The sequence below is a fragment of the Panicum virgatum genome, chromosome 6K (assembly GCF_016808335.1).
Source record: "Panicum virgatum strain AP13 chromosome 6K, P.virgatum_v5, whole genome shotgun sequence".
NCBI classification, from domain to species: Eukaryota; Viridiplantae; Streptophyta; class Magnoliopsida; order Poales; family Poaceae; genus Panicum; species Panicum virgatum.
In genome coordinates, this window is record NC_053141.1 from 41,691,950 (window position 1) to 41,753,529 (window position 61,580).

Genomic DNA, 61,580 nt, shown 5'->3' on the forward strand with positions numbered 1-61,580 from the left:
GGGCCACGTCGCCCACGACCGGTGAAAAACTCACTCGCGTGACCCGCGACTCCGCGCCGTTAGCAAATCGTGACGGAATACTCCTCCCGGGGGCTCTTTACCCTCGAAGGAATCACATTCCGAGGCCTTACTGATCAAGGGTTCGAAGCCTGGCCCGTCGAGGGTTCGACAGGCGCCCTAGATCGACAGAGTCAGGGACTGCATGGATGTGTCATACAAACTACCCTCGAACGCGGAGTTCGAGACACCCTACGCAGTGTTCAAGGCCAGTCGAGGGTGCCTAGTAGGGGGATCCCATCGAGGGAGAGCATCGAGCCCTCGGACCCTATCGAACGGCTCCGAGCCCCGCCTAGCGAACCTTCGCAAGCATTTTATGTGACATGTCCATGGACCACGAGCTGGCCCTTATCGAACGGGGCACGGACGTCCGCTTGAACTACCCGCTAATAGCTCACCGAAGCAGCCATAGCTCGCGGCCCGGGCATGGGTAGCATGGTGCGCTTCACCCCTCCTCCCTGCGGAAGGGCGACAAGGGTTGTAATCAAAGTCGAGGGTTCCACTGAACGCCTTCACACAGGCCTGGGCTCGGGGGCTCCTCGCACACCACAGCTTAAGCAGCACCCTCGAATAGGTCGACAACCGTCAATTGTGAAGCTCCGCGTGTCTAACCAAATCCCCTACTATTAACGCGCGCCCGCCTGATGGTTAAGATGAATGCCGGGTCGCTGTACCAGCACTGAGAATGCCGAGGGCGGCTAAAACAATGTCGATGCCGGCTGAAAAAGACGTTGGACGACCACCCCAGTGAAGCAACCCAGCGGGGCGACGTTTATAGCCCTTGGACAAGTGCAAACACTCCTCCAAGGCCTCGAGGGCTACACCCGTGGGTGCGCTGACGCGCTCCCACTGAGGAAACTTCACACATATTCGAGGGCTGAAACCCTCTATATACCCCTATACCTTCGGTCATCCTCCCCATGAAGGAGAAAGGGACTTTATTACTCGATGCAAATAAAGATTACAAAGGGTTACCGGTGCGAAGCCGTCGAAAAGTACAAACACGTTGCCACCTGCGTGGCAATTTTCCCTATCTTGGGGAGGATCGAGCGACAAAGAAAAGCACCAATCCCCTGGCTGGCGCGATGGCCAGGCTGCTAGGGATGCGAGGAACAGCCCCCAGACCGTACAGGTCCAGCGGGATGCTCTCCTCGCAAGCTTTCTTCTAGCATTTCCTCCACCAAAGACCATACGGGGGGTCGAGCTGGCGGACAGCACCCTCCGCACCGTCTCCCCGAGAGCAACCTTGTCGCTGGGGGGGGCGATGCGAAGAACAGCCACCAAACCTGGCACCAACGCTATGGTTAGGCGTCTCCATCCCCCTTCAGGCTAGGGGACATCACAGAAGCAGGACCCCACGGGCCCAATGCTCTTCTGTTGATCCCACTGAAGCTAAGGGATGGTGCGCACGCCCTCTCCGGCTTTCCCCTGCCGCTCGCAAGCATTCTTCTAGCACCACAGCCAAGCCGCCCCATCTGGGGGCCGGTCGCAAAAGGCAAAGGAAAATATTACGAGACTTAGGCGATGCTAGAAGTAAGAGTAGGGAAGTTGGAGAGGAAGAGGAGTCCCAGGACCCCTATTTATAGTTGCGAAGGGCGCCAAGCTTCAAGCCCGTCGAAGGGCGAAGGTTTGGGCAGCCCGTGACGGCGCGACACTCTACAAGCAAAAGATGCCCTCGGTTATCGCACCGAGACACGACCGAACAAAATAAAGCTGAGTCCCTGGATGCTAAGCGGCACAGTATCGGCCCAGACCGACCGCCCTCGAACGGCGCAACGCAAGGCGACCAGAGAAAGCGGGGCCGAGGCCCTGAGCGTGGGGCAGCGCGACGAAAGCACCAGCTGCTGAGCAGCAGGCGCCATCGTCGCCCTGGCCCACTCAGCACGCAGATGCGTCTCGCCCCCGAAACGAACCAAAAAAGGCACGCGCCTCGAAGTACTCTCCCTGCAAGCGCACTACCCCGACCGACGAGTTGTCACATCCGCAGGGCTGGCACCCAGGTGCGCCTGGCGGGTGCACAACACCGACTGATCACGTCAAGTGGGAAATTGCCGAAATACCCTTTGGCCGAATCCCTTGACTCGACCAAAGCCTCGGGGGCTACTGTCGGGCACCACAATTAGGGACACCCTAACCGGGGTACTAAGGTCACCCTAAAAATCGCAAACACTTTAGGCAACTGGGCCTACGAAGGCCCACGGCCTCCTTCCAATTTGGAAGAAAGGAAAGGACTCAAAGAAGCCCAGCACGCGGCCCATTCGTGTCCCCCCTCAAACCAGCGGAGCGATCTCCGCCTCGCTCGAGGGCTCCCATCGAGATCCTCGACTGCGCCCCGCATCTCCGCCTCACTCGAGGGTAGCGAATCTACCCTCGAGCGGGCAACTCACCTCCGCCTCGCTCGAGGGTAGCAAATCTACCCTCAAGTGGGCAGCTCATCTCTGCCTCGCTCGAGGCCACCCCTCAGCATAAGGGACAAATGGCCCTGTCGCTCACCCGCCCGTCGTATGAAGGGGGCCCGGACCTCCCCCCCTCGAGGAGTCCGGGACCTCCACGCGACCCTCGGACCTCCTTAGTGCGCACGCCAGCACTCCGTCCAGGGGGATCCGGGATCGCCACGTGCCCCGTTACCACTGGAGCACGCAAGACCCAGACCTGCAGGGCCCACGGAACGCCACTACGCCACATCTGGAGAACCGTACACCCTACAGCGATGACCACGCTGCCTGCTGGGGTTGACAGGACGCCGGCGCGATCTCCGCGAGGTCAAGGACGACGCCCAGAACGACCACCACGCCCGACGCCATACCCCATAGTGTACTTCCCACAGTACTCGACTGTTGTATCCCCGCGGCTCGGGGAGAAACAACGACTTCTGCAATCCCCTGTACATGTACTCGTCCCTCCTTATGTCTATAAAAGGAGGAGGCGGGCTTCCCTTAAAGGGGTCGGTCGGCTCTCTAGGCATTACACCACTCACAGAGCACGCACTTGCTCCTAGCTCCTAGCTCCAACATCGCTACTCGCCACGCACAACTCCTCCTCTAGCAGAGACATGGGAGCCTCCCTCCCTCTCTCGCCTCGCTTGTACCTCCTACTACAAGCACTCCGGGTGCAATATAATACAGTGCCCTCGCACACCCTTTTGTTGGACGTACGGCCCCGCGGCCGGAACCAGGATAAACCTGTGCGTTACTGTGTTGCCTCTTGCTTCAACATTTGGGACGAGGAAACATGCAGCATTTACTAGTTGGGATCCGGACCCCCGGGTCAGGACACCGACACCTAGCATATGCCATAACCACCAGAAATCTTAAGGCTACCTCTGAATGTTAATTATTACAAAAATTCAGCCCATTACATATGAAGGGTGAAGGGACCCATTGATTGTTCTCACATATGAAATCACAACGTCATCAATGCATCTCGACAAAAATGATATAGATTGAAGCAATGAGCTGCATAATCTTGATTACACAAGCCCACAATCATGGAGAGTTGCCTTATCTTTTCTTGCTCCAACTCCTTTGCCTCTCCCACTCAGCCATTGTTGCTCAGCAAAGTTTGTTCTTCTCTAGCACCTAAATTCTAAAATAAATGATTAAATAGACTAATATCAATTAGCCTTACCCACAATCAACGAGCACACCTTATCCTCTTCCTAAAATTGACTGCTTCATCCCAAACCCGAGGAGCCTCGTCAACACCTCGCGACTGCGAAACTAGGGATGACATACCCTATCGGACGAGGGCGTGCGGCCGGTTGTGAGTGCCTCTCACGGCTTCCCGCGTGCAAGTGTCAGGCGAGCGCAGGGAGGCTCTTTGTATGACTGCTCGGCTTCCAGAGCACAAGATTAATCTAGTTGTTCCTGTAAACTACATAGGCACAACAATATATATCAACTGCTATCGAAAGCAACTCAAAGAAAACATAACAGATATAATTGGAAAGAGGTATCCACCTTAAAATCTTTTAGAGCAATAACCCTCTTAGATACTGATTAGACTTGCAGGTAATCAGACATGCATTTCAGATATGCCAATAACAATGATGATATCTGAAAAAGCAAAGGCTATCAGAGCTCTAATAGAAAGAAGAAAGGATAGGAAATTTAATGAGTAAGGACCAAATTCACAAAAGCCTGGAAAAAAGTGTAAGAAAAGATCTGGTTGAACCAACCTAAGTCAAAAAACAGGAATGGAAGAGTGTGCCCAAAATACCTTTTCAAGAACTGATTCTTGAAGTTCAGGAAGTAGATCATTAGAATTTTTTTGGTTAAAAAAACTGTGTTTATAATACCAATAGGACTAATATGATATCTAACAAGATCACCAAATACAATCACCAAAACATCATTAATCAACTGAGGAAAAAGCAGAGCCTGCGTTCAAGGTGTACTTATCCATTTTAGCATATTGTTCAAGTATAAAATAGGTTGCTCAAATATAGTATGAGAGAGATAATGCACAATATACAGTTAGACTTGCCTCAAATTCTCACGACTATATGCCTGTAAATTCAGAGACATTTTGTTTTGCTTCTAAACATTTTTGCTCCGCAAGCCTTCTAAATTGTTGCTCGCCCACTGCGATCTATCCATAATTTTGTCTGCGATTCAGCCATCATGTGATTCATCACCAGGTAATACTCTTCACATAAAGAGTGGAGGAAACAACATAAATAAAGAAAACCATCAAAGAAGCTTTCAATCTCTGGGGCATCTTCATTTATATACCACATCCAAGCTGAACCACTTCTGCTCTCTATATGTTTTCATCTGTGTTTTAACAGTGAGTAGACCATTAAAGCAAAAACCAGGAAACATACTCTATTGAACAATTGATGTAGAGAATAGCTGGCAAACACCTAATTTCACACTGAGATTTCTAGGTCGCTAAGGTGGCAACTTAGCTTTAGATAGAAATCATTTTAATCATAAATATAGGATTTTCGTAGACTACTACAAAAGGAGAGCTAATTACAAATGCAACACCAAGGAAAATTGCAGAAAGAACAACAGAAAAGAACGGTTCTATAGCCTTGATGATAATGCACAACATACGGTGTGGAGGTGGATCTGGGCCTTCGACAGAGTTGGAGGTTCGGGCAAACTCGACCAAAAGCGAGAGGTCCGTGCGTGGGATGGAGAAAGATTGTTGTACCGTGGCCACCATGATGGCCTGGAGCCGTAGGAGCGCAGCGACGCCGTCCTCCTTTGCGGCGTCGAGCCCAGCGGCAAGAGCCGCCGCCGCTCCACTGCCAACACCCGCGCCGCCGCCAGCTGCGCGTCCGTCACCGCCTCCTGTGGTCGATGCCACCATCGCACGTGTTTTAGAAAACCTAATAAATCTTCAATGCATAGGACCACACAAATGTCATACAAGATTTGTATTTTTCTAGTGAAATCTATGTTGTGCAAAAGATCCCATTAGATCATTTGGTAAGTCCCAAGTTTCCAAATGAGACAAATATACAAAATCTCTAACACAGATATTTTATTTTTTTCATTACGGTAAGTCGAATTCAGACAATAGCCTTCATAACTCTGAACCCACATCTTCCTTCAAAAACCAATTCTCTATCACATCTCGACCTGAGGTATGATCCCACCATGTGCCAGTCTAACCATCAGTGTATCCCATTTGCCATCTCCAATGGCTTTTCACATGCCTCCTATCACCATCTGAAGCGTCCCCTCATAAAAGAAGACTTAAATGTGATACCAACATCAGTCTCAGGAGGCTGATGACACATTTATTACATCAGATGGTTTATCACCGTACAACTCTACGCGGTAATGGGCAGTGAAGCGCCACTATCGCGAGGATTACAACTAAAACCCACACAACTACATTAACTACGAAGAGGGGGTCATCAGAGTCTTGCGCCATACGGAACTTCCTGCGGGTGACCCTATTCCACAGGCAAGGTTGGGTGCAGGACGGGACGAGACCTCTACTCGACGTCTTCGAGAACGAAGTCTGGATCTTCCTCTGTAAAAATTAAGAATGGGGTGAGTACAAACATCCTCAGCAAGTCCAATCACACCCACGGAGGGGTATAAACAGAATATAATGCACAGGATAAATCAAGGATAAGGCTAAGGTTTAATTTGCGAAAAGCTGATTTTTATGCAAGGGTTCATTTGAAAGAAAGGATTTTCAAAACAAGTTTTCATTGTACAGAATAACACATAATGTTGGCCCACACAGGACCCAAATTTTAAGCTACTACCGGACTCCTCATCCACCGTAGCACACGACACAACTGCCGGACACATTCCCAAAACAACTCATGCCAACCCATCCCAAAATAAACACTAGTTATGTGACCACACCGTAACTCGCCCAGTACCGTGGGCATGACTATTCGAATAGGTTTTAACTCTGCAGAGGTGTGCAACTTTACCCACAAGTGGGGTACCACAGCTCGAACACCGTAATGTCGGTGTAGATCCCAACAAAGCCATTACCCACCTTAGCTAGACCTGACTAGCCATCACGGGATCCACCAAGGGGTCATTGACCTATCACAGAGGTTGTAACCGGGGCATAAGTCACACAGAGCTAATCCCTTCTCCTTGATCACCCGTTGCTCTCAGCACTCCTGATGGCTATCAGACTAACTAGTGGGGTTTATGCTAAGCCGTTGCCCATTCAACGGTCGAGTGGTTTGCACGATAGTGGAGTTAGGTGAGATGACACACCAACTCGGTCCTTAATTGTGACAAGATGGATATCTCCCTTCCTTGCTCTGCCACACAGGCACGAGCACACCCATCGGCAAATCACATAGAAATGCCATCCATCCCGTCTAAATTCATCTTTCGAAATTCCACTTTTCTCCCTTCCCACACACGCACACCTTTTCTTTATAAAACAAGTTGTATTGTGTATAAGGTCCTAAGCGTTCTAGCAGCGATTAACGTCCAAACAAAACACATTCAGACATTAATCTAGGTGGTCAAGGAATGGTTATAACAAATCAAGGGGTGGCTATCCAACCATGTTTTCAGCAGGCAAAACATATCCAATTTTATAAAACAAGCCAATAGGCTGTGTTTATAAAAACTAGGATAGAAGCATGCATCAAAGGGTGGAATTGAACTTGCCGTCTTCAAATCCTTCCGGGGGTTCCGGATCGAAGTGCTGTCCTTTGGGCTCGGGGTCGCAGAACTGGTCCTCGTTTGCTTGTTCGTAGTACTACTCGTCGATGGGCTCTCCTTCGTTCACACCATGATCTACGACGTATACAAACAAGCACACAATCAAGAAAAAGAAATAAAAGCTTTATCGTTGAGCTCGAATCGGAAACAATTAAGATATGGAGATAGAAGAAATATTTTTGGGCAGTTTCCTAATGGCATGGCCAAAACTATGTTATGAGAGGTGTGATAAAGTTTCAGGTCGATCTGAGATTGTTTGGCGCATGAAATGATAGGTTAAGTAAAGGTTTAGAGGTTAAATATGGAGTCAGGGACCTGTTTGCAAATATTTTTGGGAAGGCAGGGCTTGGTTGGTATTTTAGAAATTACCCATGTTATTTTGAAAGAGGTCAGGGGTTTGTTTAGAAGTATATTTACATGAGGGAGGGATTTATTTTGAAATATAATAAAGGGAAGGTTTATTTTGCAAATAAGGCATAGAGTGGAAGGGTTCTTATTTGAATGGGAACAAAGGCAGGGGGTATGGGCATATTTGTCCTGTCTTCTTCCTCCCCCCCCCCTGAGAAACAGGGGAAGGGGTGGCGCACGCCGGTGGCGGCCTGGGCCGGCGGCTCGGGGCGCGAGGGTGGCTCCGGAGTGAGGGAAAAGAGAGAGGGAGGAGAGAGAACCTGATCCCCGGCCGTGGCTCGGGCCGGGGTGGTCCAAGGCGGCCCGGCCACGAGAGCGGGCAGCGGTGAGCGGCGGCGGCCGTGGTGGCGCCACTGCGGAGCTTGATGGCGGCCAAGGAGAAGGGGGAAATAGGGAGGAGAGCGAGGGGGATCTATTGCGCCCCTCACCTTGGGCGGAGGTGGAGCGAGGAGGCGGCTCCGCGGTGGCTTGCGGCGGCGGCTCTGGAGCTCGGCGTGGCGGCGCTGCGGAGTTAGGGAGGAGGGGGCGTGCGGAGGCTGGGGTGGCTGTGGTGGTGGAGAAGCGGCGCGGGGGCCCTTTTATAGGACGAGCAATGCGGTGGGGTGGTGGAACGCGGCGGTGGCGGCCGGCGAGCGGCGCGGGGTGCCTTTAATGGCGCTCCGGCTGCTTGCGGCCGTCATGGTGTGGCGCACTGGTGGCGAGGCGGCCGCAGAGGTGACGGGACGCTTTGGGCAGGTGTGAGCGGTGGCAGGCGGCGCTGTGCAAGCAAAGGGGCGGCCGGCGGCGAAGGCGGGGCGCCGCACGTGGGAGCAGTGGCCTGGCGTGTGTGGGCAGGGCAGGGCCGGCCGCGTGGAGCACGCGCGTGCACATGCGGGCGTAGCAGCGCTCGCGCAGCGGTGGTGCTTGGCGCGGTGGGTGCGCGTGCCAGAGGGGAGGCCGGGAGCGGGGGCTCGCGCGCATGCGCGGGCGGCGCCGAGGCAGGTGCGCTGCGGGCGTGGCGAGCTCGGGCGTGCGCGCGTGTGTGCAGCACGGGAGGGCGCGCGCGGGGAGCAGGGCGTGGCGGCGAGCTGAGCAGCATGCGGGGGAGAGCGGCAGAGGGGAGGGAGGAAGGAGAGAGGGAGAGGGAGAGGAAAAAGAAAATGGAAAAAGAAAAGGGAAAATGGAAAATGAAAAAGAAAAAGGGGAAGAGAGAGAAAAGAGAGAGAGGGAGAGATTCGCACCGGCGCTGATCGCGGCGATGACCGCGGGTCCGGTCGACCACGCTTAGCGGTCGCGTGCGCGCGCAGACGAGGCCACAGGGAAAGGGGTCGGAAAGGGGTCGGGGGGTTGAAAATCGGACGTTTGGAACAGAGAAAGATTCCGGGAATTAGGGTTCAGGGTTTTAGGAGGATTTTTGAGCTCAACGATGAAAAGTTTTTGGAAAAAAAATATTTTAGTGCGTGATTTAATTTTGATAGATTTTCGGAATGTCACACCATCATATTTTAAAAACGAAGATGATGGTTTAAACTTTAGAGCTCCCACTAATACATACAAAGCAAAATTATAATAGACTGGCGCTTGATATATTGGAAAAAGAAGACAAATTATGAGGGACCAACACAGGCTACCCATTTGAAAAGTGAAATCAATGAAAGTGAGATAGTGCTGCTCAATGTTAACTTAATTACGAGACTTAATAATCTCCATCGAAGTTACCTACATTAGCAATCTGTCATAAAAAATTAACTTATAAATTTTATGTTAGAGTGGTATTGGCTGGCAAATCATCATCACAATTTTTTTTAGGGTATCATCTTCACAATTAGGAGGAAACAAATATAATACCTGTACTCCACCAACTCTTTAGCTTGCTCCATCAGTCACTCGATCCCTCAAAAGAACCTGAAGAAAACAAATGCACAAAAGGGTATTATTAAACATGGCTAGTTTAGGCCCATACAACAGAGAAGAGTCTACTAAGAAAAATTTAAAATACCAAACACATTTTACCAGAAACAAGTGCAAGCCAAGCAAGTCTTGAAAATTTAAAATACTAAACATGTTTCTACCAAAAAAATTTGATGAGATAAGCTAAAACATTTAGATCATATAACATTGAAGTAAAAATATATAACAATCAATTTAAAGTTACACATTTGAACATCCAACTAACCTGAAGACTTGAATTCTCAACTGCTTAAACATTCAAATTAGATTCTAGAAATGATGCATAGTTAGAGCAAAAACAATAATATGGCTCGTTTAAAGCTAACTCAAAGAAATAGGCACAACAATATATAGGCACAACAATATATATCAGTTGCTTTCGAAACCAACTCAAAGAAAACACAATAAATATAATTGGAAAGAGGTATCCACCTTAAACCTTTTAAAGCTACCCTTTTAGCCGCTGATTTGAGATGTAGGTAATCAGACATGCATTTCAGATATGCCAACAATAGCAGCGAAGGTATCTGAAAAAGCAAAAGGGCTATCAGAGATCCATTGGAAAGATGAAAGGACAGGAAATTTTCCAAATAAAGCGTAAGGACCAAATTCAGAAAAGCCTGAAAAAAAAGGTCTAAGAAAAGGCTTGTGGAGCCAACCTGGTAAAAAAATAAGAACGGAAGAGTGTGCCCCAGAGAATTAAGGAACTGAAATAAATTGGGAACACAATCTTTTATCACCACTGAATCTTGGTGATTGCATTCCAAGGCAGTGGGAGCATAGCTTCGTGGAATGGTGCGCAAGGTGATGAAGAAGGTGAAAAAAGACTATAAGAGAGGAGTAAACTCCCTAATAATTTTGGTCGCTTGGATGATATGGAAGCACAGGAATGCTTGTGTGTTTGAGGGGGTGGCTCCCTCGGTCAACTTCATCAAGAGGGATCTCAACTTATTTGGTGTAATCTAGTCAGCTAGGTCAAGGTTTTGGTCATGCTCTAATTTGTTTCATAAGCTAGTTTTTCATCTTTTGAACCTATCTCTCATATTTGGACCCCGTATGTGAGATGAGAGTTGTAAGGGGACTACTTTTCTCTCTCTAATGCAATGAAGCGCAGCTCTCCTGCGTTTTCCCAAAAAAATGGAAATAGGCTTCCTTGGTAATAGAGGAACAATAATGGATTTTTTGAGGTTTCAGTTCCCATAAAAGTATTTCTTTTCGAACAAATAAACAAATATTCGAGCATTCAAAAGATATTTTACAATTGGAAATAAAATGGAATACTCAACTACTCTGATTGATTCTCAATTTGAATTATGACAAATATTCGAGCTTTTAAAAAATCTGCATTGTTAAGAACAAAAATAGCTTTAAGCAGGTAACCTGCCACCACTTCTTAATTTGCCAACAATTGTGAAGAGAAATTAATTAAAAATTTAAAAGATCATTGAACAGAGAAGTACCCGTTGCTTGTCCATCAGATGCAGCTTGCATCGCCACCATGATCACTGGCTCCTTAAGTAGCAGCATACAAATCGAACAACACAAATCAAAACGACGCTTCAACCATGTGGCCGAAATTGTGAGAAATCAAAAAATATGTGTCGGTACCCTACAACTGGGGTACCCACTCCTACTATGCCAAGACTCGCGTAGTTATCCGTAACTACGTCCTAAGGAGCTGAGCAGCCGGACTCCTGGGTTCCGACTCCATCTCACCGGACCAACGGTCCCGGACCCGCTTCCCGTTCGGGGACGGGTCCGGTGTCACCATGTGTCCCAGAGGTGGAAATGCTCAGCACCTGTGGCCGCGGACCCGGACCCCCGCAGGTGGGTCCGAGACCTCCACGTGCCATCCGGACTCCCGCAGGTGGGTCCGGGACCTCCACGTGCCATCCGGACTCCCGCAGATGCGTCCGGGACCTCCACGTGCCTATCCGGACCCCCCGTGAGCTCTCGGCTCAGCTAGCTGCTCGGGGGGGTCCGGAGCCGCCACGTGTCACGCAGACGCAGGCGCGGGCGCAAGCCTTCCGCTGGAAGCTCCCTCACCCACCCGCATTAAGTGCGAGTGGTTGAGGCAGGCTCTGCTGCCGCTGGGCACGGGGCAGCTTTTGTCAGTCCACACTATGGATCGCCAGTTACCGAGGCGGCTCGTCAGTTACCAAGGCAAGCACTAAAGACGCAGTGCCGTGCCCATGGGCGACGAGTCATGATGACCAGCTACTGACTGGAGCAACAGTGCACGCTGCTACAGTGGACTGAGTCAGTAGTTCGGCGCTTCATCTTGACCTCGACGCTCGGCTGCAGAGGCTAGACTCTACTCTGACAGGACAACTCAAGACCATCCCTGGTCAGAAGCTACGCACAGAAGCCGACGACAAGATCTCCGGATCTGAGGCATTGAAGGCCAAAGTGTAGTTTATAATACATCGCCGGATCCACATGTCGGGGCCCCGCTCAGTGTACGTGCTCTCCTTGGACATATAAAAGGGAGAGCATGCCCGCTAGAACACAGATCCAAAAAACTCTCTCGAGGCAGACTTTCTCTCTCGAGGCAAGGCAATACAACACATAGTAGACGTAGGGTATTACGCTTCGGCGGCCCGAACCACTCTAAATCCTTGGTGTTCATCGTGTTCTTGAGCGAGATCGAACTAGGACTAGCTAACCCCCGAGTACACACCCTCTGGGGTTAGGCGGGTGCCTTCCGCCACCCGGCTGTGGTTTGCAACACCATGACATTTGGCATGCCAGGTAGGGGGGCTTTAGCTAGTTTTAGCTCATCTCTTCCCCATCTCCAAGGCTCGGGTGGTTGAGCACTCCCACCACGATGACGACGTGGAGATGACGGAGGGTGTGGCGTCATCCGCGTCACATGCGTCTCGCCTTCCTGCACCAGGGGCAACCGTGCCCGTGGAGCAGCCACCGTCGGCAGCGGCGCGCGCTGCACGTCGGCAAGAGTCAGGGCGCCCGTCAAGGGCCCCCTCACAAGCTGCGAGAGGCGCAGCGACAAATCCTAGCTCGCAGCATACCTCACTCATGTGAGGAAGCCCGCTCTGGCGGAAAGCCGACTCCGGTCGCACCAAGCCCGCTCCGGCGGAAAGCCGACTCCGGTCGCACCAAGCCCGCTTCGGCGGAAAGCCCACTCCGGTCGCACTAAGCCGACTCTGGTGGCTCTCTCCGGCAGAAAGCCGACTCCAGTCGCACCCCCGACTCTACATCTCTGTAAGTCCTACCCTTAGAAGCCCAGCAGGGAATAAAACATTTTTCTTTGTAACTAGGTAGTACTTCCGTGTGGTCCAGTCCGGTGAGCCTCCCCCGTGGAGGGGTTCGGACCTCTGCGAACCAGGTTTAGGGAAGCATACTCACCCTTCGGGAAGGTCCAGAGCCGTGTAGCCGCTTAGCCTGGTTCCGTACCCTAAGCCTGCATGCTCTACCTCCCTAGGGCGAGTACCGTAGTACCTAAGACTGGGGGCCCGGAGGTCCGGACAGCTCCGGCCTCATAAACCCGTGTTCTGGCTTACATCGCACATCTCATGTACATCTAGTTATAAAGGAAAAGTTTATTCTCAGTTCGCCTCTAAGGATGTTACATTCCAATTTCAATTTACGCATTCTGTTTGCGCTAACCCCCACGTGGCTTCTTACTCTTGTGCGGTGATTGTGGTCCGAATTGAGTTGGCTAGTTAGTGGCTTAGCTCGAGACCCCTCATGGAAGAGAGGGGTTCGGACCCCTGGGAACCTGCAGGTTCAGGGAAGCGCACTCATTCTCCGGGGAGGTCCGGAGCCGTGTAGCCGCTTAGCCTGGTTCCGTACCCTAAGCCTGCACGCACCACCTCCTGTGAATGAGTGCCGTAGTACCTAGGACTGAGAACCTGGAGGTCCGGACTTTCTCTTAACCTAAAGGCCGGCCCCTTGAGCTCTGTTCACTGAACCTAGCTGTCTATCTCAAAGGATTACAGCCAACAGGATTTGGGACCCGTGGGCACACTACTTAGCATCTACCTTGAGTCATGTGCAAGTCCAAACGTGATGATGCAGCAGGTGACCCAAAGGATGGACGATGCAGGACAAGAACCTTGCGGCGCGCACCGCTGGGCGCCAGAAGCAGCCAAGTTGCTCACAGTAGTGGCCCCACCTGCGGGTTCGTTGCCTCTCCCGAGGCGGGCCCGGGAGCCACTGTCGGTACCCTACAACTGGGGTACCCACTCCTACTGTGCCAAGACTCGCGTAGTTATCCGTAACTACGCCATAAGGAGCTGAGCAGCCGGACTCCTGGGTTCCGACTCCATCTCACCGGACCAACGGTCCCGGACCCGCTTCCCGTTCGGGGACGGGTCCAGTGTCACCACGTGTCCCAGAGGTGGAAATGCTCAGCACCTGTGGCCGCGGACCCGGACCCCCGCAGGTGGGTCCGAGACCTCCACGTGCCATCCGGACTCCCACAGGTGGGCCCGGGACCTCCACGTGCCATCCGGACTCCTGCAGATGCGTCCGGGACCTCCACGTGCCTATCCGGACCCCCGTGAGCTCTCGGCTCAGCTAGCTGCTCGGGGGGGTCCGGAGCCGCCACGTGTCACGCAGACGCGGGCGCGGGCGCAAGTCTTCCGCTGGAAGCTCCCTCACCCACCCGCATTAAGTGCGAGTGGTTGAGGCAGGCTCTGCTGCCGCTGGGCACGGGGCAGCTTTTGTCAGTCCACACTGTGGATCGCTAGTTACCGAGGCGGCTCGTCAGTTACCAAGGCAAACACTAAAGACGCAGCGCCGCGCCCATGGGCGACAAATCATGATGACCAGCTACTGATTGGAGCAACAGTGCACGCTGCTACAGTGGACTGAGTCAGTAGTTCGGCGCTTCATCTTGACCTCGACGCTCGGCTGCAGAGGCTAGACTCTACTCTGACAGGACAACTCAAGACCATCCCTGGTCAGAAGCTACGCACGGAAGCCGACGACAAGATCTCCGGATCTGAGGCATTGAAGGCCAAAGTGTAGTTTATAATACATCGCCGGATCCACATGTCGGGGCCCCGCTCAGTGTACGTGCTCTCCTTGGACATATAAAAGGGAGAGCATGCCCGCTAGAACACAGATCCAAAAAACTCTCTCGAGGCAGACTTTCTCTCTCGAGGCAAGGCAATACAACACATAGTGGACGTAGGGTATTACGCTTCGGCGGCCCGAACCACTCTAAATCCTTGGTGTTCATCGTGTTCTTGAGCGAGATCGAACTAGGACTAGCTAACCCCCGAGTACACACCCTCTGGGGTTAGGCGGGTGCCTTCCGCCACCCGGCTGTGGTTTGCAACACCACGACAATATGTATCCAGAGAATAAGGTTAATGTCGAGAGATGGAGAATAGTAAGAAGGATAGTCATCTGAGTTAATTTTTTTAGTTATATCAACATAGATCAAGTTGATTGTTTCAAAGTCGTTGGTTATCTATTGTCTGCCATACTTAGCACTTAGATAACACAGTGAATATAGATAACGGGCGTAATCCTGAATTTGTAAACAGAGAGCACAGACTCACCCATGGATTTGCAACCAGAAATACCATTTCTTCTGGTGAATCAATTTGACAACCAAAATAATTTGACATCCCTGACCATTAATCAAAATATTCATAGGTCTAGGAGTTGTCACTGGGAATTGAAATGATGTCAAGTCATGTAGAATACATTCTGAACTTGTAGCAGACAGTACAAATTATTTTAAAATACTCATCGAGCAAGATAAATATTTCAAATTTCGTAAATGTGAGCACCTTGAATTGGGAACAACAAAATTTGAGATTCTAGCATTCATGAGGTGTAGGCTTTAACATAACAAAAGACATGGGACACTAAAACTGAAACTATTATTGATTGAATTTTTTTCAGTTTCATATCTCAAGACTATTAGTGAATACCAAACAATATATCAGTGAACGGCTAGCCTCATTTTACCGCTTCTCTATAATACAAAGCATAACTGCTGAGTGAGAACGTGTTGGAAACACTCACAAATCCTATATTCATTTTCTTTAGGAACATGTATTGTTTCAGCTGAGTATATTTCTCCACATTCTGGTAAGCGTGCATCTGAAATACTGCTATGCTCAGTCAAGGGACTTGAAATTTGAAAATAATACTACAATGGAACTTGAAATTCTACAAAGATCGCACCATGTACTCATCGCCGAACTCGATCGGGAAGGCGTCCTTAATGGCCTCCACTGGTATCGCTCATGAGGATGAAGACGTTCTTGGCGTGGTTGGCCCCAAGCTGTACGAGCACAACAGTGCCCTCCTCCTCCTAGAAGAGCTCGTCATCGTACTCTTGCCTGCAAAGTGAGGATACCAAGGTGGACGAGGAGGCCCCATCCCTGCGTGCCCGGCCAGCTCGCTGCCGTAGGTGAGGATCTTGCACAGATTGCGCCTCATTCGCTGCTGGTTGTGGTACGCCGCGCAACGGTCTCCAGCACCGTCCCCTCCGCGCCTCGCCGAGCGCCGCCGCCACAAATCTGCGCCACCGCCGTAGATCCACGCCGAGTGCCGCGGAGGGGGGGGGAGGGAGAGGTGCGGCCGGCCCGAGCTGCCGAGCTGCTCCTCTTCCCGCTGCCACCATGGACGCGGTGACCTCCTCCCACGCCACCGATCGGGCCCACCGCCCAGCGCCGCACACAACCGGTTTCAGCCCCGCCGCCGTTGCTGCCACGCACCGGCCCGCCTGCGCGCACGGACGCGTCATGGAGTGCACAGGCGGGTGGTGCGGGGTTCACATGCGGTACCGCGCATCGGGGGTGAAAGAAGATATGGGGGAGAAGGAAAGGGAGGCATGATTTGTGGGACGAGGAAGGGACACAAGGACCAGGAAAGCGTGATTCGTGGGCGGTATTGGGAGTGGGTACGGGGGCGGGTAGAATTTTCGCCGGTGAAAAAAAATGGGCAAACTGCGGGAAACATTTTAGAAACAGTGTTTTTTCCCTCACCACCTAGATTTTTATGTCCACTTTACTTACAGGTGGGGACAGCTGAGGGGAAATGTGAGAGGTGGATAGGAAATTTTTTGGTGGAATGTGGCTTTGAAAGTTATGGATTTTTATAGTATAGATTATAAAATAGACGTTTGTTATTTAAAGAAGTTTAGAGCTTCATTTTGCATTTGGCACCGAGGTCCAAATTGAAACGGCTCTCTATCCAACCAAGCAGTTCCGAAAGACCGAAGCTAGTAAACTACGCCCGTGTTCAGTTGAAAAATTCCAAATTCCAAATTTTTTTTCCGGCACTTGCATGGAGACTTAAATCTAGACGAAATAAAAAACGCATTGCGACTGCTGCCTGTAAATGACGAGACGAATCTAATGAATCTAATTAGGCTGAAATCAGACGTTAAATTGCTACAGTAATGCTACAGTAAACAACCTCTAATGCCGGATTACTTAGGCTCATTAGATTCGTCTCGTGATTTACAGACGAGTTCTGTAATTATTCTTATAATTAGTCTATGTTTAATATTTCAAATGTAGAAAGATGCATTTTTAAAATTTTTACATCGCGCAAGGGGCCTGCTATTGGTTTCTGTTAAGGAATAACGCTTGCCGCGTGAGGGCGTTTGAGGGTTTTTATATATTTTTTAAGGAAAAGAACATGTACTACTAGCATCGCGAGGATTAGTACATGGAGCACGTGTCCCTCGGCGCGACACGCAAGCCGGGCACCCACCGGCGACCATTCCACCGCCGCGCTGCGCTGTTCGCGAAAGCCAAGTCCTTAATTAAACTCGAGATTATATTATTTATCCGGACAGCGACGCCCATCACCTCACCTCCTCACCTCTCTTCCCCCCCGGCATCGGCGGAGCCAGGCCAAGCTCCACCCCCAATTCGCCACTCGCTCACTCCCCCCTGCGAAACCCAAGGAATGGAACCCAAATCCACCACCCCTCTGCCGGCCCCCGTCATGGGCGCGCCCGTCGCGTACCCTCCGCCGCCGGCCGCCGCGTACGCCGCGGGGCCCTACGCCCACGCGCCGGCGGCCGCGCTCTACCCGCCGCCGCCGCCGCCGCCCCCTCCGCACCCCTCCGCCGCGGCGGTTGGGCAGCAGCTGGGCCCCGCGGCGCAGCAGCAGCTGAACCTCTTCTGGGCGGAGCAGTTCCGCGAGGTGGAGGCCACCACCGACTTCAAGAACCACAACCTGCCCCTGGCGCGCATCAAGAAGATCATGAAGGCGGACGAGGACGTCCGCATGATCGCCGCCGAGGCGCCCGTCGTCTTCGCCCGCGCCTGCGAGATGTTCATCCTCGAGCTCACGCACCGCGGCTGGGCGCACGCCGAGGAGAACAAGCGCCGCACGCTGCAGAAGTCCGACATCGCCGCCGCCGTCGCGCGCACCGAGGTCTTCGACTTCCTCGTCGACATCGTGCCGCGCGACGAGGCCAAGGACGCCGAGGCCGCCGCGGCCGCCGGCATGGGGGCCGGGATCCCGCACCCCGCCGCCGGCATGCCCGCCGCCGACCCCATGGGCTACTACTACGTCCAGCCGCAGTAAACCCATTTCCGTTCCTTGTCTTTTAATCTTAGCTTCGATCGAGCCTTGCGAGTTTTAGTAAATTGTTACTGAGAGTGCGCAGTTGTTTCCCTTGTTCTGTTGTTGCCGCCTAATAACTCTAAAGATGGCGTGATGATCATCTGATGTGCCCCCTCTTGAATACTCCCCAAGTTATTTGATTTCAGATTTGAGAGAGGTGAGCTGTCATAATTGAGAGAGGGACTGAGGGAGGCTGTGTGATGGTGATGATTCATGCGTAACTGAAACTCCTTCCATAATTATTAATCGTGTGCCACTCTCTGATTATTGTTATGCTTCATCTTGTCCAACTCCAACTGCTAGGAAATGTTTTATTACTATATCCTAAAGTTATGGTTGCATTGACCTATTATAGGTTAGAAATGCAATGTTTGTCAGTTGTAGCCCACCAGAGCTTTGTGTAATTTCAAGCTAAGCAAGGACGATCACTGGGTTGTTTCGAGGTGCATAATGGATATCATGTTTCCCCTCGGCACAACTTCAGGAAAGTGTTGTTTACGGAATTTTCAGAATATGAACGTCCGGACCTATGTCCTGTTTCTCAGGCCAATGTTCTTTGCCAAATTTTCAGAGTATGGACATGCTGTTCTTTGTGGACCTTGCAGTGCTCCTTGCAACGGCTGTTATGCAAGTTTTTTTAAAAAAAAAATTACAGCATAGCAAACTTCCCAACATTTCCTGTAGGTTTATGGGTGATTCTATTCATACTTATTTTTAAGTTGATGTCTCTTTCAGGGTATTTGGATGAAATGACTTGTTTCTAACAAATAACCATTCATTGTCTATTCAGTAACCATTTGTAAAACATTTTCCTACTAAATACTACAAGCTTCCAATATCCATGGTTTACTTTGGCTCTATTTATTACTCTGAATATATACTGCTATACTGGATTTGGTGTACTGAAATGGTGGGGTTTTAGCTTTATTTTGCTTAAGCATGTGCTGCAAACAAACACGCAATTGCTTTAGTTGCTTCTTTATGGAGTATAATCATGACTAGCACTTGCATTCGACCGTTCACGTGGTACCTCTCAGTGTCAGAGCTGTTTAATCTAATTGATTGCACTTTTAGATTTTTTTTAAACGTTTATCAGAGCATCGAAATTGCATTTTCAAAATTCTTGTTATAGGTTAAAATACTTGAAAATCGTTGTCCGCCTTAAACCCAGGTACTTGGTCCTGCTGCTCCATTGATTTGTAGTACATATTTAAGTCCAGGTACTTGGCTTGCAGCATTTTTTTGGGCAACACTACTGGAGGATGGTAAAAGGGATGCTGTTACGGAATTGCTGCATCTAGAAAAGAGTAGAATTTTTGTCATGAGCTAAGGCTCATAGGAGTTTTGAGGCACCAGGGCATGTTTGTCATAAGCTTGGCTCATAGAAAGTCGACTCCTGCCAGCAAAGTGGGTTGGCGAAGCGAATTTATCTGTAGCCGATTTAATATCCTGTTTGAGAGCCCTGAACAAGGACCATTTGCAAGCAAGATCACTGGAGCATATATTTGAAATTTTGAATTGGCTGAAAATGCATAAAATTTTCATGCTAGAAGGCCCAAACAAGAACACTAAGCGTTCTCATGCCAGAATATCAACTGAAGCTCCAGCCTCCAGGTACCGTAAAAATGACTACAAAGAATGTGCCCTTTCATCATTTCAGGGCAGGGGGAAAAATTCTAGTACGATGTTAAGCCTGTCGTTCCTAGTACTAGTAGCATCATCTCCCTCGACTCGGTTTCTTTTGCATGGGAGCACAAGCAATGATCTGTCCCCGATGCAGCGACGAACACTCTGCAGTTCCCCACTTGAGTTTTCCAATATCTGCTGAAAAAGCCGGTGACCCTGCAAAGCAAACAAGCGCAACTGCGTCAGGAACAACATTTCGTTCATGTACAACTCAATTCCAATTTTCTGGTGCTGAATTGCACAAAAAAACGCCTCTGTGTCATCACGTTCTAGGACTTTCCTTTAAAATTTGACGAAATCTTGACTGCAAACGAAATTCCAACTTACTCAAAGGGAATGGAAACTGGAACAAACAGGGGAGTAGATGCAGAACTCACTCGGCACTTGCACTTTGGCGTCCATCCTATGCGCAGAGGATGAACTTGCCGGAGGGCAACGCTGCGGCGGCGACGGCGAGCAGGCAGGCGGTGACGACGTTCTGCTGGCACCACCGGAGCGGCGCCCACGCGCCGGCGCCCTCGACGCTGGCGCACTTGGCCCTCGTCACCCCGTACTGCGGCTCCTTGGACAGGTCGAACGCGGCGCCCTTCATGCGCAGCTCCTGCACGGAGCGCGCCAGCGCGCGCGCGTCGCCGCGCTCCCGGCGCAGCCGCGCCGCGGCGCGCCAGTAGGCGCAGACCCGCAGCTGCACGGCCGCGGCGAGCGCGAGGGAGGCCGCCAGGGACAGGGACGACGGCGCCCACCACCTCCTGCACGCGGCGCTCGCCGGGCCTCCGCCGCCGCCGGCGTCGATCGAGGAGGGGGCGCCGGCCACGGAGGCGGCGAAGAGGACCGCGAGGGCGAGGCCGTGGAAGGCGAGGAACGCCGCGCAGAGGTAGAAGGCATCCCGGCGCGCCGCGTCCATGCGCGCCTCCAGCGCGCACGCGCGGCGGCCCAGGCGGTCCTCCTCCCGCTGCCACAGCTTGAGCAGGAGCAGGTGGCCCGCGCTCCCCGCGATTTCCCCGAGCGGGTGGGCCCCGCCCGCCTCCGCATCCGCCACTGCCACCTTGTCGAGGGACGCGGCTGCCTCCGCCTCGCCCCCGTCGACGGAGACCGGGATCTCCACGATGTGGGCGTCGTTCTTGGCCGGCTCCGCCATGGCAGCAGAGGTTTCTTGGCTTCTTGGTCCGAGAACGGATCTTTGCGGGGGGAGGAAACAGGGAAAGAGACGATCTCCTGGGGAAAGATCCGAGTTCGATGTGAGATTGGAGTCGGGAGAGGGAAGCAGAGATGGCAAGGCGAGGGTCGAAGCACGATGATCTCTGGGTTGGGTGGGTTGGGCGCGGCGCGGCGGCTTACGGCAAGGAGAGGATTGTGCTGCGTCCAACGGTCGAGTGGCCCAGCGCTTTTGCCAGGGAGGACGGAGGAGGCAGGCAACGGTCAGATCCTTTGCGGGCCTGGAATCTTGGTCGGATCGCAAAGGGCCTGAGAAGATGGGCCGCAAAGCGCAGGCAGCAGGCCCATATCCTGAACAGCAGGCCCAAAACACGAGCGCTGCAGATTCGAGAGGACAGACAGGAGAACGCCGTCCAAAAAAGAAATTTCGTCCGAGTGTGACGTCCGGGAGATCAAGCGCGCGTCACCAGCATCCGACCGACGCGCTCGGCGTGCGCGGCGGATGACCCCGGCGAGAACCCGATGCTGCGGCACGGCGGATGTCACGGCCAGGATAATATTCTCCGGCGGGCCCTCATCAAGGATTCAAGGGCATCGGCACCCGGCAGCACCGCGCCGCCGGGGCTCTCGTGGCCGCTCTGTTATCTGTCACCGTCAACCTCCGGCTCCACGGCGAGCACCGCTGGCAAGCCGTCGTGCAGGAGCCGGGCAGCAAGGGCAGGGCGATTCACGGCCTCGCGATCGTCTGTCTATAAGTATCCGCCTGCCGGGCCGCCTTGTTTTCCCCCACAAGGACGGGAGACGTGGCCTGCCTTACTCTGCTCCCGCTTCCATGGCGCGCTTCGCTGCCCTCCTCCTCGCCGCCGCCGCCGCCGCCGTGCTAGCGGTAATGGCCGGAGAATTTGCTGGTCGATGCACGCGTTTTAATTCTCCGGTCGTATAGTTGAAGTACGTGACTAGAAAGAACACTGACGAGTCTCTTCAGGCTGGGCGTCTGACACATGCGTCGCCGTCGACGGCCGAGGTGTTCTGGCGCGCCGTCCTGCCGGGCTCCGCCGTGCCGGACGCCGTTCTCCGGCTCCTCCGCCCCGGTCGGTTATCCTCGATTCCTCGCATTTCGTTGATTTCACCTGGCCGACGGCATCAGACACGGTTCATGGTCATGGTCTCGTGGATGGTGCAGGCAACAACTTCGTAAGCGAAGCCGAGGCCGAGGGCGCGGGGGCACCGAACGGCCCGTTCGATTACCAGAACTACGAGCGCTCGTCGGCTCCGTACGGCTACGACTACAAGCCATCGTCGGCGCCGTACGGCTACGACTACAAGGCGCCGAGCGAGGGCGGCGAGGCGGCGCCCGGCGAGCACCACCGCCACGCGGGCGGCGGGGCGGCGGCCACGACGACGACGACGACGGTGTTCTTCCACGAGGAGGCGGTGCGCGTGGGCGAGCGCCTGCGGTTCCGCTTCCCGGCCGCGGCGCCCGCGGCGCTGGGCTTCCTGCCGCGCCACGTCGCGGACGCCATCCCGTTCGCGACGCCGGCGCTGCCGGCCGCCCTCGCGCTGCTCGGCGTCGCGCCGGGCACCGCCCAGGCCGCCGCCATGGCGGAGACGCTGCGCACGTGCGAGCTGCCCCCGCTCGCGGGGGAGGCCAGGTTCTGCGCCACGTCGCTGGAGGCCCTGGTCGAGCGCGCCATGGCGGCGCTCGGCACGCGCCGCGTCAGGGCGGTGACCTCCACCCTGCCCCGCGCCGGCGCGCCGGCGCGGGAGTACACCGTCCGCGCCGTGCGCCCCGTCGACGGCGCCAGCTTCGTGGCGTGCCACGACGAGGCGTACCCGTACACCGTGTACCGGTGCCACGGCACCGGCCCGGCCAGGGCGTACATGGTGGAGATGGAGGGCGCCGGCGGGGGCGCCGTCACCGTGGCCACCGTCTGCCACACCGACACGTCCCGGTGGAACCCAGAGCACGTCTCCTTCAAGCTCCTCGGCACCAAGCCCGGCAGCGCGCCCATCTGCCACCTCATGCCGTACGGCCACATAATCTGGGCCAAGAACGTGAAGCGCTCGCCGGCATGAGGAGCGGAGCACCATTCCTGCCGTACCATTTTCTGATCGATGCCGTGTGCCGTATCTATTTGTGGTGTTGTTCGTGCCACCTAGACTGCTCTTGTACCTCTGCAGTTCGTGGCGACTAGTCTGCAATAAAAGGACTGATTGTGCTTTGCGTTTTACTGCTAAACCAGTAACACAGTACCACACAATAATCTGCATATTCGTAAACGTGTGAGACTATTGACAAAGAACTGGAACTGAATAGGTATAGCAAAGGAATCCCAATCACAAATGGTTGTTACGAGAGAGTGAGAAAAATGTGTTATATGTGACCGTGAAATTACATTAACATTCATGCCAGAAATTACTCCGTCATTTGATCCAGTGCAGCAAAGATGGCAATGCACCATGAAGTGATCATCTCATTCTGAACAAAGACAAGAAATACCAGTGGAACTGCAATCGTATTGAAACTTGATCAAGCACTTACGAGCTACAATACTAAGCAATTTTCACTAATTGTTCAAAACATGCAGCAAACCAGCAAGCGTGCCATTTCCACTCCAATACAATTTGTGGAGCACCCAGAGTAAGCGTATCCTCATTGCACATTTGCACCTAAACCCTTACAAAGCCGGATTGTAATATCTAGATTGAATGCAGCAGTTACAACTCAGAACAACTGGAACTGGAAAAGGATACTGCTTCTAGTGGGGGATACTGCACTCCATCTACCTGCAACTGAAACATCTCTAGTTGATCAAAATTCACCTCAAATGGTAAACTGTGCATATCTCAGGGTGAACGATGTGTGGCATGCACACTTGCGTACAAATCTCTAGTTCGTGGAATACATTAATCAATCTTCACTGATGAGAAGAGGTAGTGCACAAAGGCAAACGACGTCAAAAAGCCAATGGTTCCAGTTGCTAGCATGATTGCAAATGCCATGAGGAATGAATAGCCGACATAAAGCATTGCAGAGACAGGCCCGCTCAGGCTTCTGAGGTCAAAGACCAAGTAGTTGATGGAATAGAGGAACACATAGAGCGCAACAGATCCTGAGGCAAAGAAAGCCTTCCACCACCACCTCCAGTCCTCCACACAGAGATTCATGTATGTCAGGACAACAGACACCTCAGCGCAGACAACGACAAGCAGCAGCAGGACAATCAGCAGGAAGCCAAACACATAGTAAAACCTTCCAAGCCAGATGCTTGATAGAATGAAGAAGAGCTCAATAAACAGGGTTCCAAATGGTAGCGTCCCTGCACCAAGTACAAGAAGCCATGATGGATACTTCCTTGCAGGGATCTCTCTAGGGATCTGATTGGTTCTAACAGGGAATTCTATTTGCTCCGCTCTTGTACCCAGAAAGCCACCAACAAGAGTCAATGGTACAGAAATGCAGAACCATAGAGCCAGAAGGGTGAAAAAAAGTGAGATAGGTAAAGCCCCAGTGCTGTCGCTTTTCCACAACACAAAGTTTAAGACAGTCAGGACCGTGAACATGACACCAGGGAAAAAGCAGGCAGTCAACCAGGACACTGATCTCCAACCTTCAGATGTGCCCTTAATAGTCCTCCAGAACCGAACACTGACATACCCAGCTGCAATACCAAGAAAAAGATAGAGAACAATCATCCCAGTAAGAAGCATTCCTCTTGAGGCTGGAGACATGAACCCAAGTGTGGCAAAAACAATTGTTACGATTGCCATGCCCAAGATCTGAACCCCATCACCGATCATTATGCACAACAGCTTGGAGCAAGTTGGCTCTCTGAATACATCTCCAACTACAAGCTTCCACCCAGATAGTTCCTCATTCATCTGTGCTTGTGCTTCCTTGTCAAGCTCTTCATACCTGGTCAGGTCCCGCCTGACAGTTCTGAGGAATATAACAAAGACAATTCCAGCCAAGAACAAGATCACCATGAGGGAGTTCATTATCGAGAACCAGTGGAACTTAGACCCAGCCTCCATCTTCAGATAAGCATCCCACCTAGATGGCCACCTGATATCGCTCTTCACAAACTCGACATCATAAGTGAAAGTAATCCTCTCCTGTTGCCTGATCACTTGGGCCTTCTTAAGCTCCACAGGGCAGTCCACTGGGTCAATGCTGTCGTACATGTTAAGCTTAGAGAAATCCTCAGCATTACGTTTCACACTGCAAGGCACAACCTGAAATCCAACAATCTGATACCCAGACATCCCCTTCTTGTCTATCTCTGAGATGACACCAGATCCTTCTTCTCCGGTGCCAATGATTTCCACATTGCTGCCCTCATACTCGTGGACCAAGACCTTAAACTTCAAATGGTTGATGATATAATCCTCTGAGCTACCGGCTGGAGAGTAACCAACGGGGAATCCAGTCCACTGTACTGTGACACCATTCTGCTCAGTGAAACGCATGACAGGCAGATTGTCCAGCATCATGTTGACCTGGTAAAGATCGCGGGCGCGCTGCTTAAGGAGCTTTGCATCATTCTCATTAAGCCCTTTCGTGGTGCAGAGGAAGAGGGACTCATTAACATTGACACGGAACCGGTAGGGTGAGTTGTCAATCTGGTCACCCATCAGCAACTCACCCAGATTCTCGGCGCTCTTCTTGATGCCACCCTTGGGCCGGCAGTACGGCAGGCTGTAGTAGTTGAAAGGCATCTCCGTCTCAATGGACGTGAGCGAGTTCACCTTGGCAGATATCGACTCGCCTTGGGAGTATGTGTGCATGTAGCTGCCCGGCAAGTAGAATGCATTGCCTGGTGAGACCGCCAGTAACAGCACAGTCCATAACAGCGGAGCCATAAAACAGGAATTGTGCTGCGCCCCAGCCATCTGAAGCACAAACTGTCCAACACCTAGGACATGCGCGAGCCAACCTGTAACCAAAAATGAACTAATGTTACATAGACCAAGGACTGAATATTATCCCAAATCGTGGTTCCTCAAGCGCCATCGTTTGGACAGAACAGAACTGAACTTATAATGCAATCGCAGAAATCTAGTACATAATTTTCTTGCGTAGGATGTCGCAAACCCCCTCTACTCCCAGAAAAATCTAAAACATTCACAGCCTGCATAAAACATAAAGCCAAACTAGCACAGCAATTTGTACACACAAGAATATGTGAATTCTGCAGTAACATCCCCAACAGGTATACATGACGAGGCACTTGTCAGCAGCTAAGACATTGCAAAACTTCATGCCAAAACCTAACTAGGCATGCCACTTTTTCAGCCATACCCTATGTTAGCCACTTGATGAACATGCATGCCATTTTTTTCAGTCATACCCTAAGTTTCTAACACGCCCAAAAATGTAAAGTATGCCACAAATTGAGACACTGTGTGACTGCAAACCACTAAGCAAGCAAGGTATAGCTACATAAGCAGCGAGCACCTAGAACAAGTTCAATACCAGAACGAGGGCGGGCCGAAAACAGGTGCAACCGTCCCTCTGGGAATCTGAAGTACACTTCCACAGAACCGTTCCAACACCACACCCCAAGTTTCACAAGCAGCCGACCCGCACAAACCATGCGCACCTGAACCATCAACCCCCAACTCCACAAAGCCTCTCCCAGCAGGAATCCCAGCGCGGCCCGCGCCACGAACGAAGCAGCGCTGCCTAATTTGTCCAGAAGCTCGAGGATCTGTCTAAACGAGCCAAGAGATCTACAGCAGGCAACCGCGCGAGAGCCAGAACCGGCAGATTAAACCGCAGCTTCTACGCCCGAGCCCCGCGAGGAAGCGACAGCGGGCGGCGGGCGTGCCGAGGAGGTTCTAGAACGGAAGCGCGAGGGGAGGAAGCGTACCTGGCGCGCCGGGCGTGCGGAAGCGGGAGGGCGGCTGGCCGGGAGATGGGCGTGGCGTCGGAGGGGACGGGGAGGTGAGGTGGGAAGATGCGCAGGCGCAGAGAAAAGAGTTGTTGTTGGGTGGGGTGGTGGGGTCCGGCTGTGCTGGGGGTGGCGCATCGATAATCTTCTCGGTGATGGGCCTGGGCCGCCTGTGCATCTCCTTGCTGTGGTGGACGTGGATCTGATTCTCTCCTGCTTTCGGCACCTCCTTTTTCTCGTGGCGCGCCACGTTTTGCTATTCTGGTACAGCGCAGTATGATGACGAGATCTGGGTAAACTTGGGTGCGGAACGAGCCACTCAACTCAGAAAAGTTACCAAAACCAGCCGAGAGTGGCAGATGCTGACCTGCGTTGTGTTGGTGAGCCGAATAGCAAGACTAGGGAGTAGAGAGAGCTGAACGCCAGAGGGACACATGGACAATGATGCGGCGTAGAATGACTGTGCTCGGAATGTCTTTGATGTTAGGGGCCCAAGAATGACCGTGCCTCGGGCCCAGGAAGAGAACTAGACCAATGCTGTAACTCCGAGCCCAGGAATTCATTAGCAATGAGCTCAAAGAAGCCACCGCGAGCTGCTGGATGGGGCAGGCCAGATTTTATTCGGCCCATCAAAATAAGGCCCACTTGTCTGCCTCCGTTTCCTCTTCCACCTACCTGATCTGTGAAAATTGAGAAGCTCCTCAGATGCTAGTACGTGGTGTAGGAGTGTAGGAGTAGGACTATAGGAGCTCCATTAGCGGATCCTCCGTGAAAGCGACCAGCCGACCACGTTGAGCCGTGCCGCCGGCCGCATTAGTTGCCGCCCGCCGGCGCACGCACGCGCCGCCGACGGTTGCGTACGGCGGCGCGCGTGACGAATTTACGCCCGCCGCGGCGGCTAGCGCCAAGTGCCGGGCAGCCCAAGCAGGCGGGGGCGGGGGCCCCGCGCACGTTCCGCGTACTCCCACCCTCCGGCGCGCCACCGCTGGAACCGTGGACGCATTCACTCCTCCTACGCCCCCGCCACGGCCACGGAAGACGCGCGCAACAGTGCGCGGCACGGGATCCGACGCGCTCCGCGCCATCCATCCATCCATCCTTCCTCTTCCTCCCCTGCGGCGCCTGGCCCGGCCGCGGCGCCGGGGCCGGGCCTGTGGAATACGTGTTCGTTCGTTCATCGATTGACTGGAGGCGGAGTAAATGGCTCTACATTCCTGCTGCCGTGGAGCTGCGCGGAGCGGATGTGAAGCCTCCCTGACACGACGCCTTTAACCTCGCCGGGCACGAGCGCCGGCGAGCGGCAGCGAGGAATTAACCGCGCCGGGAAGGAATTGAAGGGCCCTGTTTGGATGAAAATAGCACAAGTAGCACAAAAATTTTGACCAATAATTAGAGGTACTAAATAAAGGTAATTTACAAAACTAACTCCACAGCGCTGTACTACTTCGCGAGACGAACCTAATGAGGTTTTTGACCGCACGATTCGAGAATGGTTACTGTAGCATCACTGTAGCCAATCATCGATTAATTACTATCATTAGATTCGTCGTGAAAAGTTACACTCATCCGTGAAAAGGTTTTGCAAATAAACTTCGTTTAGTATTCCATGCATTGAAGATTTTTTTTTCGGGAATTGTGTGCTTGTAGTACTAGAGCTAAACCAAACAGGGCCAAGGAGCATGCCGCATCCGGTCGGAGCGATTTTACAATTTGCGGAGCAGAAGCAGAAGCAGAAGCAGAACGAACGTAGGCGCACAGTGATCAGAGTTAACGCGGCTGCCTGCCTCTGCCTGCCTGCGCAGACCAGCTGCAGGAGCACTGGGTGCGGCTGGGGTTGATGCGGCCCGGGGCGGCCGGGCAAGCGGCGCTACAGGAGAAGAATCTCTCTCACCAGCCGCGCGTCCTGTGCGCGATAGCTCATCACCCGGCGTCCCAGCCGCGCCGCGCGTCGCGCGCTGCTGCCCCACTGCCGTGTCGCGTCGCGTCGCGAGCTGCCCGGCTACGGCCAGCGCGGCACATGCACGCCCCGGGCGTCGCGGCCGGCGGCCGGCCTCGGCTGCTGCTGGCTTCCATTTAACCAGGCTCGCCTACGGCTGGCTGGGAGAGTGGGAGACGGGCCGGCCGGCCGCGGCATCCGATGCCCCGACGTTCGGCGGCGGCGACGGGACGCTCGCGGGAGCAAGCGAGCGCAGGCCACATCGCATCTTTCTGGTCAAAGAGAACCGGTGGACGCCGACTCGTGACACGACTGGCGGTGGTGCCTTGTCTCGTCCCGCACTCTCGCTGCGCTACGACGGTGGAGCTTTTCCGTTGCGTCCCGTCCGGTCCGGGCATCGCGCGAACGTTTACCGGCTCTGACAAGTGGCGCACCTAGTAACAGACAGACAGATTGCCAGATCGGGTTAGTAGGTGCCAGCGCCGCTACTGTGCCGGCATTGCCTAGTGGCGCCCCGTAGTGTCAGGTAGGCAGGAGGAGGCTGCTCCCGGAGTTTTTACCGACTGCTCCGTTTCCAGTTTTTGAAAAAATGGTCGCCCTGACTGAAAATGGCAATGGAATGCTCCTTGTACTACACTACGAGGATTCCCTTTCTCAAAACAAAGGAGTACTTACCACTCTCATCCCTCATCAGTACGAAACTACGCAAGTACGTGACCCCCGGCCAGCGGCATTGATGGCGAGAGGCTGGGCAGGGGAGCCGGCCGCGCTCACGTGCCTGCCGCGATACCACACGCCCGTGTTGGCCGCTTGGCATCGATGTCGCGCCGAGGCGCCTGGACGCAGCCCCACTCCCACGTCGCCGGAGCCCCCTCCCGCCCCCACCTCCTCGGCCCTCCTCGCCGCGCGGCATCCCCACAAGGCAGCCCCGCCGGCCGGCCGCTAGTCCATCACTGCACCTGCGCCGGTTCGTTAGAGTTTCGTTCCGGGCTATCGTTCCCGCCGCGACCGCGCCGAGCCACGCGGCGTACGACGACGGCTCCGCCCAATCCGTGGGGCATCATGAGCTCATGACACGGCCCAGCTCGTGAGCGGCCTCCCTCCCGGCGCCGGTGATCCATCCTGGACCAATTACGAGGCCATCATCAGCCGCCGCCACCTGGGTATCCATCATCATCATCATAACCCGGGCCGGCGGCCGCACGCCTCCGCCCGCGCGCGTGCCGGCCAAACCGCTAGAAATTACGAGGTAATCATGGCGGCCCGGCTGCCGGTGGGGACGGCGGAGCACGCGCGCGCCGGCGCGTCTTTTTTACGGCCAGGCTGGCTCGGAGAGAGCCTCCGCTCGGATTTACGGGCGCCGGGAGCCGGGCCCCGCCGCGCCGGCGCGCTCTTTCTGGCAGCGGAGATGGCGGCAAAAGGGCATCACGAGGCGACGCCGTTGCACCAGCCACCAGCAGGGCGACGCCGGGCCGATGCAGAGCCGCACCAGAGGCCAGGGACAGGGAGGCCTTGCCAAGTTGGCCTGCTGGCTGGCATGCTCGGCGCAGCGCGGAGGTCGTCGGCTTCCACTTTACCCAGCTGCTCCCCCCTGCGCAGCCCGCACCGAGCGAGGCGTCCCGTCCTGTTACAGGCCATGTCTAGGGCTTGTTTAGTTCCTAAAAAGTTTTGGATTTTGATATCGTAGTAATTTTATTGTTATTTGATAATTAATATTCAATTATAAATTAATTAGGCTTAAAAAATTTGTCTCGTCGTATACAGCTAAACTGTGTAATGAGTTATTTTTTCAACTACATTTAATACTCAATGCATACTATGTCTAAAGATTCGATGTGATCTGCACTGTAGAAAAATTTTTGGGAACTAAACAGGGTTAGTTTCCCCGTGAAATTTTTTGCACAAAAAGACGAATGCATACATAGAGTACTAAACGAAGTTTATTTGTGAAACTTTTTTACGGATGGGTGTAACTTTATGAGCCGAATCTAATGAGCCAAGTTCCACCATGATTGGCTACAATGATGCTACAATAACCGCCCTAATTATTCTCTAATCGTGCGGTCAAATGATTTATTAGCTACACCATAATTTTGGAGGTTATTTTGTGATTAGACTTCATTTAATACCTCTAATTAGTAGTCAAAGGGTTGAAAAATTTTCATGAAAACATTTTCACCCCTAACCAAACATGGCCACTGTTTTGCTATGCGAAGCGGTAGTGTTGCAGCTGCTGTTGCTGCGTAGGAGTAGGTGACAGGAACGCGACGCTGCGGCCTGTGCAGCGGCGAGCTCCCGGCGAGGCGTGCATCGCGGCCGCCGGCGTCAGAGGGTGAGAAAGGCAGAGGTGCCGCGCTGTACGAAAGAACGCTCCGCGCACTGTTGCCTGGGTCCGCGACACCACGGCAGCGCGAGGCCTCGTACGTCCCTGCGGACTCTGGACGAGAGCTCCGTGCGCAGGAAACAGAATGGGGGCAGCGTGGCAGCGAGAGCCGAGCACCCCAGACAGAGGCCCTGACCAAACCACGCACACGGGCACCAAGCCACCAACGCTATGCATCCGTGCATGCCCAGCGCGCTCGCTTGCTTGGCCGCTCGTAGCCTCGTCTTTTTTTTTTTTTGAAAGGAATAGCCTCGTCTCGTCTACTAGACCCGTAGGCAGATCGCCGGTCGATGCGAGCGTGCTGCGGGCAGCGACGGGGCAGTCAGAGCCCGTGAGGAGAGAAGCAGGGGAGGCACGCGCGCGCGAACGAGACGGACGCATCCGCCCTCCGCCGATCGGGCCAAGACACGCGTCCGTGTCGATCTCCTGTTCACGTAGCCCACTTTTGTACGCACGCCACACACACTGGCACGTACAGGCCTGGCTACATTTGTACGTACTCTACTTCGCAGCTCACAGCTGACACGAAAGGAACCCTCCTCGGCCACACCGGTTTACTGAAACGATACTGAACCGTGTGCCGTGCTCTGTGTGTGGGGGCAAAGAGAGCAGCGTTCCCTTGGTCCTATGCGCGTGTCGTTTGCGCGTGACCGTGCCGGCAAAAAGATGCATCGGCTCGGAGCCAAGCCCAGGAGGGTTAGAGCAACTCAAAAAGAGTAGTTATTTTTGACTCTCTATCTCACTCTCAATCTGACTCTCTACAAAAATTGCTATCCATATTAAGAGATTTCCTCCAACAAACTCTCTATTTCCACCCTCCAAATCTCAACAGCTGCTTCAGTTCTCTCCCCTCCACACTCACTGACATGTGAGACCCACATGTCTTCCTCTTCTTCCTCCCTCCTTTCACAATCCTCTCTGCTCCCCTCCGCCCTAGCCCGGCGGCCCTGTTCGGCCCCTCCCCCGGCGATGGCGGTCGACCCCTCCCTCCACTTCCCGTTCCGGCCACGGCGGCGGTGCAGAATGTCGACAGCCGCACGATGAGTTCGCGGGAAGGGTGCACGGCGGCCCCCAAATCTCCAGTCGTTGTTCTCAGGTTCGTGGAGCTCCGCCTCTGCCCTGGAGTTGTGGCGCTCACCGGTGGCATGGAGCAGCAAATTTGAAGCACCGGAGCTCGATTCGCGGTGCCGAAGGTCGATGCACGGAGCTAACCTGCAGTTGCTCCTGCCGCGCCTCCTCCACCCCCCACCCCCACGGCGTGGGCCACCGGCGGCGCCGACGGAGAGAGGCCGCGCCGGTGGGGGAGGCCCGGTGGAGGGAGGCTGCACCGGCGGAGGAGGACGCACAGGGGCAGCGCGGAAGCAGGGGGTGCGCGGAACGGTGGAGATAGCGAGAGGGATGCGCTCGGGAGAAGAAGCGAGCGGAGGGGAGTAGATCACGAGTGGGATAGCGAGAACGAAGAAAAGAGAGTCTGTTGGATTGGGTTTTTTACCACTTCTAATCCAAATTTGCCGACTCAAGAAGATTTTCCAATTTTGTTGGAGGTGCTCTTAAAAAGCTTAAAAAGCGGGGGGGGGGGGGGGGGGGGGGGGGGGGCTGTGCCTCTGCTCGTCGTCCTTCATGGGTTTCACGGTTTGTTTGTGTGTCCAGCCAGCCAGGTCTAATCGGTCATGTCGCTTCTGAAACCGGTCTTCGGTTTTGCAAGGCTTCCCGGTGCATATCAGCAGGTTTCTGAATTCTGAGACCGGTCTTAGCAAATACTGCTAGAATGATAAGTAATAGGCAAAGTACTTTTCTCCATCCATAAAAAGATTGCAATTATAGAAACCATGCTGGCCAAACTAGCTCAAGTTTAACCAAATTTACAGTAAATAGTATGGCTCCCTCCAAATAACTTTACTACGAAAATATATGAAAAAAAAAGTCTAAATTGCTCCCTCCATTTATGGCTGAAGTCCACGTAACAACCTAAACTATAAAACAGTTTACTTAACCCCCCCCCCCCCCCAACCCACAGCTAATGTGACGGTATTTATCTTATGTTAAATATTATTATTTTTTATGTAATTTTAGTTAAAGTTCAAACTATTTGATTTATTAAAAATAGAGAATTGCAGTCTTTGCAATTCAGCTCCATACAGTCATGATAGAGCAATCATTCGTGTGGTGGTACACTTCAGATTAACCGCCGTACCCTCACAGTACCACCCAACTCGCACGGCACTAGTCGAATAAGCAAGCACCCGGGCCGGCACCATTATTGCTGAACCTTCTCACGGGGCGCGCACAGCGGCCCCCCGGCCTGATCCCGGCCGACCGGCGAGGCCACACGCGATGAGGGAGAAGGAGAATCCCCGGCCGCATCCCCGGCCTCTCGAGTGGACGGTGACGCCAACCCCACACCCATCACTGCGCACCGTTAGATCCGGTCGCATCAGGTCTCTCGCCCCCCACCTGCATGGCCGATGGTCCCACGGCGCCGCTCGGCACGGCGGAGCTCCCGGCGATCGTGTTCCCCTTGGCCGTGGCGGCGCGGTGCTAGCGTTTACCAGGCCGGGGCCCGGGGGTTACCGCTGCGGCCGCGGACGAGCGGCTCCGGGCTGGGCGAGAGCGAACGCGCCGCAAGACGACGGGTCGTCGGTCGACGGCGAGCGGTCCAGATCAGTTCCGGATCTCGAGCACCCGTGGATCGAACTGCAAAAAAAAAAAAAAGGCGCGGCCAACAGATCCCGGTCGTGTTGGTTGGCCCCTGTCTCGGCCTGGGTTTTGACTGCACGGTCTTTCAAATGTTTACCGTGACGGACGGACGCGATGACGCGCTGGCCGTGATGTCAGGAGGCAGGTTACGGCGCTAATCACACCCTGCTACGGCTTCTCTCGCCGTCCCCCCCAATTATTGGGCTGCCTGCTGGCAACAAACTCTTTTGTTCCGTACCGGTCGAATGATTGAAACATCGAGCGCGGGCGTGGCGGATCTCGGTGACCACACCGCGCGCCCCCCGTACGTACACGCTTGCTCCGGCCGCGAGCGGCGAACGGTACAAGGGGCTCGTTTTGTTGCGTTGCACGGCGCCGAGACTCAGGAATCCCGGGGAGACCGAGTTTTGTTCCTCCCCGTCCGTGCCATGGTTTTGTCCCGGAGGCAGGTCGGGAATGCGGCGAGATGCCCTTTTCCGGCCGGGCCATCGTCGTGCCCGGGGACGCGATCGACCGTCCCCGGCGAGGACCGCCGGTGCGCGGGTGGCCCACCGGCGAGTGGCGCGATGGCCTCTTGGATCGGCGATCCGCACGGCGGCACTGGCGATGTGGTTGGGGCCCGCCTTGGGGGACCATCATTCCTCGCGCGGCGAGTTGCCTGCACGCACGCATGGACTTTGGACTGCAAACCCTGCGTGACCCGCTGGAGCTGGAGCTTTCCGTCCATCCCAAGTTCCCTACTAGTAGTAGTAGATCTGGCAACGTCGCGGAGGTGCGCGCGCACATGTCTCGCCGGCCACGATCTGGTGCGCCGCCGCGGGCCGGACCGGCGGCGAAGGTAACATGCGGCCGGCGCGGGGCTGGCGGTCGAATGGTCAAGCTCACGCACGTCACGGCTGCAGCCTACAGGGCGCAGGGCAGAAGGTAGCCACGTTCCGCCTGCGTTGTTCAGTCGCCCACGTCGTCGCCGGTGGCCACGCCCGGGGCGGCGGCCGTCTGGGGGCTCTCCAACAGCGTCGCAGCACGAACGCGCTCGTGCTGTCACCTCGCGTGCGTGCGTCCACACCGTCCACGGCCGCCATGATCGTGCACGAGACGAAGCTGTGTACAGACTACAGAGTCTCGTGTGGTCACGCTCAATGGAAGTCGCCATGGGCATGATAAATAAATTAATAAGCAAAGGGATAAACAGAGGTGAAGATAAAAAAAAGAAACAAGATGGATGCAGTTGCAGTGGGCAGAGAACGCTGTTCGTGCCCAGCCATGGTTGATGGTTCCTCGCTGCAACTGCAATGCTGCTGCATGTCGAGGCTTTGTTTGGTTTTCTTAGCACACAAGCCAAAAAAAAATCTCATATGTATAGAGTGCTAAATGAAGTCTATTTACAAAATCTTTTTAGGAATGAGTATAATTTTTCGCGACGAATCTAATGACGGTAATTAATTAATACTCCCTCCTTCCCCGTTTATAAGGCATGGTGGAACATGACACGGTCTTCTAAACAACACTTTGACAATTTATTTATCATATATTATATCACTTTTGATTATAAACTTATAATCATTGTAAAATATATTTGATTATGAATCCAATCATATGAAATTTGCATTATAAAAATAAAAATTTAATAGTCAAATTATTAGTCAAAGATGACAAGGTTTGAATCTTGATATACGTGTATGCCTTATAAACAGGGAAGGAGGGAGTAATTGGTTACAGTGATACTACCGTAACCATTCTCTAATCACGCGGTCAAAGACTTCATTAGATTCTTAAGGAGTTCTAGAGTTAGTTTTGTAAACTGACTTTATTTAACACCATAATTAGCGGTTAAAGTTTTTTAGTATTGCCTAGTGCAGTGAACCAGGACCTCTGAGTCGACCGAGCGGTCTCTCGTCTCGTGAAGCTGGACGAGGAAGAAGCACGGCAGCGGCTGGCCTGCCGGGCTTTTTGCACCCCCCGATGCGGAGTCGTCTCAGGCGGCAAGGCCATGCCCATGATTCGTGGAATGTTGTTGCGCGGGAGCAGCGCATGGACCGGCCGGCCGGGCCGGCGCCGAAAGCCCCGCCGCGGCGCAGCTCCGCTAATTACCGGTGGGTGCGCGGCGGCGTATTCCACGGCTGCGACGCTGCGACTGCGAGGGCCAGCGAAACCACGCGAGGTACTAGGCCTGTGGCGGCGTCTGGTCTGCGGAGCACGGCGAAGCTCGCTGGACGCTGGTCACCTACTCACCTGCCCACTGCCAGGCTCACAGGCCGAGCCAGAGGCGCAGCACGAGACGAGGGCGACGAAGCGGTCCATGGGCGGCGGCCGTGGAGGGCATGTTTGGTTTCCACACTCAAATTTTTTTTCTCAAAAAGACAAATGTATGTATGGAGTACTAAATAAAGTTTATTTGTGAAATTTTTTTATGAATAGATGTAATTTTTTTAGACGAATCTAATGAGCCAAATTCCATCATAATTGGCTACAATGATGCTACAGTAACCAGCTCTAATCATCTTCTAATCATCCGGTCAAATGACTTATTAGCTACAGCACATGCTACAGTATTATGACTGTGGAGATTATTTTGCAATTAGGCTTTATTTAATACCTCTAATTAGTATTCAAAGAGACAAAAAAAATTTATAAAAACTTTTCCACCCCTAACCAAACAAAACCCAGGTTAGGTTTGGCCGTTCGCACGGGTCCGCGCCGCGCTGGGGGTGGGGACGCGCGCCACGCAGGGGAGGCCTAGAAAACTGGGCCGGGCAGGACCTCTGGACCTGCGCGCGCACCTAACTGCCCGCCGTACGGTCCCGAGGGCGGACCGCAACGCGACAAGCTAATCAAATCGCTGTCCACCGCTAATCTACGCGTAATCTAATTATCTAAGAACAACTCCAGTGGAGTGATTAAATTTGAGTGACTAAAACTCATTTTACTCACCTACTTTTTAAGTTTAGTCACTTAAAATGTAGTCTCTACTCCAACAGCACCAACTAAATAGACTAAAAAATGGTGGGCCTTACTTTTGGTAGCCTAAGTAGAGGGTGACCAAATTAAAGGGGTGGGAGAGGAAATTTAGTCACCTCCTCATTTTAGTCACCCAAATAGAGGCCCTGCTGGAGATAGAAATTTGAGCAAAATGACTAAAATGTGTGTTTAGTCACCCAAATAGAGACCCTGCTGGAGTTGCTCTAACCACCTAACGTAATCTAATCCGAAGAAGTCCGGAGCGCGTGGCCGCCGCCGCGGCGCGCACCCACCCACCCGGCGCTGCCGGCCTCTGCCTCCAGCCCGCCGGCCGGTGGTGGGCTGCCGCCGCCTCGGAGGCCACCACCGCGCCCGAGCCGTCCCGTCGGCTCACCGTCCTCTCCCACCACCAGGCCATGGCCGCCGTCCAACCGGCTTCATTGACGGACGACCACGATCTTTGACGACCGAATGATGCTGTCCCCTTTTCACTTTGCCCTTGTAGTCTTGTGCGCGTGCCCGTTCTGGGCGTACACGCGCGGCGTCTTCCTGGAGCTCTCCTGCGCTCCTCCCGTCCGCGCCCCGTCCTCTTGCCCATTGTCTCCTCCGATTTCTCGGCAAAAGAAGGGTATCAGAATCGCACAAAAGGAATAAAAACTTTTTTTTTTGACAAAGATGGCGGATTCGCAGCTGTACCGTGTGCTAATGGCCGCGCCCGTGCAGATGATGGGGGAGGAGGAGCCGGTGCGCGAGCGCTGTCGCGCGCCGTGCCGCGAAAGCGAGGGGCGACGCTGATGGTCGCTGTTGCGCGACCTAAACAACAACAGCAGCAGAGGCGCAGGAGAGAGGATAGCTCGCTTGGAGCTCTCCTTCACCTACCCTCCAGCGACGTCCACACCTTTTTTCCTTTTTCCCCCTTTTTCTTTTTTATTTGTTCGCTGATGTCACTTGATTCATGTTTAGATACATTCAGTTGATTCATGTTTTCATATGGAGGAAATAGGGAAAAAATCTAAATTACTCTCCTTAGGAAGAAATAGAAAAAGTCCGGATAATTCTCTAAACTATACCCTTATGTTCAAATGACCCTCTAAATCTCTAATACCAATTTTTTATTTTAATTTCTCCGTGCATAGGTGGAGTTTTAAGTTGCAATTTTACAAAGTACACGTCATAACGCATGTTAAAAATGCATCGTAATTTTTATCATTATTTTGATAAGTTAGAATATTTAAAAATAAATTAATCTTTGAAGTTCAAAATTACGAAAACTAATGATGAAAATTATAATATATTTTTAATATGCATTGTGATGTCCACTACTGTCTTGCAAAATTTGAAATCAAAATTCAACTTGTGTATGGAGAAAAAAAGACAAATTGTATTATGAGATAAAATGAAATAAATAGCATACTTTAGGGAAAACTGAACCAAGTTACAATTTAGAGATTTTTCAGATGTTGGCTATATTTAAAGGGAGTAAATGGAACGTTTTTCTGGAAAATAATTCGTATTTCTCCTTGGGATCAGACTGCACTGCGCATTGTGCTGGCAACGATAGCTACGTGCGTGTACGCATTGTGCTGGCACGCCGGTAGTACGAGCGAGGGTGAAGACTCAAGGTGGCCGGAGCACATGGCGGGCACGGGCCATCGCTGTTTGTCCAGCCGTTAACGCTGTGATGAGACGGCCTGAGCTGGAGCCGCCATGATGGCGGTGCGGCTGCTTCCACTTTGCGGCACGGCGCATCAAAGTGGCGACGGCTAGAGGCCACCGGAATCGCCCTGTGGGAGACGAACCTTCGCGAGGCAAATTCTATTCCGACAAAGCGCTAAAGTCGCTTCTTTTGTGTTTTTTTAATCGGCCTTCTCCATTAAGGAAGAGTGTTTTCTTTCTAAAATAAAATAAGGAAGAGTTTTTTTTGAAATAAAGCAGGAAGAGTTTTGGATCCACTGCTTTTTTTACATGAGAGAGGAGGGAGAGAGTAGAGGTTTTGGATCCACTTCATGGCACGGCGGATACAAGTTCTAATATCTTCCATCAAATGTCATCCTTGCAAAAAGGTCACCCAATAATAATGTAATGACCATGTCATGGATATATGAGTCGTGTTTCGAACATAGCGAAATCTTCATCATCTTGCCACGACATTTTTCATAAGCAGCATTCCATGTTTATTTATCATCCCGATCCGAAAACTCAATGAAGAGATCTATGGGGTACCTGTATATGTAAACTTCGAGGCGTGTTAGTTACACACATCCCCACTCGTACATCGTACATAAGCTCTTATTTATTAGGGTGGCTCATTTAACCCTTGTTAGCTTGCTTTGTCTTACACACTTAATAGAAATCAAGACAATGCGTGCATATTGTTTTTTTGTCAATAATATTCAACTTTGAATATAGATAATTTTTTGTGATAAATGAAGGAGCATCTATTTTTGTATTTGTTTTAATATTAATCAAGATCATTTTTAATAATTTCAAACTAAAACGAAGAGTATTCTAATCCTGACAAAGTATAAATCAAGTAACATCAATTTTGTTTCTTTTCTTTTGATGTTATTATCCAAAATTTTGCGATCTTGCATTTGTATTCCTTTACCAATATCTAAAGCGGCCTTCTGTTTTACCTACAAAGTCGCACTCGCTATCCATAAACCCACATTAAACCATCCTAGTAACGCCCTTGATAAAAGTGATTAACAACCAAATTAAGCCTGACAGGCAGTTACCATACCGTCCGTGGTCATAAAACAGTCCACAGGAATTCCAGCAAACAATTGAAAGTCCATAATTACAAGCTCCTATTTGTATAGAGTTTTTCGCATGAATCTTGATGGCATTGAACACCAAAATGGAGCTCTATCCTCCCGATCCCAAAAAGGGCTGGAGATGAGTGTATCTGAAGAAGGTGCTGTTTGTTTGTTGGGGCTAAAGTTTAGCTTGGCACAACAAAAGAAATATTATCATTTAGAGTATCAAATAAAATATATTTACAATTTTTTTTGATAGATAATTGCTAATTCGCAAGACGAATCTAATGAGTATAATTAATTTATAATTTGCTATAAAGATGCTGCAGTAACCATCATCTAATTATGAATTCATATATATTATTGGATTTGTCTCACAGTTTAGCCCAGAGTTCTACAATTAATTTTGTAATTAAATTTTATTTAATATTTTTAAATATTAAAATTCCCTTTGATATAATATGGTCTAAAATTTAACCCCTCGAACCAAACAACGCCGAAGTAACCATCCATGTCCACCTCATCCGCCCGGAAAGCGAACGCGCCACATTTTCTGGCGATAAAAATCATTCTTTTGGCCCCTCTCTCTCTGTCATCAAGGAGAGTACTATTACCATTTATCTTTCCGCAACAAAAGCAACGTCTTCTCGCTCGTCTACGCGTACGCAGTGCGTACTTATACTGTATACACGGTGTGTCTCCGGAGAAAAATACGGTTATATAGGAGCCGAGAGGCAGTGCCCACCTCGCTTCCAGTTCCAGTTACCAGCACCAGAAGGAGCAAACTGAGAGGAGAGGAGACAGAGCGGCACAGGAGGAGAGAGAGGAGAGAGGAGGGAGCGGGGAGGGGGGAGAGAGAGATAGCTCCAATCTCTCGCCTGCCCTAGCTGCCGAGATTCTCGACCGATTCCAAAACAAAAAATGTGAGACTCTTGCTCTTCCGTGAGAGATTCACCGCGTTTTCCCCCCGTCTGTTTCTTGGTTCTCGGATCTGTTTTTGACCAACGATTTACCGGAGGCGTTTCCGCGGTGGGAGGGGCGGGAGGAGCTTCGCCGTTCGTGTGTTTGTTTTCGGTTCTGGCGACGGATTTGAGCTGTCATGTCAGTCTTTATCTTTCGTTTTTATTCTCTCTTAGTTCCTGGGTCGAAATAAATGAGGGGCGCGCTGATACATGCTGTTTCTCTGGGTGGAATTTATGGCGACGCTGCTTTTAGTAGTAACCAATGCAGGTTCTTCTTCAGGTCCTGGAAACTGCAATCTTTTTTTGGCCGCGCGATTTGGTCCTCTGCTCCGTTTCTTCCTGCTCAGATCTGTGGCGCAGGGTTCTCTCCTGCTCGCGCTACCAAATGCGCCTTCTTTTTTTATATGGTTTGCTGCAGCGCACTGATCATTCCCAGTATTTCTCCCGCAGAAGGTGGAGATTGAAGAGTGGCCATTGGAGCGCGACGTCTGAGCTGAGCGGAACCCAAATTTGACGGCGAAGATGTCTGGTAAGGGTGGAGAAGGTGTTCGCGTTCTTGGTTTCTGAAGATTTCATCTTTTTCCTGGGATGCTTTGTGATGGATAACGCGGAGCCGTGCCAATCTGTTATTGCAGTGAGCCATGCGGAGGACATCGAGATATCGCTGTGCGACGGCAACTCGGAGGACGAGCGGCGGCGGCGGAAGATCGGCTCGCTGCGGCGGAAGGCCATCCACGCGCTCAAGAAGCGCGGGCGGCGGCGCGTCGACTTCCGCTTCCCGCCGGCGGCCATCTCCATCGAGGACGTCCGCGACGCCGAGGAGGAACGCGCCGTCGCCGCCTTCCGCGACCGCCTCAACGCGCACGGGCTCCTCCCCGACAAACACGACGACTACCACATGATGCTAAGGTCCTGTTATGATGAAGGAAAAAATCCACTTCCGTCCATCGCCTCTATTTGGATAGTTTTTGGTAAATGCTAGATGCCACTATGCCAGGATCTAAACTTGCCAGACAAATGTCTCATCACAGGTTCTTGAAAGCCAGGAAGTTCGACGCGGAGAAGGCTATGCAGATGTGGGCGGAAATGCTGAAATGGAGGAAGGACTTCGGAACTGACACCATCCTTGAGGTGATCACTCTGAACTGCAAAACAATCCTGGGAACTAGTTTTTCTTAAGTATTTGTTTGGTTCTAAACCCAATGGTTAATAGGACTGCTTGGTTCATGTCATTAGGATTTTGAGTTTGAAGAACTGGATGATGTGCTGCGCTACTACCCTCAGGGCTACCATGGTGTCGACCGTGAGGGCCGGCCTGTGTACATTGAGAGGCTCGGGAAGGTGGATCCGAACAAGCTCATGAACATCACCTCGACGGATCGCTATATCAAGTATCACGTCCAGGAGTTTGAGAGGGCCTTCAGGGAAAGGTTCCCAGCCTGCACATTGGCCGCTAAGAGGCACATCGACTCCACCACCACCATCTTGGATGTCCAGGGTGTGGTATGTGAATGGTTCATTCTGAACTGTGCTTGCAGAATGCAGATCTTGTTTTGTTGTCTCTTCAATTTTCTTGTTATCTGCAGGGGCTTAAGAATTTCTCCAAGACTGCCAGGGAACTTATTCACCGTATGCAGAAGATTGACAGTGACTATTATCCCGAGGTAACTTTACGTTTAATGGTATTCAGTTGATAGTATTTGGACCTGGTGAACCAGTCAAGTTTATTGTGAGAAATGCAGACGCTGCACCAAATGTTCGTCGTGAATGCTGGCAGTGGGTTCAAGTTGATCTGGAACAGTGTGAAGGGCTTCCTTGACCCAAAAACTTCATCCAAGATTCATGTAAGTTGCAGGAATTATGTTCCATCCTTAGAGGTCATTTGTGTGCTATAACATTCATCTATTTCTTTCTTTTGTCTGTAGGTTCTTGGTTCGAACTATCAGAGCAGGCTTCTTGAAGTAATAGACTCGAGGTAGGTGGAGGCAGCATTCATCTGAACTCATTTTTTAGATATTTCCAACCTTCAGTTCTTGACCTTTGTTAATGGTTCTATTTTCTCAGCGAGTTGCCAGAATTCCTAGGTGGTTCATGCACATGTAGTGACAAGGGTGGTTGTCTTGGATCAAACAAAGGGCCATGGAATGATCCTTATATATTGAAGGTGCCATTTCTGCATTGTGTTTGCCTGGATATATTTTTGTCTATACGCTAATACTTATTTTTTTTATGTACTGATAAATGTATTATTTGTAGCTGATACACAATTTGGAGGCTGGATGTGTGAGGGAAATCAAACCTGTTTCTGAGGGGGAGGAAAGAAGCTGCTCTTCTTTTCGATTGGAACAGTTGAAAGTAAGATTGGAAATTGCATTTTTCATCTATGTACTGCAGCAAGCAGATTGCTTCTCTGGATTCTTGTTCTAACCTTGTACATTTTCCTCATTCAGTGGCAGGGCATTGTTCTAACCTTGTACATTTTCCTCTTTCAGTGGCAGGGCATGTTAAGTGATACATCAAATGCTGAATCAGGATCTGACGTTGATGATTTTGGTCCATCGTATATTCAGAAAGTTTGTGACTATGGTTGCCTCACTCCAGTTCATGAGGAAGTATGTTTAGCCTTTCATCTCTTTTCTTACAGTTGGATTTGATTTTCCCTGTTCTCTTAGTATCACAAACTGCATTTGTCGGGCTGTGCCCTCGTGCACATGGTACATTTCAGCATATTTATTTTTTTGTATTTATTTCTGCCATAGGTAAAGGGTACAGACTGTGCAACATACTTCAGCTGTGATGATCAGAGTCATTTGGACATGGCTCCGGTGTCTTATAGTGGAGCACGACGAACTACTGAAATGGTCCAGAAACCAAGGGCTGATTTTAGGCAATCTTCTACCAACACAAGGCCTGATCACTTGGGTATCTTCTTTTCCTACCATTTTGGTTAAATGAGATGTGAATCTATAATTGCTAGCTAACATGTTATACAATGTTAGGACATTGAAGATTGTATACCACTTTCTTGTTTCATATTATGACGGATGGACTTTTTGGTGCCTAGATGGTTGGCATTGACATAATATGGCTTGAGAACTGAAGTGTGGCCTAGATGGTTGACCTAATGTAGGACTGATGCATTTATTGGGATGCAAAGTTGCTATGTTGAATTGATTCATGGTAGACTTTCATTGATAAATACAGTGAATAATTTTCATGTGTTCTAATGCTTGAGTTACCAAAAAAACCTAATTCATCGCAGAATGGGCTCTGCAATTCTTTTGTGCTAGTTTACTAGGCTTGTTTGGTGTGGGGACTGTGGGCCTATGTCTAGGGCCCTTCGCTGCAAGAAGCAAAGCTGTCTCTTGTTTACTGCCATTGCTGCAGTCATTGTTAACTTTTTAAAATTATTGGCAGGGAGCAATGCACTCAATGTGGATGGTACAGTTGCTCAAAGGGGTTGGCAAAACATCGTTGAACTTGTAGTCACAGGCTTGATCAAGCTCTTTACCTTCATCCGGCTTTTCATCTCTAGAGCTGAGGGGAGGCTTGAGAACGTCCATCGCTCTGCCCCACCAGTAATCCTAGCACCAGAGAAGCCACGGCCTCGTACTGTCAGTGATGAAGAGATGTGTGCCTGTTTACAGCGTCTTAACAATCTCGAGTCATTGTGCAACCATCTTGCCACCAAACCACCACAGATCCCAGAAGATAAGGAACTCGTACTGCTGAGCTCATTTGAGCGGATCAAATCTGTTGAGGCTGACCTTGAGAGGACAAAAAGAGTAAGTTCTTACAGTACGCAAATCTTAGTTGTTTAATGTGTCGAATATCATAGTACAGCGATCAGCCATTTAAATACCCACATTTATTTACCCTGCACACCATTAGAGCTATTTCACCATCTAGCTTTTAGCCAACCTGGTCTTTCTTATTGCAACTTGTTTTCCTGAGTACTCGCCTTTTGTGCATTCACTCCTAAATTTAACACTGCTTATGGTATGTCAGGTGTTGCATGCCACGGTGGCGAAGCAGAATGCATTGGTGGAGGCTCTGGAATTTGTACAGGAGTCGTCTAGAGTTAGGGTATGTATACTTGAACAGTTTGTTGCCACATTGTATGATTGCTCTGAAGTGAATTATACATACTACTAGTAATGACAAGCTGAACATCTACCCTTCCTTTGTTCAGAAGAGGATGTTCTGTTCATAGGACATGGATTAACACCAGATCCGGACCACGTCGTCGACATTAACCACCCGTGAAGCTGCCAGTGCCATTTTTGACCCCCGCCGACTCCCAAGGAAAACTAAGAAACCTTCGGAATTTGAAAGAGAAGATCGCAATCCCTGTTTGCTTCCTTTCATTCCCGATTTTGTAGCTGGTACTTGTACTCCCGTGGCCCTGGTGAATGCCGCGCCGTGCCAGGCCCTATGTTTTTTGTTTTTTTTGCTTGGCCAAGTCGTCCCATAGCCTAGCATCAGGGCTGAGAGCCGAGGTGACGGTGAGTTGCCATGGAGAACTGCTGAAGTTGTTGTACTGACCCCCTCTCCTGGCTGGAGCTGGAAGAAACGCATTGGCGAGCTTTGTATCCATGTCCGTGTACATGCCATGGTCCTCCGATTCTGATGACGATCAGCTAATACAGGTAATGACATGGTCCTCTTCATTCTCTTCTCAGTTGGGCATGTACCGTCGTTCGCGATCGATTTGAGTCTCGGCGCGACATGGTTGGTATGCTGGATTGGTTGCATGTACCGCTAACGTACTCGTGGGCAGGCAGGCGTACTCGTCGGCAGAGACCGGCACCGCCGAGGCGGCGGCGCCCACCTGCTGGTTGCCGCCGGCCGAGGTCCACCTGTGTGCCCTGCAGTTGCCGCCGGTCGGTTGGCTGGTCAGCTGGCGTGATGGCGGTAGGGGCCAGCGAGTCCACCGGAGCCTGTAGGGCCGTGGCTCCGCGAGCGTGACTAGGCGTCGTGATGGTTCCCGGAACCGTTGCCTAAAGGCACCTTTTTTTCTCGCCCCCGCGTTGCCGTCCTTCGCTTCGGCCGGCAGCACGCCCGCCAACCACTGCCGGCGCATCTCCCGCCCTCGCCCCACGCCGCCGTCCTCCTCCGCCCCGCATCACCCACCCACTGACCACTGTTGGCGCATCCCCACCCTCTCCTAACCTCTCGTGCACCACTCCCTTGCCCGGCCACCGGCACCCACCACCTCTGCTCACCGCCTGTCGATTCCTCACCACTCACCTTCTTTTCTAACATCAATGGTCATTCGAGCTCCTGAATCTCAGAAACCTAACCTCGCTGCCGGCCTCGACCACCACCCCGGCCGGCGGTGCTCTTGCCGCGTTCCGCTCCACCCCACCTCCCGCCCCTAGCGCCCAACCCCAATCCCGAACCCCGAACCCTAATCGGCTCCACTCCACTACTTCCCCTCAGTCCCTCATGGAGGAAAAATGTAGAGAGCACGCGAGAGCATCCTCCCACCGTAGCGTGGGCTGAATGAAGCGGGATATGGGCTGGACCCAGGTTAGAGCGGAGGAAAGCATTCTTGTCTGTGGGCCTCTATTACTGGCCCCCGCGCCCCCACCCTCACCGCCAATCCTATCCATCTTCTACAAGATTTTTTCTTCCCCACCTTCCAATGTTTGAAATTCGTGCAAACAATCACAACTCTTGATCCATCCAACCCCTAACTCTCTCCCCGAGCTTCTCTCTCGGTCTCTCCGCGCCGCCATCACCGCCGACCGCCCTCGCCACGCGCTCGCCTCGGTCTCTCCCCACCGCCATCACCGCCGACCACCCTTGCCACGCGCTCGCGCCCGCGCCCGCGCTACCAGCCGTGCCTGTTGCTTCCCCCTGTCGCCTACTACTGCCCCCTGCCGCTGTCGTCGATGCTTGCTTCTGCTTGCCGCACGGCTTCCCCTGCCACTGGTTGCTGCGCGCCTTCCGCCGCCCCCTGCTGCTGCCTGCCTCGCGCAGCCGCCGCTTGCCGCTGCCTGCAGCATGCAGCCGCCGCGATGTGCCGCTGCAGCGTGTTGCCACTCGCCAAAGAAGAAGCTTGCCCGATCGCCATTCAACATTTAAAAATTAACACTTCAACATTTCATACCTCCGATTTCAACATTTCATTTGCACAATTTCAACATTTTCATATCAAATGTTGAACCGATTCAATAAAATGTTGAATTAATCATATCAAAGTGTCGAACATGGTTGCCGAAATTTTTATTTAATAATTAGGTCAAATAGACTTTAAAAATAAATAATTTATCTATTTTCCAGAAGATAGATAGGAGTCCCCCACCGCGGGCCGCGGATCGAAACGGCAGGGCCGGAACAAAGGAAAGGGCCCTAATTTTTCAGCCCGCAAAATGCTGAGGTATAACCAGATTCCCATGCACTACCATCCATGCAAACTGGTCTGCGACTTGGGAGTCCTGCCCCCTGTGGCCCTGTCCGCCCCATTCGACAAGTTAGAAAAATAGGGGTTTGGCGTAGGAAATGGGCGTCAAGTTTCTGCATCGACTAAGACGTCAGTTAAGAAGTGACAGCGACTTGAGCGAAGACTAGTGCAGAGGTGCGTGCCTGTTAGGCGTGTCCAACAATCCATCACCCTATAGGGCATATACACACCCTCCTTGGATCCAGCGTAGCGGAGCTTGAGCCTTCAGGACTTGCAGCCACGACCAGCAGCACCCATCAAATAAACAAGGAAAACATGCAGCTGCCGCGGCTGCCGGGGGGGGGGGGGGCGGCAATAGTGTCTCTCTTGCTGCTGCTTTGTTCCCACATGGAGGTATCACTCGGCCGCGGGAGTAGCAATGCCACTGCAGCCGATGAACTCGCGCTCACCGACTTCAAATCCATGCTCTTGGACCCGACCGGGTCACTGGTTTCATGGAATTCGTCCAATCACTACTGCTCCTGGCAAGGAGTTACCTGCAGCCGTCGGCATCCTGAAAAGGTGGTTGCAGTGAATCTCGAGTCCTCTGGCCTGGCTGGACGCGTCTCTCCATTCTTGGGCAACCTCTCCTTCCTGAGGATTCTCAACATAAACGACAACAAACTCCTGGGGGAGATCCCCCCAGAGCTTGGCCGTCTGGGTAGGTTGCAAGAGCTCAACCTCAGTTTGAACTCTTTGGAAGGCGGCATCCCGTCGGCCTTGGGAAAGTGCAGTAAGCTCATCTCGCTTAGTCTTAAGAACAATCACCTTCAAGGTGAGATCCCAACACACTTTGGCTCCTTGAAAAATCTCGTCTATTTGAATCTTTATGCCAACAACTTGTCTGGAGAGGTCCCACCATTTTTAGGTAACATGTCATCAATCCAACACTTGGATTTGGGGGAAAACACATTGAGAGGACCAATTCCTAAAACTCTTGGTGGCCTAACCGGTCTGCGTTATCTTAGCCTTGAATCAAACAATCTATCTGGAGCAATTCCTCCTGAAATTTGGAATGTTTCTTCCCTTATGCTCCTTTCTTTTGTTAATAACGCGCTGAGTGGGATAATACCACCAAATGCACTGAGCAATCTTCCTTCTCTCCAGACTCTGTTCTTGAACCAAAACCAGTTTCATGGAAGTATCCCAACTTCATTGGGTAACGCTTCTAAGCTGCAATACTTTGAGGTTGCAATGAACAACTTTAGTGGCTTAGTTCCTTCGGAGATTAGATCTTTACAAAGTATCCAGTGGATAGTCCTTGCCTATAATTCGCTTGAAGCCGAACAAACTGATGATTGGAGCTTCATGTCTGCGTTAACAAACTGCTCCCAATTGATATGTTTGGAACTAGATTACAACAGATTCAGTGGTGTGCTTCCCTCTTCTGTTTCAAATTTAAGCACTTCACTTCAGTATTTCTCTGTATCACATAATGAAATATCAGGAGTTATACCTGAAGGAATTGGCAATTTTGTCGGCCTGCTAACTTTGGGTCTAGAGAACAATTATCTAACAGGAACTCTCCCCCATTCGTTGAGTAAGCTTAGGAGCCTGTCAGAGTTGTCACTGTCTAACAACAGATTAACTGGGCATATCAACCAAGCAATAGGTAATTTTACCCAACTAAATTACCTGTATCTTCATATCAATTCCTTTATTGGTAGCATACCAAGAAGTTTAGGAAATTTGTCATCTTTGTTAGAAATAGTCCTTTCCAGCAATAACTTCAATGGTACGATCCCAAGTAGTATATTCAGCATTTCTACACTCTTTGGATTGGATCTTTCGCATAACCAGTTGGAAGGGACAATACCACATGAAGTTGGAAATCTTCAAAGCATCACAATACTCTGGGCTCAATCAAATAGATTATCAGGTGAAATCCCTGATACTCTTGGTGAATGTCAACTTCTCCAGAAGCTCCAACTCCAAAACAACTTCTTTCATGGTAGTATCCCATTTCGGTTTAGTGGTCTTAAGGGTTTGGTAACTCTTGACCTCTCAAGCAACAATCTGTCAGGTCAGATACCTATTTTCTTTGAGAATCTTACCACTCTTCACTATCTAAATCTCTCGTTCAACAACCTTGCCGGGGAAGTGCCAACCGCTGGAATTTTTGCAAATGCAACTGCAGTTTCAGTGCAAGGCAATGACAAGCTATGTGGGGGCATCGAAAACATGCATTTGCCTCATTGTTCTATGATATCATCAGAGAAGAAGCACAAATTTCCAGTAGTGACGGTGATCCTTTCCCTCGGGGGAGCATTAGTCATAATTTTGTTGTTGGCATATTTCTTGTTTTCTTGGTGCAAGAAAAGGTTAGCAAATTGTCCTTCAGCATCGTCCTTGCAAGACAGCCCATTGTCTGCTTACTCACAATTGCTAAAAGCAACTGATGGTTTCTCAACAAATAATTTGCTGGGTACTGGAACTTTTGGGTCTGTATACAGAGGAGAAATTGAAGGTGCAACTGGTGAAAATTTTGTTGCTGTGAAAGTACTAAATCTTCAGATACATGGGGCACTTAAAAGTTTTACAGCGGAATGTGAAGCTATGAGAAACCTGCGCCATCGGAATCTTGTCAAGGTAATTACAGCTTGCTCAAGCATTGATTTCAGAGGAAATGACTTCAAAGCAATTGTGCTTGAGTTCATGCCCAATGGTAGCTTAGAACATTGGCTACATTCTAAGTCAAATGAGGAAGGGGTGGAGAGACACTTAAATCTCGATCAAAGAGTGAGTATACTCCTTGATGTGGCTCATGCATTGGACCATCTTCACTTTCACAGTGCCCTCCCAGTTGTTCATTGTGATATCAAGCCAAGTAATGTGCTTCTTGATGCTGATATGGTAGCACATGTTGGAGATTTCGGGCTTGCTAGAATTCTTGCTGAGGGATGCTCATCTTTCTGGCCCTCAACCAGCTCGATGGGATTCAGAGGAACAATTGGTTATGCTCCTCCAGGTTAGACGATACTGTTGTTCACTTTGATATGTCATCTACTTATATATAAAAGAGAGTGTATTATTTCAGTAGACAGAAAGACAAACACACACACACACACAGAGAGAGAGAGAGAGAGAGAGAGAGAGAGAGAGAGAGAGAGAGAGAGAGAGAGAGAGAGAGAGAGAGGAGAGAGAGAGAGAGAGGAGAGAGAGAGAGAGAGAGATGGATGGATAAAATTGTGGGATATTCCCCTGAACTAATGAGATTCTATTAGTATTTATCGTCTGTCATCTGTACTTATTAACTGCGTCCAGCCATAGAATATATCATGTGTCATAATATCTTTAACCCAAACATCATTTGTTTATGCACAGAATATGGTGCGGGGAATACAGTTTCAACCTATGGAGATATTTTTAGCTATGGCATTCTTGTTCTTGAGATGGTGACCGGAAGAAGACCCACTGACAGTACATTTGAACAAGGATTAAGCCTTCGCATGTATGCAGAGACGGCTGTAAACACCAGAGTTATGGATGTTGCAGACGCCAAGTTGGCGATGGAGTTAAAAAATGAGCCTGCAAAATCAGGTGTTCCTTCCAATAGAAAAATGGTGGATGCCGTGACTTCGCTACTTCAGCTTGGGATATCTTGCTCTGAAGAAATACCATCACGTAGAATGGCAATCAAAGATATCATCAAGGAGCTGTACAGAACCAAAATGACGCTACTGCAAGGAGAATAGGAACGTGCCTAGCTAGCACTTTTAGATTCTGATCGAATTTGTGCATTAGTTGTGATACAAATGTTGGGATTTTAATAATCTTTGTCGGATGTGTGGGTTCAATAAAATTGAAAAAGTCTCCTTATCTTATAGACTCAAAAATAAAAGGTCATTGTTCTTAAGTCTGAAGGCAAATATAGAAGTTCTAGATACTGTAAGAAAGATGAGAAGGAATTTTTACCATGCCTTTGGGAATTATTATAGTACTCATATATTTGGTCCAAATCTTAGGATTAAAGGATGAACCGTACCTTAGGGTTGCCGCCGGTCGGATGGCCGGTCAGCCAGCGTGACGGCGGCAGGGGCCAGCAAGTCGGAGCCGGTAGGGCCGCGTCTCCACTCCACTCCCTCTCACGGAGGAGGAGAAATGCAGAGAGCACACACCGCGGCGTGGGCCGAATGCAGCGGGAGACGGGCTGGCGGTCCTCCGTATTGGATGGATATGAGTGGATGGGCTGGAGGCCCAGGTCAGAGCGGAGGAAAGCATCCTTTCTTGTGGGCCTCCGTTCCTGGGCCCCAGAATGCCGAGAAGGACCCCCCCCCCCCTTTTTTTTTTTTGCTTGGCCAAGTCGTCCCATGGTCTAGCATCAGGGCTGAGAGCGAGGTGACGGTGAGTTGCCATCGATAACCGCTGAAGTTGTTGTACTGACCCCCTCTCCTGGCTGGAGCTGGAAGAAACGCATTGGCGAGCTTTGTACCCCATGTCCTCAGATTCTGATGTCGATCAGCTAATACAAGATTGTGACATGTTCGGATGTTCCTCTGCATTCTAATCTCTGTTGGGGTCTGTACCGTCAGTTCGCGATCGATTTGAGATGACTCGGCGAGGGGCTCTGGCGCGGGCCTCGCCTGCTGTGTGCCCGGCAGGCAGGCGTCACCGACGAGGCGGCGGCGCCCACCTGCTTGCTGCTGCCGGTCGAGGTCCACCTGCGTGCCGTGCGGTTGCCGCCGGTCGGTTGGCCGGTCAGCCGGCGTGATGGCGGTAGGGGCCGGCCAGCGAGTCACCGGAGCCCGTAGGGCCCCCGCGGCTCCAATCCACTCCCTCTCACCGAGGAGAAATGGAGAGCATCCCCCAACCGCGGCGTGGGCCGAATGAAGCAGGAGACGGGCTGGGCCTTTCGACGGATACGGAGGCCCACGTCAGAGCGGAGGAGAGCATTCTTTCCAGTGGGCCTCCGTTCCTGGGCCCCAGAATGCCGAGAAGGACTCGACCAATATTGGGCCCGGGCCGCGGATCGAAACGGCAGGGCCGGAAGAGACGCGGTTTTTTATTTTATTTTTTATTTTCGTTTTTTACAACGAAATTTACAAGAATATACCCCGGCCGTCCCGCTGCCGGGCGGCCGGGACCTGATCGACCCGTTGCGGGGCGGCAGGGGTTTTTGTGCAAAAACTTTGGTGAAAATATTTGCGTGCAGGTCCCTGCAGGCCGCCCCGCTGCCGGGCGACCGGCTCTCCCACCCTTATATAAGGGTTGACTGGTCCCCCACCCCTCATTTGCATCACTAAAATTCTAGAAACCAAGAAAAAAGAGGAAGGGAGAGAGGCGAAGTCCTGCCGGATTTTCGAGCCAGCGACTGTAGGTAACCAAAATTCTTCTACGCTTTACAAATAGATTATGTTGTAATTATTTTTGTTGAAACAGTAGATTAGCAATCAATTTAATTATTATTAGGAGTGATTAGTGGTACATTTAGATGAAGTTACTTGTAATGATTAGCGTTGATACAGTACATTTAGTGTTAGATTAAGTATTATAAAGTAATAGAAAATTATTAGAGAAGTATTAGAAAGTCTTAAAAATTGGAAGATAATATTAAATTTTTTTAGAAAATATTAGAAAATTGTAGAAAGTATTTTGTTGAAACATTAGTTTATCAATCAGTTTAATTATTATTAGGAGTGATTAGTGGTACATTTAGGTGTAGTTACTGATAATGATTAGCGTTGATATAGTATATTAGCAATCTGATTGCTCACTCGTGATTGCCAGGGCTCAACACCATAGCATCCTCAGAATCCACCTACATTCCATGGAGTAAGATGACGGAAACAGTCCCCCAAGGAGTCCAGGTGCCTATGTGTTTTTGCGGATCCTTGTGCAAACTAATGAAATCAAGGGTTTTTGGGGACAACTTTGGCAAGAGGTTCTTCATGTGCGAGAATTACGAGTACGACCCACCCAAGCATTACGGCAAGGACCGAGCAAAGGTACTACAAAATACTATCAGAGTTTGTCACTTTCAGATCTAGTAATGACTTCTAACATGATTTGGGGAAAGACTCCACCGCCTCTATGTGATTTCATGCAGTGGTTAGACACCGAGCAATCTCAGCAGGATAAGGACCACGTGGAGCGTCAAGCAAGGTGGGCTGCACAAAGGTGGCAACGAATGCTGCATGAAGAATAGATGGAGGAGAAGCGCAAGAAAAACCAGGAAGAGATTCAGAAGAGGATTGCAGAAGTGGAACGTCAGAAGGCAGAGGAACGTGAAGCTGATAGGGAGAGGAAGCGAGAGAGGGAGAGGAAGCGAGAGAGGGCCCGCCGTGCTAAGGAAGCAGGGTCTGAAGCTATTATGAAGGGAAAATATCCCCGGTGCACTCAGTAAAGCACCACCATGTAATCCCGGCATTTTACATTTCATAAGGCATGTTAGGTTTACTCACAACACGAGGTTATCGTGTTGCACATGCCATGCTTTTCATTGTTCAAGTACCTAGTAGTACGAACGACTTAGACCTCTGCTTTGTAATCGTAGCATTGTTTACAAAACTGTATTGCAAACCGAAAATTTATGATTCGTAACTACCCTTCTATTTTCAGTACATTACATTCAGTGAGCAATCTAATTGAACCAACCTACACATTTAGAACTGCAACCAAGAAATCTTACTACACAAATACCTTCGTAATATTACATGCTACAATCTGGTGTAAATATATATCCATACATAACGAAATGTAATTATCACATACAGGCCGGAATACATATCCATACATCTGGTTCAAATACATATGCACACATAACGAAATCTAGACGCGACGGGCTCCAAAATCCGGATGCAATCCATCGGTGGGATTTCCAGAAGGTCCAACCTCAGCACCAGCATTATCTTCTTGTATTTTAGGGCACTTCGTGTAAGTGTGACCATCTGCTCCACACAGGTTGCATCGTTTTTTCTTCTTTCCTGCCTCAGACTCATCCATTCCGTTACGGATACGAAGTGTCTGCCGTCGACCTACCCCTCTCCTAGCATCTGGATTGGGAATGTACATTGGAGAGATATTTGGTGTAGTGAATGATCCCAGACTGCCTATGCCATATATCTCATGGCCCCAAGTGTGCACAGTGATTTTTTTCTGTAATATTCTGAAACAAAAACCCAGGATCCAACCAAGATTCTGAACATGCCGCAATGACATGGGAGCATGGTAAGTGAAGAAGCTGTAGCTTCTTGCATCTGCAAAAAACCTTGCCTTCCGGCGTTATCAAGCAATTCTGAACGACCCTTTGTCTGCGAACACCCTGCCCTGTCATGTCCTTGCATGAAACCTCAAACCTTTGATCCTTTGTGCCCATGGAGACCACTCTATGATATTGAGCCTTTTCAATCTTTTCTTTCATGAAGTTAGTGACCCTATTACAAAAAATCACTCCTAGATCATTAAGTAAGACAACAGCTGCCTGGTACCGCTCTCTGAAGTACCTTGTACATCCGTACATGATGAACTCAACTATGCCAACAAGAGGAAATCCACGAACATGACGCATTACCATATTGTAACACTCTGCGTGGTTGGTTGTCTCGATCCCATATCGACGACCACCAGTGTCGTATAGAATTGACCACTTCTCTTTAGGTGCATCCTTAATCCACTATGTGAAAGGTCTGCCGCCGGAACATCTCCGGCTGGAGGTTGAGGCCTGTTCCTTTAGCAGTTCGGCGCATATGTTATCTAGCACCTGCCACAATGCATCAAACTTCCGCTGCTGATTCTGAGTGCACAACCTCTTGAACAAATTCATAAGTTCCTTATTCTTGAAGCGCTCATAAAAGTTTGCACCCATATGCCTTATGCACCACCTACTCACAACATCTGGCCAAAGAGGAGGTTGTCCTCGACTTCCTTCATATAGTTGCCTTATTGCTGTTAGAAGACCTGCATGTCTGTCACTGATGAGGCAAACATCAGGCCTTCCAGCAACAACGTGAATCTTCACACGTTCAAGGAACTAGTACCAGCTCTCTGTGTTCTCATTCTCAACAAAAGCAAAGGTGATGGGAACCACCTGCTTGTTGCAATCAACTCCAATCGCTGTCAGTATTGTCCCCTTATATCTTCCTGTCAAGAATGTGCCGTCAATACATAGAACAGGAAGACAATACATAAATGCCCTCACACATGCACCAAGGCAGAAGAAAGCACGAAGCAGAAACCCAGGTCCCCCATATAAACTTGGTACAATGTAGGTATCAGTCGCGCTTCCAGGATTTCTCTGCACAATTGCTGACAGTATGTGAGGCAGGTTATCATATGATGCCTCATATGTGCCGAATCTCATCTCAAACACTTTTTGTTTTGCCCGCCAAGTCTTTGCATAGCTGATTTTGTATTGAAAACGGTCGTCGATGTCCCTAATTATCAATTTTGGCTCATAATCAATTTTGTCCAGAATCACCACATACATCTTCTTAGTCACGAAAGTGGATGTGATGTTACGGTGAGTTTGCGCAACAGCAGTTAATCTACATGTATGTGGTGTAACAATTGAACACTCCCAATGTGTCTTGTACTTGCCCTTGTAGGCACGTACTAGCCATGTACAATCGCCATTGACACACTTCACCTCATATTCTTTGCTGCTAGACTTCACAACTCTGAATTCCTTCCTCAACGATATAGCCCAAAGCTTTACAGCATCTTTCACAGCTTCAATGCTAGGATACTTTGCCCCCTGCACAATCTCATTCTCTCTGTATTCATACTCATTACTCCTAATATCCTGTATCACTGGATTTCCAAAACCATTGTCTCGCCATTCACCTAGCAACGGTGTAAGCATCTAGGCCCTCTAGGTATGTTTCAGTGATTAATGACAACCATTATTGTGACTAATGAGTTTGTGCAGTTTAATAGATCATTATCGCTCATTTGGTCATATGTCAAAAGAGGCCCCTCAATTTTGTTATGCAAAAAGGCGATCTCGGTATTCAACTCAAATATATGTCAAGACTATGGATCTTTCTAGTCCTAAGTGTCATAAGGCTGAGAAGGACACTTAGGTTAGTATAGGTTTTATTATTTTGTAGTGATCGCACTATTAAGAGGGGTTAAGATCAAGTAACTTGAGCATGGACATGGTCATTTGAAAATGGATGCACACTATGGTAACTCAGGTTCTTAGAAGTTCAAATAAGTGGTTTTCAACTTATATCTCAAGAATATTTGGATTTCACTCAAGACTCAAATCAGAAAAGTCAAAATCAGAAAAAGTCTATACACCGGTTTAACCAACGCTTCCACTTTTCTATACGTCGGTTAAACGCAGTCAGCAAAGTCTGGACAAGGTCTATACACTGGTTAAACCGATCTTGTTTGTATTAACGTCAGTGCATTAGTCCAGAGTTGGTTTTTCCAGGGCATTTCAAGTTCAATACACCGGTTAAACCGACGCTGTTTGAAATGAGACGTCGGTGCAATTGACCAGTGAGATGGTTTTTCCAAGGATTTCAGAAGTTGTACTCATCGGTTAAACCGACGATGGTTTTGAGTTAACGTCGGTGCAGTTATCCAGAGACTTGGTTTTTCAGTTGATCAGTGGACAACTATACTCACCGGTTAAACCGATGATACGTCGGTTAATCTGCCCAAATTGTAACGGCTAGTTTTCAGAAAGGGCAGTTTACATTCATCGGTTAAACCGACGCTGACTATTGGAGGTACGTCAGATTAACCGGCGCTACGCAGTTTTCTGGCAGCTTTTCTCCATCGGCTCTATTCGTGTGAGCTGCCTATATATACCCCTCCAATGGATCATTTTACACTCTCTTGACACCAGGCTACATTCATACACTATACTCTTGTTGAGAGCCACCTTGAGCTTCATCATTCTCATATTTGTTCATTCAATCAATCAAGAAGCAAGACTAAGGACTTGAGTAGAGAGAAGCTTGTGTGCATCCGTTCTTGGTGATCGGTTCTTACTCAAGTGAAGACCCTAGCTTGTTACTCTTGGTGATTGGCAGCACCTAGGCGATCTTGGTGATTGAAGGTGTTTCTTCCGGAGCTTGACAACGATTGTGGGAGCCCGAAGAAGTTTGTACGTGGCTTGAGCTCCACCACGCCGGGATGGTGAATGGAGACTCTTAGTGAGCGCCCTCGTCTCGGTGACTTGGGAGGTGACAGGACTCTTAGTGAGTGTCACAACGTGGATTAGGGGTGTGTGCCAACACATCGACACCACGGGAGGTGACAAGACTCTTGTTCCACTGCTTGGTTCATATGAGATGATGTACTTGTTGACCCTTCACCGAAATGGGCTGCCTTCTGGTGAATCTGAATTAGCATTGCAAGAGGCCACCCGCGGTCAAGAGCTGCTTGCATGTAAGTCCGCCATTCTTCGGTGTTTGCTATAAGCATCAACTCCAAGAAATCCCCTTCAGTTCCCCAATTCGTCACAGTCTGAACAGTTAGGAAATGAGTCTTTGGATTCACATTGAATATCTCGTGAAGCCATTTGCGTATGGAACCAAAACTCCTCTCTAAGGGTTTATCTATTCCGCACTCTCTTTGTTCAAAAGCTGATAGATCTATTCCATATGCATCATGAGAAATATAGTAGTCACCATAATGAACTTGAAAACGAAGCTTGCTCGACATATCTGGACACACAATCATGATATTAAATTGATTGCTAATCTACTGTTTCAAAAAAAATAATTACAACATAATCTATTTGTAAAGCCTTGAAAAAATTTAGTTACCTACAGTCGCCGGCTCGAAAATCCGGCAGGGCTTCGCCTCTCTCCCTCCCTCCCTCTTTTTTCTTGGTTTCTGGAATTTTAGTGATGCAAATGAGGGGTGGGGGACCAGCCAACCCTTATATAAGGGTGGGAGAGCCGGTCGCCCTGCAGCCGGGCGGCCAAGGCCGGCCGCCCTGCTGCCGGGCGACCGGCCCTCAGGGACCTGCGCGTAAATATTTTCGCAAAAGTTTTTGCACAAAATCCTCTGCCGCCCCGCAGAGGGGCGACCAGATCCCGGCCGCCCGGCAGCGGGGCGGCCGGGGTATATTCCTGTAAATTTTGAAAACGAATATATATTTTTGTAAAAAACGAAAATAAAAAATAATAATAAAAACCGCCGGAAGAGACGGGAGGTTTGGAATTGGAAAAGGGCCCAGTTGCGTTCGAGCTCCAGGCCGACCGGCAGTGGACTGACTGGCTCCCTCCTCAACCGTCTGTCGTCTCCACGCCGTGCGCCGCCGGTTAGGGCAGCAAGATGCTTACGCGCTAAGCAAAAGAAGGATTCGCACCCTGTTCTTGCTCGTCCCTGTCATTGGGGGATCAAATCTCAATCAGGCCCGCCGCGTTAAGGAAGCACAATGAGAAGAGACGCGACGCGCTCGAACGCCCTGAAGCTGCAGGCACCAGTCAGATTCTTCCTCGACGGAGTCACCCTGCTGTCGCCTAGCAGGTTTTCTTTCTTGTTCACGTCCTCTCCGTCCGTACGCTTTTGCCCTGTCAGTGTCAGCTTCGGTCAGTACGGAGAATGGGAGGCCCGAACCCTTCTTGGGCAAGGAGCTTCTCGTCACACCCGTCATGTCTCAACCGTACTACTAGTAGTATCAGTGACTGACGCTACGTGATCGCCCACCTTTCACCCGGTCAACCTCCAAACGCAATGGTAGTGGCACCGTCTACTTTCGAGTGTTAACAAGTCAGCCTCTAGAACCACACGTCAGAGCAAGTATTATAATACCGGTCACTAACTAGGGTGAATGCTGATGCGGAGGAGAGAGTGGAGAGAGTGGAGAGAAAAGAAGAGTTGTAACTTGTAAAGTTACAATTGGTTTCGATATAAGAATCAAAACAATTTGTGAGAGAAATAAATTGACCATAAAATGATGGGGAAAAACTAACTACTACACACGTGAGCTGAGAAATGAGCTGAAAAAATTCTTATAGACGGCAACGAGTTATATTATTAACCTTGGGATTATATGAGGTGCAAACTAATCTCTTCGTGCAAACTATACAAACTTCAATTTGGGTCATTGGATCAACATTCAAGGGGAGGGATGCAGGAGTGGGAGGGGAATTTGCAAAAATATAATTATCCAATCCAAGGGCGGGCGTTTAATTGTAAAATTACTCAATCTTTCCATGTTCCTTGGATGTTGATCTGATGGTCCAAATTGAAGTTTGCACAATTTGTATACGAAGAGGTACATTTGCACTTGATATATACCTTGCTCTCAGGCAGAGCTCATAAGGAGCTAAGCCTTCTCCCACCGAGTCGTCGTCTTGTAAAGTAAAGCGGTGACGAAGACGGGAGAGCCTTCTCGCTTAAGAGAGCCACGCTCTTAATGATCGTAGTTTGGTTCGTCTTCGCCCCTCCCGCGCCCGCCCTTATCGATGTCGCCGTTTCATTAACGCAACAACGGGAAGAGGCGTCGATGTGGCCACGTGGCGGGTTACGGCCACAAATCCACGGTCCTGCGGGCTGCGGTTAGTTGCCGCGAGTGCTCTGCAGTGAACACACGCGCCGCCCGTCCGCGTTCGTCCGCGCCTCTCGAGCACGTTTCGGTCACGTGATCCGGTGCCTCATGCCTTCGTCATCCCCACACCCACAGCAGCCCGAACACCGTCGTGAGCCTTCTGGGAACGTCCCCTCTTTCTTTCTCCGGAATCAGGATACCAGATCACCGTGGAAGAACAGAAAGAGCCCTGCTGCCATCATTTTTCTCATCGGCAGATCCAAGCAAAATTCGAGGCCAGGTGACCCTTCCGGAACGCAGATTTCTGGGAATCTTCAACGGCTACCCACCCCCAAAATGGTACATGCAGCACACGCTGTGTCTGTGCAGGTTCAACGTTTAGGCCTTCGTTGAGTTGCAGGTGACAGAGAATCTTTTCATATTTAAAATATTAAATATAGACTAATCACAAAACTAATCATAAAATTTTTCTGTAAACTACAAGATGAATGTCAGCATTAGCGCGTGGTTGCTGTAGCAATTACTGTATCAATTTAGTTTCTAATCATAATCTAATTAGGCTCGTTAGATTCATCTCATAATTTACAAGCCAACTATGAAATTAGTTTTTTATTTTGTCTAGATTTAATACTCCATACATATAAGATTTCCGTTCCATGTGCATGTGATAGGTTTGGAATTTTGAATTTTGCAACTAAACAAGGCCTAAGATGGAAAATGTAACAATCATCCAAGAGAAAATATTATAATTAACTTTCAAAACAAGTAAATATTGTAACAGGTTGTAAAAAAACTGAATGCTAAGGTGGAGAAGTGAGAGGATAAGCGAGATGTAAGCTTACAGCCGATTTCGATACAAGAATCAAAAAAAATTATAAAAAAGATAGGTGGACCATGTATTTGTCAAAGTTTTGGCAAGCCAAAATGTAGACGAAAAACTTGCTACTATTTTGGTAAGCTAAATTTGAGATATTGACAGCTTTTGATAGCAAATCAAGTGTCCAAAAAATTGGCAATTATTGCCTAGCCAAAATGTTGGCATACCAAGAATTTGGCAGCCAGCCAATCAAATTCTAAAATACAGTGACACGACAAGACACATGTTTTCAAGACTATAAAATTTGTTGAAACTTGCATTGAGGGTTATATAGTTTTATTTCTTGCAATTGTGCTCAATCAAATTACTCATAATTAAATTCTATGACTAGTCTATGAAATCGTGAAATGAATTGCATTGGAGGATATGCGAACTCAAATGAACTTAGATGGGACGACATTCTATGTAATTATGTAATGGAATCTTGCCCTGGGAACAACCCTACCGTTAACAGCCTGATGTATTATTAATCTGGTCTACTAAATGATTTAAGATCAGGTGCACATGGTGTGTCCCGTGTGCCTGTCGTCGCCGGATTCGATGCCACCTCCGGGGAAGCCGCTCGAGAGCCGACCATTTCATTTCATTTTTTTTGTTGAGTTGCGTGGCGACCATTACTGTTGGAGAATACGCAATAAAAGAATTGGTAGACCGGTAGTTTTATAAAAAAGAAGTGGTAATAAAGAAGTGAGTAGAAGACCAACAGAAAAAAAAAATACAAAAAGAAAAGAGAGAAAAAAAAACGGAATGCGGCGGATTCCGGGGGCTCGCATCTGGAATCAACGACATCCACCCGTCGCAAATCATGGGGCCGGCCGCGGAGACGGATCGGCACCCCCTGTTTTTCTTTGGATTATCGGCACCCCTGATTTCTTCAAAAAAAAATTGAAATAAAATTCAAAAAAAAATCGGCACTCCTGTTAGCGCCAGTTTGTCCGTTGCGATGGGTGTGGATAAGCATCTCGAGGGTCAAACGTGTCCGCTTTAATTGGGGGGACCCCGGACATCAAGCTATCTGTGAAGAGGTCCGTGGGTGGCCGACATGCAACTTTCTCCAAATGAATTTTCTTTTTTTTCACATGGAAAAGAATGGCATTGCACACCATTAAAGTAAGCACACAATGTTTAAAACTTTGCAGTTTTAACTTTTATGGAAGCGTTCATTGGAAGTAGCGGTATGATCCAAGCAGTGTTCTACTCATTATTGTTCACATCAAATTTGCTATGTTCCTTTTTTAGAAATTTC

At 50.3% G+C, this 61,580-nt stretch overlaps 6 protein-coding genes across 9 annotated transcripts; 4 read left to right on the forward strand and 2 right to left on the reverse strand.

Moving 5' to 3' along the window:
- The first annotated feature begins 17,342 nt into the window (after positions 1–17,342).
- Positions 17,343–18,405, forward strand: LOC120713676 (nuclear transcription factor Y subunit C-6-like). The gene has a single exon (XM_039999618.1). The coding sequence runs from the start codon at positions 17,460–17,462 to the stop codon at positions 18,084–18,086; it is 627 nt and encodes a 208-aa protein (XP_039855552.1). The 5' UTR covers positions 17,343–17,459; the 3' UTR covers positions 18,087–18,405.
- A 1,196-nt stretch (positions 18,406–19,601) lies between these two features.
- Positions 19,602–21,162, reverse strand: LOC120713677. 2 transcript variants are annotated; one of them, XR_005691237.1, is made up of 3 exons: positions 20,189–21,162; positions 19,873–19,967; positions 19,602–19,811 (listed from the first exon to the last, which is right to left on the reverse strand). XR_005691237.1 is itself a non-coding variant. In XM_039999619.1 (2 exons), the coding sequence occupies exon 1, from the start codon at positions 20,947–20,949 to the stop codon at positions 20,215–20,217; it is 735 nt and encodes a 244-aa protein (XP_039855553.1). In that variant the 5' UTR covers positions 20,950–21,162; the 3' UTR covers positions 19,602–19,967; positions 20,189–20,214. The 2 variants fall into 2 exon arrangements, 1 of the variants encoding a protein (XP_039855553.1); XM_039999619.1 differs by having other exon boundaries at positions 19,602–19,967.
- A 505-nt stretch (positions 21,163–21,667) lies between these two features.
- On the forward strand, positions 21,668–23,197 carry LOC120713680 (BURP domain-containing protein 13-like). The gene is made up of 3 exons (XM_039999621.1): positions 21,668–21,852; positions 21,952–22,057; positions 22,150–23,197. Exons 1-3 carry the CDS (start codon positions 21,799–21,801, stop codon positions 23,040–23,042), a joined length of 1,053 nt encoding a protein of 350 aa, XP_039855555.1. The 5' UTR covers positions 21,668–21,798; the 3' UTR covers positions 23,043–23,197.
- A 266-nt stretch (positions 23,198–23,463) lies between these two features.
- Positions 23,464–26,996, reverse strand: LOC120713679 (transmembrane 9 superfamily member 12-like). Its single transcript, XM_039999620.1, has 2 exons — positions 26,840–26,996; positions 23,464–25,903 (listed from the first exon to the last, which is right to left on the reverse strand). The coding sequence occupies exon 2, from the start codon at positions 25,857–25,859 to the stop codon at positions 23,874–23,876; it is 1,986 nt and encodes a 661-aa protein (XP_039855554.1). The 5' UTR covers positions 25,860–25,903; positions 26,840–26,996; the 3' UTR covers positions 23,464–23,873.
- Positions 26,997–40,184: 13,188 nt separating this feature from the next.
- Positions 40,185–45,236, forward strand: LOC120713681 (phosphatidylinositol/phosphatidylcholine transfer protein SFH8-like). Of its 3 annotated transcripts, XM_039999624.1 has the most exons (16): positions 40,185–40,516; positions 41,006–41,084; positions 41,191–41,464; positions 41,587–41,686; positions 41,792–42,058; positions 42,142–42,219; positions 42,298–42,399; positions 42,481–42,530; positions 42,620–42,719; positions 42,812–42,910; positions 43,048–43,167; positions 43,315–43,477; positions 43,973–44,340; positions 44,564–44,641; positions 44,748–44,817; positions 44,870–45,188. In XM_039999624.1, exons 2-15 carry the CDS (start codon positions 41,078–41,080, stop codon positions 44,766–44,768), a joined length of 1,827 nt encoding a protein of 608 aa, XP_039855558.1. In that variant the 5' UTR covers positions 40,185–40,516; positions 41,006–41,077; the 3' UTR covers positions 44,769–44,817; positions 44,870–45,188. The 3 variants fall into 3 exon arrangements, with proteins under 3 accessions (XP_039855558.1, XP_039855556.1, XP_039855557.1); XM_039999622.1 differs by having other exon boundaries at positions 44,748–45,236; XM_039999623.1 differs by lacking the exon at positions 40,185–40,516 and adding an exon at positions 40,644–40,916 and having other exon boundaries at positions 44,748–45,236.
- Positions 45,237–47,317: 2,081 nt separating this feature from the next.
- LOC120713682 (receptor kinase-like protein Xa21) lies at positions 47,318–50,943 on the forward strand. The gene is made up of 2 exons (XM_039999625.1): positions 47,318–49,971; positions 50,328–50,943. The coding sequence occupies exons 1-2, from the start codon at positions 47,352–47,354 to the stop codon at positions 50,696–50,698; spliced, it is 2,991 nt and encodes a 996-aa protein (XP_039855559.1). The 5' UTR covers positions 47,318–47,351; the 3' UTR covers positions 50,699–50,943.
- Positions 50,944–61,580: the final 10,637 nt, after the last annotated feature.

What these genes read in the sequence shown, in the direction of transcription:
- LOC120713676 (XM_039999618.1), top strand. Translation starts at nt 17,460, where the DNA reads ATGGAACCCAAATCCACCACCCCTCTGCCGGCCCCCGTCATGGGCGCG.
- LOC120713677 (XM_039999619.1), bottom strand. Translation starts at nt 20,949, where the DNA reads ATGGCGGAGCCGGCCAAGAACGACGCCCACATCGTGGAGATCCCGGTC.
- LOC120713680 (XM_039999621.1), top strand. Translation starts at nt 21,799, where the DNA reads ATGGCGCGCTTCGCTGCCCTCCTCCTCGCCGCCGCCGCCGCCGCCGTG. An exon ending in CCGCCGCCGCCGTGCTAGCG is followed by an intron (nt 21,853 to 21,951) that starts GTAATGGCCGGA and finishes GAGTCTCTTCAG; the next exon opens with GCTGGGCGTCTGACACATGC. An exon ending in TCTCCGGCTCCTCCGCCCCG is followed by an intron (nt 22,058 to 22,149) that starts GTCGGTTATCCT and finishes TGGATGGTGCAG; the next exon opens with GCAACAACTTCGTAAGCGAA.
- LOC120713679 (XM_039999620.1), bottom strand. Translation starts at nt 25,859, where the DNA reads ATGGCTGGGGCGCAGCACAATTCCTGTTTTATGGCTCCGCTGTTATGG.
- LOC120713681 (XM_039999622.1), top strand. An exon ending in GACTACCACATGATGCTAAG is followed by an intron (nt 41,465 to 41,586) that starts GTCCTGTTATGA and finishes GTCTCATCACAG; the next exon opens with GTTCTTGAAAGCCAGGAAGT. An exon ending in TCTTGGATGTCCAGGGTGTG is followed by an intron (nt 42,059 to 42,141) that starts GTATGTGAATGG and finishes TGTTATCTGCAG; the next exon opens with GGGCTTAAGAATTTCTCCAA.
- LOC120713682 (XM_039999625.1), top strand. Translation starts at nt 47,352, where the DNA reads ATGGAGGTATCACTCGGCCGCGGGAGTAGCAATGCCACTGCAGCCGAT. An exon ending in AATTGGTTATGCTCCTCCAG is followed by an intron (nt 49,972 to 50,327) that starts GTTAGACGATAC and finishes GTTTATGCACAG; the next exon opens with AATATGGTGCGGGGAATACA.